Source organism: Desmodus rotundus, chromosome 8 (assembly GCF_022682495.2).
Source record: "Desmodus rotundus isolate HL8 chromosome 8, HLdesRot8A.1, whole genome shotgun sequence".
NCBI classification, from domain to species: Eukaryota; Metazoa; Chordata; class Mammalia; order Chiroptera; family Phyllostomidae; genus Desmodus; species Desmodus rotundus.
This window is the reverse complement of record NC_071394.1, coordinates 30,927,349-30,998,780: the sequence shown is the minus strand read 5'-3', so window position 1 is coordinate 30,998,780 and position 71,432 is coordinate 30,927,349. Positions and strand designations below refer to the sequence as shown.

General features: G+C 40.5%; 1 protein-coding gene across 4 annotated transcripts; it reads left to right on the top strand.

Moving 5' to 3' along the window:
• Positions 1-32,351: 32,351 nt before the first annotated feature.
• PLEKHF2 (pleckstrin homology and FYVE domain containing 2) lies at positions 32,352-65,740 on the top strand. 4 transcript variants are annotated; one of them, XM_053929933.1, is made up of 3 exons: positions 45,291-45,437; positions 45,918-46,012; positions 63,194-65,740. In XM_053929933.1, the coding sequence occupies exon 3, from the start codon at positions 63,208-63,210 to the stop codon at positions 63,955-63,957; it is 750 nt and encodes a 249-aa protein (XP_053785908.1). In that variant the 5' UTR covers positions 45,291-45,437; positions 45,918-46,012; positions 63,194-63,207; the 3' UTR covers positions 63,958-65,740. The 4 variants fall into 4 exon arrangements, with proteins under 4 accessions (XP_045037542.2, XP_053785907.1, XP_053785908.1 ...); XM_045181607.2 differs by lacking the exons at positions 45,291-45,437; positions 45,918-46,012 and adding an exon at positions 32,352-32,596; XM_053929932.1 differs by lacking the exons at positions 45,291-45,437; positions 45,918-46,012 and adding an exon at positions 44,969-45,284.
• Positions 65,741-71,432: the final 5,692 nt, after the last annotated feature.

The window sequence follows — 71,432 nt, the reverse complement described above, 5'->3', positions numbered from 1 at the left end:
CAGATACATTTTAAAAACATTTGAGATGTACTTTAATATTGAATATATGGAACATAATGATAACAAATATTAAGTATAAATTACAGATTAATCTGAATGTAGGTCAAGTTCCACATTATTACAAAATATGTTTTCGGTAGTTCCCAATCAGCCGGGAATATTCTTAATCTCCTTTTGGTTAAATCTCTCCCCTTTTGTTGAAATTGGTGCTGACGTTTGCTGAGCATGAATTTGGACAGGTGGTGTGCTCTGTACTGTTACATGTTAATCTTCACAGCAAAGTAGCTCTTTATTTTCCAAATGATAAAACTGCCTCAGAGATGTTAAGTTCAAGGTCACATAGCCATCAGAATTAACCTGGATGCCAAACCCACATTACTGTAATGCCAAAGCCCACAACCTGTGTATTGTTACCGTTCTCGAGATTGTAAAATAAATTGCCAAGTTAAAAAGTTCAAGGGCTCACCTTTTTTCAGAAAAATTTGCTACATAAATTTTAGGTACAAATAAGGTTATAGAAAGTATGGTTACTACATAAATTCCAACGACAAATTAGGTGAGAGAAATAGGCAAAGGAAGTCGATACTAAGTGCTGGCCACTGGGTGGTATATTTTGGAGGGGTGCGGTAGCACTCTGGAGGACAAAGGTTTCCCAGAGGAGCTGACACGTGAGGACCGTAGGAAAGTTGGGTAGGAGCAGGGTTTGTGGAGGGGATGTAGATGGGAAGTCCTGGCTGAGGGAGCAATTGGACCCCAGGCAGAGGGGAGAGCCTGTGTCAAGACTTAATTTTTTGGCTCTAAAAAGAACAGAATGTAATAATGGACAGAGTTCTTAGGAAAGTTTGTGATTATAAAGTGGCCATATCCCCTGGCCTATGAAACATTTTGAATTAAGATAAAAGACCTGGGCATTTATATTTTGCCTGTTCGGTAAATCTCTAGGTGCCCTTGGATTTGTTTTAGCTCATAAATAGGATGTGTCTGCAGATACATAATCGATTACCTTGTCCAGAAAGATCCACAGAGTTGTAAACATTATGCAGCACAAAACCACTCGCTCCCAGGACTGGGAAGGATGTCGGAAGTGGGTGGGAGGAACGGGAGAGGAGCTGGGGGAGTGACCGTGAGACTGTGTCAAATAGAGAACTCGGACGCCACTCTGCCTGCTTTTTCCTGTAATGGACGTATATTTCTTGGTTAACTGCAAAGTTATTTCTTAAAAATGAGGACCCTTCAATGGACATGAATTTTCTCACCAAATCTGTATGTACCAGATAATAGAATTTGTTCAAAACAATGAATGGTATTTGGCACAATAAATTTTTGAGTATGTAACTCATTCTGTAGTAAAGTACATGTTTTTCCCCCCAAATAGTATTTCAACTATTGTTTATATGTCCCTCACCTCATCAAGTTCTTTGCAAGGCCATGTTTTACTCTTTGTATTTCCAGGTAGATCCTGGTGCGGCCCCGTAAATCCCTGTGGTCTGAATGGACCTGCTGCAGCGTCTGGTGGGGTGGTGGGCTCTCGGGACATGGGGATGGGGTTGGGCTGGTGAGCTGGATGTGTGTGTGAAAGCTGTGGTTGTTAACTTATGTTATCATTTCACAATATGTGTAAAGTCGAGACATGCTGTACACCTTCAACTTAGTGCACTATGTCAATTATATCCCAAGAAAATAAAGAAGAAAAAAAACTAGGTTATCAGGTATGATTGAAAAGTAGGATGTGAGGAAGGAAAAGTGGGGCTGAAAAGATAAATAAATCATAGGCACATTAAGATGTTTGGATTTTAAGAATGGCATGAAATTTGAAAATGAATAGCTCAAAAATGTTCCATGACACATTTTGTATATATATGCTCATTGATATTTACATTTTTCTAGTGTAGTCACACCTTTAGATAGCAGTACCTTTTGAATCAGATATGAGATAGAATGACTTATTTGCTAAGTCTGTGAGTTAAGTTTTTATTATCTTGTACAAATACTGTTTTCATTTGAGTCACCCTTTCTCATGAAACAGTCCTGCCTTGGTGCGGTATGTTTTCCCTCTTATTTTTTAATCACAACTTTCCCAGCTGCTTAATTATATAGTAATATCCTGTGTGTTTAAACACAGGCCTATAGATTGAATTTTCTAGAGAGCAAGTTCAAGAGATTTTTAAAGCCATAAAAATGTCTTTTATGAGAGCTCCAAAAGTTCTTTAGGAACTCATCATCAATGATTTGAGAAGCTATTTCATTGTATTTTGTATGTTTCTTGTTGCAATAGTTTTATCCTATGTTAATCTAAGTTGACTGATATGTTGAGAAAGTTCTCACATTAACATAAAGACACCTCCTCTACCCCTTGTAAGCTACTCTATATGGCTGTTGGGAGTAGACCTGTGTGAATCTTGGTTTGGAGGAATGAAAATATACACTGAGAGATAATTTTTTTAAATTGAAGTGTTTATTTTTACATAAATAATTTACATATGCTTTTTACAGAAATATTGGGGAAAATAAATGCAGAAGTGGAAAGGAAAAATATTCTTTATTCTAATTTTTTCCATTACCATTTAGTCCCTTTATGCCTCCCTCCCCCGCAAAATTACCACACTATTGTCCGTGTCCATGAGCCCAAGAAAAATATTTTTTAAGTCAACCATAATTTACCACGTAAGAGATAACCACTATTAACATTTTGGTCTATGTCCTTCCCACTTTTTCCTTAGAATATATGGAACGTACAAAATTGGTATATTCTATGTATCGTTTGTAGTCTGTATCTTAGCATAGTAATACAGTGTTTAAAAGATTGATTAGAAAAATAATAACTTTTATTCTATAGAACATTATTTTAATTCAGTGGGTATGCGTTACCTGTCTTTATTTTGCAATTATAATCAAAATGTACCTAAGATCTCCAGCCTTTTGAAGTCATCCTTTCCTTTAATAGCCAAATAAATTTGTTTAGGCTACAGTCCCACATAATGGTCTATGAAGAGCCGGTATAATAACTTTGCCAATATTTATAAGGATTTCCAGGGTGGCGTTAACACAGGATTTATGTACTATCACTCCTCAGTATAGTTCCATTCGCCTTTATCTTACGGATGAATTTGAACATCTTTTCATGTATATAAATGTCAGTTGCTTAGCCTTTGATTTACTCCTTTATACTATTTGTCCACTTCAAGGTTATAAAAAACATGTTCTCATGATTTCTTTCAGTGTTTTTGCATTTTCGTTTCTTATATTTAGATCCACATGGAGCAATTTTGAAGCAAGATGTGAGGTTACTCACTTTAACCAGAGCATCAGCCTTCTTCAGCATACACTCAGTGTCCATCTGTATGTGAATCTGAAGGGTATCTGACAGAGTGGGTGACTTTTAAGGGACATGCTCTCATAACTCACAAGTAAACTCTTTGAGAAGTGGGTAGTCACTCTCCACTTGATCATTTATTTTTATTTTTTATTTTTAGAGAAGGGAACAGAGGGAGAAAGAGGGAGAGAAACATCAATGTGTGGTTGCCTTCACGTACCCCCTAGTGGGGACCTGGCCCGCAACCCAGGCATGCACCCTGACTGGGAATCGAACTGGCAACCCTTTGGTTCGTAGACCTGTGCTCAATCCACTGAGCTATAACAGCCAGGGCCCACTTGATCCTTTTTTCATAAATCTGTTCTTTAAAAAAGTACTGTGTCTAAAGTGGGGTGTTCTGGAGCAGCAATCAAATTTTGGTTGGTCCCTTCTGCTTTATTTTTCGCTGTCTTTTACTAGGACAGGGGGAAAAAGGTGTTTTTCTTCTTGGTTTCCTTTTTCTTCTCTTTTCCCCTCTTCAGAAGCAACAGCACAGAAGAAGAGCTTAAACTGGATGCCTGTAAGCCACACTGCAAGTTAGCATTCTTCTAAACAAAAATTTGTCACGTTGCATAGTTCTAAATCATCTTGACTGTTTTCTTTTTTCTCTTGTTTTTGGACAGGATTTCAATAAAACAGGATTTTCATTTTGTTTTCAGGTGGGTTAGCTCAGCTGTGAACCACAGTAGATAGGAGAAGTGTCATTTTAGCTCCATCTAAACTAATACTCATTTAAACAAATTTTCAAGATTCATTTAGTGTGGATGGTGTTGCTGCTGGTGAGGGCTACTTTCCCCACTCAAGACAACTCACATTTAATGGTCATGTGAGGAGTTTCCTGTGGGCCCTGAGTGAATATATAGTTATACAAGTTCCTTCCAGAATGTATCCAGCCACGCAATATGAAAAATAGAGACATTTATTGAAGATACAAGAAACATTGTACGTAGGACAATGATGCCTCAGTCCCCTTCAAAGTAGGCACCTTGAGACCTCACACTGTTCATATTTTCCTGAATCTCATCAACAGTCTGAAATCTCTTCCCTTTCAAAGGTGGTTTTAGTTTTGGGAAAAGCCACAAGTTGACAGGGCGCCAAATCTGGGATGTAGGGGGGTTGAGTCACCTGGGTGATTTGATGTTTTGCTAAAAAACTGCCTGAGATGTGATGCATGAGCAGGTGCACTGTGATGAAGTTGCCAATCACAGTTGCCCAAAGTTCTGACCTGAATTATCTGAGTAGTTTCTGTTCAAGCTTAATGCAAAATTTGATGCAGATTCATTGCTCCACTCGCTCAGTCATTTTGAATGTGATGGCCCCAGTCACATGCTCACTCAATGATGTCTACCACCCGCACTGACTAGTACAGTGAAGTCATCGTTGTTCATGCAGGTGCGTTCCAGTCTGCTCTCCTTGGCTGCCAGGTTACATCGATGTCACACAAACTGTTCTTGTTATGTAAACAATGGCTGGACTTTTTCCGGACAGACCTTTGTATTTAAGTGAGTTTCTTGTAGAGAGCATTCAGTTGGGTCATACTTTCTAATTCATACTGCCTATTTGTCTTTTAGTTGGTGTATTTAGATCACTTACAGTTAATGTAGTTGTTGATGTTAAGACTTAAATCTACTATTTTTTTCTTTTCTGTTCTATTTCTCGTTCTGTTTTACTTTTGCTTTTTGTGGATTGAACATTTTTTTTGGAATTCTGTTTTTTATCTATAGTGTTTTTATTTTCACTTTATAATTACATTATTCTATACAACTCATGGGTTTTGAGTGTATCTCCTTGCAACTCTTTTAATGGTTGCTCCAGGATATTACTTTATATATATTATATATATAACTTATTATATAACTTATTATAGTCAAATGGTGTCAATATTTTATCAGTTCAAGTGTAGAAACCTCCTTTCACATTCCTTTGCCTTGCCCTGTTTATAATGTAATTGTCTTAAATATTCCCTCTACATACATTTAGAACCACATCAGTGTTAGAATTTTTGCTTCAAGCCCTGAACATGATTTTAAAAACGTAAGAAAATACACAGTCATACACCTCATAACAACATTTCGGTCAAAGACAAACTGCATTGACAATGGTGGTCCCATGGGATTATGATGGAGCTGAAAAATTCCTACTGCCTAGTGATGTCATAGCCATCGCAGTGTCAGAGGGCAACTTACTAATGGTGTTTATGGTGATGTCGGTGTAAACCCACTGCAATGCCAATTGTGTAATGGTGTAGTGTGTACAATTAAATATACTACGTAATAATACATATACTACATTATACTGGATAATAAATGAACATGTCACTGGCTAATGTGTTCACCTTCTATTGTTATTGTACAGGGCACTCTTTATACTGGGAAAGTTTTCTGTGACACAGTGTATTGTGTTACTCTGGCAGCAGCCTCATACATCTTGTGTTTACCGAGTCTCTGGACTGCATTATTTTCTTTCGTGCTCATGCTCAATTGAATCTTGTGGTATTTTGTTCAACATGATCCCAGAGCGTACAAAACCCGCTGCTAATGTTGCCAGTGAGAGGCCACATTGAGTGACTGACATGGAAGTGAGATTAAGAGGGATTAAAGACTATGAAGGCAGAAAATCAGAGACGGTTGTAACTTGCCAGTCGGGCAAGTCCCATTCCACCATACCTACAGCCAAAGAACAAGAACAAAGTGATGGAAGCTGTTACAGGATTTGCTTCCTTGAAGGCAATGAGACCAACAAAATTCGAGAAGGGCCTGTGTGAGGCATGAAGAAACTAAGAAGAACATGGATCGAAGACCAGACACAGAAGGGTGTTCCTTTCAGCACCATGGTGGTCACAGCCAGGGCAAAAAGTTTGTTCGCAATGTTGAGAGAAAAGGCTGGCCCTGACCACGACTTTGAGTTTACTTCTAGCTCTGGGTGGTGCCGATTCAAGAATCACTGTTCTTTGTACAATGTGGAAGGGAGTGGTGAGTCTGTGCATGCTGATGTGAAGGCAGCTGAAGAATTTTTGGGAACTTTTAAATATGCTGATTGTGGAGGGAAATTATTTGCCAGAGAAAATGTTCAATATGGATGAAAACTTTTTATTCTGGAAACATGCCTGAAAGGACTTCCATCCCTGAGCAGGCCAAGTCAATACCAGGATTCAAGACTGTTAAGGACAGGAGAACAGTCTTGCTTGGGGGCAGTGTTGCGGGCTACCAATGGAAGCCCTTTGTGATCTGGCACTGTGAGAACCCCAAGACCCTCAAGCATATCAGTGAACACACACTGACCGTGTCCTACAGGAGCCATAAGCAGTCATGGATGACCCACCTCCTCTTCCAAGTTGCCATCCTGAATTGCTCTGCCAGCGAAAGGGAGAAGTGCTGTTTGGAGAATGACATACCTTTCAGTATTTTGCTTGTTACTGAGGATGCTCCCAGACATCATCCTCCTATTGATGATCTTCATCCCCGTGTCAAAGTGGTGCTTCTCCTCCAACCACCACTTCTTTGATCCACCAATGGATCAAGGATTTATAGTAGCTTTTAATGCCTACAACTGAGGAGGCACTTTGCCCCAGATATGGCTGCAGCTGAAGAAGACACTGAGAAAACAGCGATGCAATTCTGGAAGGATTACCACATCTATGATTGCATCAAGAACCTTGCTTGGGCTTGGGGTGATGTCACCCCAAGGAGTCTATGAGTGGCACTTGGAAGAAGACACTTAAGAGGTTCATCCATGACTTCCAAGGATTTGCCAAGGTAGAAGTGGTTGCAAATATCGTCAATAAGGCCACAGTTGAGATGAAGAACATCCTTATTCTGAATGTGGGTGAGGATGACAGTGAGGGGCTCCTGGAGGTCACTAATGAGGAATTGACTAATGAGTTGCTGGAATTGGATGGAACAGGAACACAGCTGAAAGAGAGGCAAGAGAAAAGGAAACTGGAAGGGAAGAAAAAGAAGAACATCTAAGAAAATTCATAGTGAAGAGTTTATCAGAACCTTTCACAGACCTTAACAAGCTCCTTAAAAAGTTTGAAAACATTAACCCCAATACTGAAAGGGTTTTCATTAATAGAGAGGAATGTTCATGTTGCAGTATCTGTTTATAAGCAAATTTATAATAAGACAAACACACCAAGCAAACCACCACAGGCATGTTTCTAAAAAGAGTGACACCCCCACAAGAAGGGCACCAGGCAGGCCTTTCACGAGTATTCCAGAAGAAGGCCCTGCTATCATAGGAGATAACAGCTCCATGCATGTTACTAGCCCTGAGACAAGATGAGCAGGTGGAAGACAGTGATACTGGTGATCCTGACCTTGTGTAGACTTAGGCTAATGTGTATGTTGTCTTAGTTTTTCAGACAAATTAAAAAAAAAATTGAAAATAGAAAAATCCAGGTATTCACTAATACCACCCTAGCTCGGAAGAGCCGGGATGCCTTGTCACTGTTGCCCATGGGGCCCCTACTCACACCACAGGTCAGGGACCTCTCTACCTCTGGGCAGCAGGTGGAAAGTTCAGACTCCCGGTGTGGTCTCCACTACCACCAAGGGCGGGGGGGGTGTGGTAGGAAGGAGCCTTATTACTGTCAGGATGACAGTCCAGCTCTTAATGGTCTTCTCTGATGCTACCTCTGTGCGTGTGGGGGTGTGTGGTGGAGGGTTGATGTTGTTGGGGCCCTATGATGTATTCTCGTGAGACAGGAAGCCTAGGCTCCCACGCCTGTGTGAGTGGGGCCACTATTTTTTCTGTGGTTTTTAGCTGAAGTAAGTGATTATTGTCTAAAAGTTTTCAGTCTTGTTAGGCTGCTCTTTTGGCTGTTGGGCATTTTTTTTTTTCATTTGCTTCTATTGGCATTTCCAGGTTGTCAGCTTCTTCAGTGCCAAGGGTGGGATATATGAGACTAAAAGAAGATCCACGGAACTGATTGCCAGGTTGTACCTTGGGTCCCAAAGTTCCTAGCTGGTCTGCTTTCTCATGCATCATATATTGTCCAGGGTTTTTAGTTGCACTGGTGGAAGCAGTAGGGAAGAGTCCATCTATTTAGCTTTATGCTTTTGGAACTGCACAGAGATTGCTTTAACACCAGAATGCTAGAACAATGTCTGGCACATAGTAGGAGCTTAATAATATTCAGTGACCAACTGAATCCCTACTTTGCAGATTTGGTGAGAAAATTTAGGGAATTAAGTAATTTCCCCTAAGTTGCACAGCTAGTGATAGGAAGAACTGGAATTCGAAGTGGAATTCCAAAACCTGAGTTCTCAGAAGCATCACTGGAGCACAGGTGATTTAAGGCCTATTTTGTTCTCTTAGCAGAGAGGAGGAGCGAGAGGGAGCTCCAACTTGAGACACTGACAAAGTGACAGCATGACAATTAATGACCTTGCATTCTACAAGCAAATGCCCAACACTGTCATCTCCCTTTCTTCCACTCGCTGCCAACCTTCCTGCCTACTGTCCTAATTCCTCCTTAAATCCTGGGCAAATGGAGTTGCACTCCAATTTCTCTCCTACAGCAACCCCTCTTGGGCCCCAAGGACTGAATGCAACGGTGTCTTTACAATTCTCATTGTTTTAAAGTTTTCTGCGTTGTTGTTTCCTGCTTCCTAAATGTCTCCCACTCCTGACTTTCATGTCCTCCGCTTCCTGATTTGCCCTCCACCCCACTGATTTTCTCTCTCCTCTTTCCATTCCCACTCTCCGAATGACACAGTTCCTCTTCATTGTCCAGTCTCATAATCTGTTTATATACATACTCCGCCACTTCCAGAGAAAAACAGATCGTTAGATTTTATCTGTTGGAATCTTGTTGACGTTAAGGTTTGAATGTTGGACTTTTACATCTTGGATGCTTTCAGGAATTCAGGTTATCAAACAACTTTAAGAGAAGAAATATATTTTATGTCTTTCAGTGCCATAGAGTAAGCTCTTAAAAATGAGTGCTGATTTTCTCTCCATGTAAGATTATGAAAAAAAATATATACAAAACAAAACTAAAAGCACATAAAACCCATTAGTACATAAGTCATATTTACAATAAACTGGCCAAATCACACATAATTAATATGCACTAAAACTGTTGTTGTCACACATAGGATTGAAATGTATCAATAACCAGAAGCTGGGCAGAGAGTTTCTGGTGCCATAATTTACTTCTATGGCACTTCGCTGTGCATCTCAACTCCAGCTAACCGAAAAACCGTCTCTCCCACTCTTCCTCTTCCCTCAGGTTAGCCGTTTCGAGGCATATCTCCCATGACTTTTCCCCCCATCTAATCACCTTATCTTTGTTATTTGTTTAAGTCAGGGAGAACACAACTTTAGAAAAACAAGTAGAAAAAGCAAGTTCTACAACAGAGAAACAACACTGGTGTAACCCAGGTCACCTAGCAGTTAAATCAACCCTCCCTGCCCAGTAAAACCGCTAGCTTTGCACCTGTTACTGCAGTGATTTTCAACACATGTGCTTCAAGAATGTTTAAAGCACGGAATACCTGACTAGTCAGGGGCACTGGCCTCTCTTCCCTTAGATTGTCAAAAAAAAAAAAAAAAAAAAAAAAAAAAAAGACAACAGCCAACACAATAGCCAACTGGTATGAATGAATCAAAATTATATCTAGTGTTTGGTCAGATTGGCAAAAAATATATTTTTTAGCATGCTGCAGAAATTTAGTAAACAGTTTATGTGTGCCATGTGATGAAAAGTGTTGAAAATCTCTGTGTTAGTAGTATCCTTCCCTGAAACAGGGCCTCCCCCCGCCTGGCAGGCCTTTCCTCCCCTCCCCATCCTTCGGGTCTCTCCAAAGCGTCACTGTGCCCGGGCAGTCTTCTCAGACCTAGGGGCAGTGCACACCGTCCTTTGTACTTGGTTGTATGTGTCCCTATTGTGGTTATTTTGCTTTTGTTTATGAGACAATTTGATTATTAGTACTTAATCTTTATTATTGTAGACCATAAGCTCCGTGGGGATAGAGTCCACTTTGCACTTTGTGTGTCCGGGACTCAGCATAGTGCCTGGTACACATTAGGTCCTCAGTTCGTCCTCACTGAGGGAAGGACGACATTCCGATCACATGTAGGAGGGAAGGTTGGGTAATTTGCTCAAAGTCACACACCCAACAAGCGCCCTGCAGGGAAAGTCAGATGAACGCTCCTTCACCAGCACTTTGGCTCGCAGGGGCACAGCCCTCCAAATAAACCCCAAACCTCACTGTGGGCTCTTTTTCAAGAGAATGGGATGCACTACAATTAAAATAATTAACTGACAGACGCAGCTTTTAATTAACTAATGACAATGTAAATCTGTGGCAGTTTAATCATATAAACCAAAGACGAATATGTTCTAAGTTGAAGTTAAGAGAAAACTGTCCCCCCAAATCACCATGGCAATAAAGTAAAGCAGGGACTTTTCGGCCTTGGGTTTTTTGTTTTTTTTTTTTTGGTGGTGTGAGGTACAAACCCCTTTTAATAAAATTAACTTTTTAATAAAAGATTTTATTTATTTTTAGAATGAAGGGAAGGGAGGGAGAGAGAGAGGGAGAGAAACAGTGTGAGAGAAAAACATCCAGCAGCTGCCTCTTATATGCACCCTGACCAGGGACTGGCCCTGCAACCCAGGCATGTGCCCCAAGCCGGAATCAAGCCGTGGACCCTTCACTTTGCAGGATGAGGCCCAACCACCTGAGCCACACCAGTCAGGCCAAACAATGAACTTTTATTTCAGTGTCATTAACCCAAGTCCATAGATAATTGAGATTTCCTTAGTTTTTACCTAATGTCCTTCTTCTGTTCCAGGACCCCATTCGGGGTAATTGACATTTACTTGTCCTGTCTCCTTAGACACCCCTTGGCTGTGACAGCTTCTCAGGCTCTCCTGTTTTCAGTGATTTTGACAGTTTTGAGGAGTGCTGTATTTTGTAGAATGTGCCTCCCTTGAGATTTGTCTGACGGTTCTCTCCTGATTAGATCAGGATTGTGGGTTTTGGGAGGAAGATGACAGGAGAAAGTACCGTTCCTGTCAGCTTCTATCCAGGGCACGTCAATATGACTCACCGCTGTTGGGAACCCTGACCACCTGGCTGAAGCAGTCTTTGTCAGCTTTCTCCCCTGTAAGTTACTCTTTCCCCTCCCCTCGTTTCTTACTGCCCTCTTTGGAAGGAAGCCACAAGGAGTGGCCCACATTCCAGGAGAGGGAGTTATGTTCCACCTCCTTGAGGGCAAATTATCTTCCTAAATGATTTGAAATCCTTCTGCATGGGACATTGCTATATTCTCTACCATTTTCTTATTCAGTTATTTATATCAGCCTGGACATGGATTTTTAAAAATACTCACAGTTTCCTTTCACATTCCCTTAAGACTACAGGACATTTTTCTCATCCCATCACTTGGCTATGACAATTGTTCTTTGCATTTTTCTAGCTGTTTCATTTCTCTACATTTTTTTCCCCAACCCATGTCTTCCATTTAAATTTCTGTGCATCCAGAAACCTACTGGCTGTTTAAAACCTTCCTTTGGCTTTCTCCTTTTCTAAGTACTTTTATTTTAAACTATATCTTATTGCTTATGCTATTACAGTTGTCTCATTTTTCCCCCTTGGTCCCCCTCCACCCAGCCTCCTACCCTCCCTCAGGCAACCCCCATACTGTTGTCCGGGTCCATGGTCATGCTATGTGTTCTTTGGCTACTCTATTCCCTATGCTGTGATTTACATCCCCATGGCTATTCTCTACCAGTTTGTACTTAATTCCTTCACCTTTTTTACTGATCTCCCCCAAACCCACGCTCCCACCTGGCAACCATCAAAATGTTGTCTGTATCTATGATTCTATTTTTCTACTTATTTGTTTAGTTTGATTTTTAGATTCAATTATTGGTAGATATGTATTTGTTACAATTTTATTGTTTATATTTTTGATCTTCTTTTTCTTCTTAAGGAAAACCCTTTAACATTTTATATAATACTGTTTGTTGATGATGAACTCCTTTAGCTTTTTCTTGTCTGGGAAGCTCCTTATCTGTCCTTTGATTCTAAATGACAGCTTTATTGGTAGAGTAATTTTGGTTGTAGGTCTTTGCTTTTCATCATTTTGAATATTTCTTGCCAATCCCTTCTGGCCTGCAAAATTTCTGTTGAGAAGTCAGCTGACAGTCTTATGGGAGCTCCACTATAGGTAATGAACTGCTTTTCTTTTGCTGCTTTTAAGATTCTCTCTTTGTCTTTAAACTTTAAGTATAATGTGCCTTGATATGGGCCTCTTTGCATCCATCTTCTTTGAGACTCTCTGTGCTTCCTGGGTTTATATGTCTATTTGTTTCACCAAGTTAGGGAAGTTTTCTGCAATTATTTTTTGAAATAGATTTTCAATTTCTTGCTCTCTGTCTTCTTTCTGCACTGCCATGATGAGAATATTGGTATGCCTGAAGTTGTCCTAGAGGGTCCTTACACTATCCTTATTTTTTTGGATTTTTTTCTTCTTGCTTTTCTGAGTGGTTTTTTTTTGCTTCCTTATATTCCACATCACTTACTTGATTCTCAGCTTCATCCACTGTGCTGTTGATTCCCTGTAAATTGTTCTTTATTTCAAATAGTGTATCTTTCCTTTCTGACTGGATCTTTTTTATGCTGTTGACGTTCTCACTAAGTTCACTGAGCATCCTTATAACATATTTTGAACTCTGAATCTAGTAGGTTGTTTGTCTCTACTTTGTTTAGTTATTTTTTGAGTTTTGTTCCGCTCTTTCATTTGGGACATGTTTCTTTGTCTCCTCATTTTGGCAGCCTCACCGCATTTGTTTCTATGTATTAGGTAGAGTTGCTACGTCTCCCAGGCTTGGTAGAGTGGCCTAATGTAGTAGGTGTCCTGTAGGGTCCAGTGGCATAGCCTTCCCTATTACCCAAGAAGGGTACTCAAGGTATGCTCACTGTGTGAGTTGTGTACACCCTCCTGTTTAGTTGAACACCGATTGCTGTTGGCATGTCCAAGGTCAGCCATTGACAGTGTTCTGTCCAGGGTCACAAAGCATAAGCTACAAAGCAATGTGTAGACAGCTGCTACTCATACTAGGCTTGGAGGTGCCCAGGAGAGGCCAAGCTGTGAACCAAGGCTGGCTGCTGCTAGTGCTGAGCCTAGAGGGCAACTTAATGAGTGGTATGGGGCTCATTGAAGCCAGATGCCACTTTTTTGAGAGAATTTAGGAAAATCTGAAGCATGGGCCAAGACAAGCCATTCATATGGAAATGCCACAGGAAACAGCTTGAGTGGACCTGAAAGTTGGGTGGGGCAGGGCTTCACGGAATCATCAGGGTGGGGCAAGCAGTGTAAGCCAGGTTGATGGAGTCTTATATATGGTGCCTGCCTGCTGGGTTTGTGGCCTCATAGTGGTAGGGCTCAGAAAAGGAATAATGCCCTCTATCAGCACTTCTGTCTGGGAGAAAGCTTCCTCCCTGCTCTTGCCCTGATGCTGGGCAACTCAGTTCCTCCCTGTATGTCTCCCATGACTTTCAATCTGCTGACCCCACGCTGGAGCTCAGAGGGAATGAGTCCAAGTAAGTCTGTGCATGGGCCCTTTAAGAGAAACTGCCTAGGACTCCAGAAGTTTTTGTCTTCCACAGCCTCAATCCTCACTGGTTTTTACAGCCAGAAGTTATGAGGACTTCTCTTCCTGGCACTGGAACCCCAGGCTGGGAGGTCTGCTGTGGGGCTAGGACCCCTCACTCCTTAGATATCCCTCCCATTTTTACCTACCACACATAAGTGTGGGACCAGGCTGGTCCACATCTCTGCTCCTTCTACCAGCCTTGATGTGGTTTCTTCTTTAATTCTGTAGTTGTAGGACTTCCATTCAGCTCAATTTCTGATGGTTCTGAATGATGGTTGTTCTATGGTTTAATTGTAATTTTGATGTGGTTGTGTGAGGAGGCAAGCCATGTTTACCTACGCTGCCATCTTGACCAGAAGTCCTAAATGATTTTATTTAAAAACATTTCTCACCATTCTGTGCCTCCTTAAAGAGATCCAAATTCCCTTCCTTGTTTTATTTTATTTCACTTTCATTTCCTTCTAACACTGTTGGTAAGTGCTGGATAAAGTTGACCATCACCCGGCTTTTTTTGAGACCTTCTTACCACAGAACCTCAGTGCCGTCAGCAGTTTTTGAGTTGCATTTTGCAACTTCCAGTCTTTCCTGCACATTTGATTCAAGGGCCAGGGAGCGGCACACACGATTACAACACAAACCACTGTTTCTCAAGTCATCCCTCCCTCTAGTAAACTGTGGACACCATGACCTCCATCCAGTGCATTGGGAAAGGGGACTAGATGCTCATGAACACTCTTTGGCAGTGCCTAGTAGCTAATCCTGTAGGTGCCATGTGGGGCCTGGGGCCTGAGGCCAGCTGCTCACCATCACCAGGAGGTCTCCACTCAGGTGCCCAGTGGTCCGCAGCACCATCTGCAACCCTTATTGCTGCAAGGGTGGTAGAGTTTTGGGTGCCCACTTGGGAGGTGAGCTTCCCAAAGTTGCTACTACTTCTCCCAATTCTGCCAGAGACTTGCCTTCTTGGACTCCCCACCCCCAGGACTGGAGAGGGCCAAGCATGCCCATTAGATGTGAATCTCACTTTCCTGATTCCACCTGAGCTAAATGAGTCACTATAGCCAGGCCATTGGCCAGTCAGCTAATTTCAGGTGCATGCCTGATCTGGGCAGATGAGCCAAGCCTAGCTTCCTTAGTGGGTGGGTTCAACAGGGTGGGAAGAAGCTGAGCTCACTGACAGGTGGCAGTGAGTGGCAGCCCTGGTACTGAAGAGGCCCCTAGGAAACTGAAGTGGTGAGGTACAGAAGAGGTCAGAATAAGCAGTCAGTAGGAGCAGAAGGAGCCAGTGGAGAGAAGCAGAGGTGGAGGTGGCAGCCATAGGCACTATGGGTCTTCAGGCACTATGGGGAGCGCTGTGGGGGTTCCTACTGGCCCAGTTCCCATGAGGTTGGCTGCCCCTTGCCCATTCTAGCTTCCTTCCAGATTCCCTCCCGACGCTGGAACAGGAAGGATCAAAATCTGCACCAGCTCCATGGTGTGCAAGAGTTGCATATTCTTCCACTGTCCATTGCATGGCTGGATTCTGCTACAATGGACAAGCTGAACTTTATTCTTCCAGAAAACCTTCTATTCACTTGCATACTCCCTCTCCCAAAAAACTCTTCCCTGAATTCATTTAGACGAATAAAAATAACGTATTGGCTTCTCTTTCCCTTTCGTTTATACATCTTCAAAGCAAGCCCAACTCTGCCCATCTCATTATTATTATGTCATGCTTTTGGGCAATGTGCCTAACTATAGTTACCTGTAAACGGTAGGTGTGGTCACCTTTCACATTTACACCTTTCTCATTTACATCTGGACTGATGTTGCCAACCTCACATTGCGCTCAATATTCTTGAACCAAAGCTGTGTCTCTTCCAGTGTCTCTGAAATCATCTAGCACATGGTTAACCCCAGGTTCCCTTTCAATGTAATTTGATTCTATACTAATCATTTCCAAGCCAGACCCCAAACTGGTCAGCATCTTTGCTTGGGTGATTTAATAACTCATGAATCCTTTTAAAATAAATAATAAAGTCTCCTGTATCCCACCTTACATGCCAAAATAGTATACAAAATAAATCCATTTTCTCTGCTGACTGACTTCATGAGAACAATTGCTCCTAAGAATCTGAATTATAGAAAACATATGTTTAGTTTACTGAGTTTGTTTTAACTAAATTCATAACCATGGTGCCTGCCCTATGCTTCTCACTGGGTAGCTTTCCTTATCCCCTGGCAGAGCCGACTGGAAAATGTGGTGGTGGGGACAGAGAGATGTCACTCAGGGTCTTGCTGGCCTTGGTGAGCTTGCATTCTTCTTGACTTCTTGAGGACCTTGACTTCATCTGTGCTTCAGCTTCCTCATCAGCAAAGTCAGGATGATAAAATGTCTATCTTTGGGGATTGCTGGGAGGTTTAAATGAGATAACATGTGTGGTATCTTTAAAACAGTTCTGAACACATAGTAAGTGTTCATTAGATGTTAGCTAGTGTTATTACCACGTATCTTTCCTTTGAAGAGTCCACCCATTTTCTTCCCTCAATTAGCCTGTTATTTTCTTTCATCTTTCATTTCTCAAGTCCGTCTTTAAGCCTTATAGAAATACCTTTTTTCCTTGACCTCCTCCACTTCCTTGTAGTCACCCTGCCCCTAATTTTCCACATCTTTGTATGAATCGTCTCCTAAGATTTTTGTACCTGACAGGTGGTAAACACCAGCAATTAGACAGAGGCTAGGGGGACGGAAAAAAAGAAAAGTATCTAGACTCCAATGTCTGAGGTTGACCCACAATTGTGGAGGCCTGTCTCCCTCTTGCATGAAGGCGTCTATGTTTTATTTTTTTAGTCATCGTCCGGAGATACTTTTTTTTTCCCCATTGAGCCTTTTGGTGTACAATGCTCCAACCAACTGAGCCAGCTGGTCAGCACTCCTTTTTAAGTTTTCTACTTTAGCTTACAAATCATTTTTATTAGTGTAGCTGATCTTAGCCATCACTTTAAGAAGTCTTTGATACTTGGTTCTGTTTACACATATTTTTATTGCCAATAATGAGTCAAATCAGGATGCACGTATTTCTTGTTTAGAAGGGTGTTAAAATTCGGACGCTGTGAGCAGTGGGCACAGAGTCTAGGGATGGGAGAGCGTCAGAGGGCGGAGAATGCCGTGGGCAGGGCGCCGCAGACAGGACTTGGAAGAAACTTCTGGACCTTGCAGGAGGTCAGGCAGAGAAGCTCTGTTTCAGCCAACAGCCACCCCTCAGGGACTGGGGCCAGTCACTGATGAGAGATTCTACCTGTGCAGATGTGAATTATCTGTCAGTTTATAAACAATCCAAGTGACCAAAACAAAGATGGATTGAAAAGGAGTCCTTAGTTACCAGACCAAGAAACAATAGTTGATGAAAGAGAGAATTAATATTACTGAGAATATGTTGCTTATTAGGCCTCCTAATGCTGTGAGGCCAGCATAACGTTTCCCATTTTACGTATGTGGAAACTGCACCTCAAAAACTGGATTCACTCTATAAATATCTTAAATACTCATATGCATATGTCTTGTTAAAAACTTTTATAAACATTTTGCAAAAGTGCTGCAACTATCTAATCCAAATAGGATCATATCATGGCTTTTCACCTTATCATTGTGTAACTTTTTGTCTCCTTTGCTCAGCCCCTAGTCTGCACTGGCTTCTTCCAAAACCGCCATATCAGGCTCATTAGCTGAGTTTCCATGGAGCAAAATCAGGCAGGTCTCATTTTGAAAGTTTCTTACGAGGAAAACTACAGGAAGGAGCTTGTTCTGCTGTTACTATTGTTATTGCAGTTGCTGAAGCAGAAGCAGAGATTTGCACACTCAGAGATGGCTCAGCTCGGACCCGGGCAGCTCATCAGTAGCCATGCTGATGGAATCCCACCTAATGAGTCCTAACAGGGAGGGAACACACGTAAGTTCTGTAGATCCTAGAGCCACTGGGTCGACGAACAAACTCATTTGCCCATTTTTCACTCTAGCTGGATATGTTGCTCCTTTTAAAAGCACATTATGAACTTAGAAAGAATCTCCCTTCTTTTCACACATCCGTAAGGAGTTACCAAAATATATGATGCATTGGGCCTCAAATTTCCAAATGCAGAATTGTGTAGGCTCCATTCCTTGACAACCAATGAAATGAAACTAAGAATAAATAACAAAATATTAAAATAAGACATCTCAGTTTGGAAAATTGAAAGCCCTTCCTTATTGGTAATGGCGTAATTGGTAGAAGAAAACAATTGGAAGCAACCTAAGCAGAGGATGTGGAATACAATGCAGTCATTAAAATAATATTGTAGAATCCACCTTCTGCCTACATCGTTGACTCCTGAGTTGAAAATTAAGCTTTTAGCAGTTGGTGTGCTCCTGAAAGAACTAAATTCTAAAATTCTAAAGCACCAAATGGAGCGCTTAGGACCTGATAGCACTGAAGTACCGTACTTGGGAAATTCTTCCTAAGTGGTGACTGCTGCTAGTTTGGGAATCTCTGGTCACTATCCATTAGCAGGGCCTTCTTTGTCTTCTGAAGTCAAGCGCTGGACTGGAGCAAGGGCCTGCGTGCAGGTGTTCGAGGGAGATATTTATAGTTGGTTCTGAATCCCTTCGTCTGTGGCTGCTAAAAAGGTAAGAGGAGCTTCCTTATTTCCTAAAGCAACTTGTTTGTAAAGGGTTTCAGGGGAGAGGAGCTCACCCTTAGTGGTGATATTCTGATCTGCAGTCTCTTCTGCATCCCAAAAGTTCACGTTCTTATCAGATTAATAAAATTAGTGTCTATTATTACTTCTTGCGTGCTCAGACTTGGGGACAGGTATACAGACCACCTGGGAGTGAAACCGTGAACTGACTGCAGCTGTGGCGGAAGGTGGGCAACCTCATCTACGTTTCCACAACTCCTTTCACCACCGAGGGAGGAGATGGTAGAAAATGCTAAAAGACTCGTAAATATAGTGACCATACTTTCTGAATTAAATATTGCTGCTACAAGTTCGAGAGTGAAACTGGACTCCCTTGGATTACCTGGGATACGTGGTTTCCTGACTCCATAAAATCTTCATGGGAAATTAGATTGTGTCCCAAGGAGAAGAAAGCCTGGCAGCCATGTTTGGGGAATCTTGAAGAAGTTTAAAAGTAGACTCATGATTTGAGAAATCTCAGAAAACTTGAATAGGAAGAGAGGTGTTTAAAATTATTTTTTAAATTAAAAAAGTGTACATTGTACAATACATAAAATAGTATACAAAAAATAAACTATCAGTGATCCCACCCCTTTGAAGTAACACCCTGGTATTTTGTTGTATTTTTCTTCTTGTCTTTTAAATTCAATATAACTTAAAAAAATTATAGTAAAATACACATAACCTAAAATTGATGACTTGAACCACTTCCAGCGCACAGCGCAGCGGCATTACGTGCGTTCACAGTGTTGTGGGAGCAACCCCACCACCCATCTCCAGGACTCTCTCAGCTTTCAGCACTGGAGCCCTGTGCCCGTAAATACCAACTCCTCACTCTCCCCCCTCCCAGCCCCTGGCAACCCCCATTCCGCTTAGTGTCTCTATGGTTTTAATTGAATGTATCACCTTTAATTAAAAGGGAAATTATTCTGTATGTGTGTTTCATAGGCCCTGATTTTTAAAAGTTAATATTAAATCCCTCATGTCATTAAATAGTCCTGCCGGTGTCACTTTGTGATATAGTCTACTCCACGGATGTTTATTTTTTTCTCTCTCTCTTTTAAAACTGTCCACATGTGTATTTACACATAGAATTTTGTGAGGAAGAGTAATTGTGTAGGGTATTTTAAGTGATTCCATAAAATTGAAAGCTGTTGAAACCTGTTTGATAAAACAAGATAAATTTTGTCACATGTCTCTTTTCTTCTTCTATTTTGGTAGAGAAGCTACACTTGTTAGAGTAGAACCAAAAGAAAAATGCTTAAGTGATCTAGAACTCAGTCAATTTTTTTGAGACCTTCTTAACAGGGTAAATATGTGTGCCATCATTTTATATTGATCCTAGTATGATTTTTTTACATAGTAAAAGAGTGGATGATAAAACACAAAGGAATTTATTATAGGTATGACTAATATTATATGTCCTAGGACAGTTATAATATTTTTGGCCTTACCCTTTCTTGTTTGGACCAAATTTAGGCTAAATGCAGAAAAACCTGGGTGGTGGTTGTCTTTAAACTAAAACACTGAGAGGAAAGCTTCTCACTTGTGATATGAGAACAGGAACACAGGGAAATCTTCCTTGGAGGCTTTGACGACGAGGCAGACGCCTGATTTTGGGCTGTCCTGCTCCTGCAAACCCCCTGGCTCATCTATTGAGATATTCACATATGTTCTACTGGTACTGGAATCTCTGTGTGGCAGGCACTGGGCCAGCCGGTACTTGGGACCTGGTCCTGCCCTTTTCTGGGACTGCAGCACCTCTCCAGAGGGAGAAAGCCAAGCTTACAGCTGTGGCAAAGGTGGGATAGAATCCCTAAATCTAAAACCCTAGTTCCTACTCCCCAGCAAGCCCTTCCCTAGGACCATGAACTTTGAAAAGAACAGAGTGTCTTTGTCCTTCAGACCTTAGGAAAAATACAACACAAGCTTAATCAGCTGTGTTCCCAGCATATTAAAGCAGGTCAGTGCTAATGATGTCTTGCCTCCCCAGCGTCAACCAATGGTTGTTGGCACCAATTCATTGCCAGCAGGAATCCCCAATTTAGGGTGTGGTGAAGAAGGAAAATTTATTCAGTGCAAAACAGTTCAATTGTGATACAGGACAACTGTAAGGTAACGCTGGCCCCTCTCTGGCTAGACAGCTCTGCTTCGAACAGGTCTGCTTTGTGCCGTGCTGGTCTGCTCTGCTCCAGGGACACATCTGCAGTATTTCAGTCCTGCTGGGGAAATACAGCCTTCAGTCTTCACTGGAAAGGGAAAGTACTCTCACAACCTCAGGGCAACTGACTTATATAAACAGAAGTTCCCACTTCCAGGACCTGATTGGTCTACCCTCATGCAAATGAGGACTCCAAACACACACAGCTGATTTGTCCAAAAGGCACTTTCTTGATTGGTCATAATGAAACTGTTTTTGATTGGTTGGTGAAGACGATGAGGATATAGCTGTGCAGCTCTGATTGAATAGGGGAAAACCTCAGTCCTGTTGGTTGAAATAGGATTCCAGGAACTCCTTTATGAAGGCTGGCTCAGATGGCAGAAACAGTGCAGGCAGGCAGTTCAGTGCAGAGGCAGCTAGTTCAGTGCAGGCTTGTCTGTGAGCTACATTTTGCATGAAAGGACCCTGTGTAGAAACAGATGCAAGGCTCTCTTTAAAAAAATCTGAGCCTAGTTGGCCAGCAGGGTCCATACGAGGAATGGTAGATTACAGTTAGGTCCTCCTCCAACGTGGAGACCTCAAAGTGTTCAGTACAGTTGAGGCCTCTCTCCATACGTCAATGCTGCAACATCGCCACTGTCGTGCGGCACCACCCCAATCCAGAGAAGTTTGTTTCCTTGGAAACTGGCTTCCCTCTCGGGTGTGTGCTGGGGGCCACCAACAGTCACCACTGTCCTGGGTTTCCAGCTAGCTGACAAAAAGGGCTGTGCTCACAGTAGCAGCCTCCACACTCTCTCCACTCCTTCACTGCCCCTGACTGGCCAAAATGTCTATGGTTCACACAAGGGGTTGCCTGTGATGAGTTCCCACTACTTTCCCTATCCTAAACAGAAAGGAGAGCTCCTCTAGCTATGGTCCCTGGAGACCAGCCTCTTGAATGTTCCACCTTCCCCACTCCTCACTCCAGGTTACAGAGCCCAAAGCTTCATTCACACTGGGGCTTGCTGGAGGCACACACCCACCCCTGGAGCTGAGTTCTACTTATTCTGAACCACCCTGTTTTTACTGTCTCATCTCCAAAGCATTTCCTTTAATAGGGATTCTGCAAGAGCCTATAAAATAATCTAGGAGTAGAAGTCTGACCTCCAGTGCTTTCTCTGGCCCCCTTTTCACTGCTCTGGGCTTCAGGAGAACATCTGCAAATGTGCTTTCCCAAGACCCTTTCCTTCAGGGAGAGTGTTGAGGTGCTGACACTCTTCTGTGTTGTTCTGGGCTGTGGTCACGGATCCCTGAATCATACGTGAGGCTTGGGAATGAATTGAACACGGATGGATCTGTCTGCTCTAGAAGCTGCTTTTCACTGACCGGGAAGCCGGACTCCGAAGGCTCGAGCCCAGGGGCAGCCTCTACCTTTCGTGACTCCTAATCAGTCCCTGCCTTCCCTCATTCTGTGCAAGGAGTACATGAGCAACCACAAAACGACCCTGGGACGAGGATAGCTGTAAGAATTGGGTCTAAAAATGATTTCCCCTTCAGGATGCTGTCTACATACAAAACATACATAGAACAATAGCAAATAGGAGGACAAAGCAAGTGATTACACTTGAAAGAAAGTTTTGCGCTACAAAAACTGTGGTGGAGCTGCAGTTGGATATTTTCCTCTGAAAGAAAAGGAAAACATTCTTGATAGTGAAGAGGAAATAATCTGATTTGCTGAAATGTTTGGTCTGGAGGACTATTCCATGTAAAGTCAGATGCAAAGTTGCCTCTGGCTTCCTGAGTATGTTATGCCTTTGAATACACTGTTACTGATTTCCTATAGGTTTTAGTTTCACTTGCTATGATTTTTTTGGGGGGGGGGATGGTATATGTTAAACCAATTTATCCTGTATGTTGAACTAGCTAGTTTCTGATTGGGTATCTTTAGAAGTTATATTAATTCAGAGGGTGTTGGGAAATAATTGACTAAATAATGCAGCTTTCACTGTAATTTATGCCTAGAAACCTTTGCATTAAAAGATTCTGACTCAAAATACCTATTATTTCCACAGCGAATACATTGTTTTCTATTTTTGTAGGCATTTCCTGTTTAACTTTCACAAACTCTGTGATGTAGGTGTGACTATTGTTTTCTTGATTCTTGTACTGGGATAAGCCAAAGCTCAGCAAAATTGAGTTCTTTTTCTTCTTCGCTTCCACCCCACCCCCTGTCCCAAGGTCACTATAAAAAGCAGGAATAGAATCAATGTTGGCTGTCTTCCAGCTTAATGTTCCATATCTTGAGTGAAGCCAGATCTTGGAGCACTTTTCATTTATCTACTCATTTAAGCAATCTAATTCAGAGTCAGGTAAATATGCTTGAGCCAAATTAAAATCAAGTGTTTAAATAAGCTTATTTTCCGAAAGCTTTTATTTACAGTAATTGCTTTCCTGTTTTTCATGCAATACATTGTGTTCTTAGCAGGGCAAAGAACACCCCTATCTGGTGACTTAGTTCGTTTTCTTTGCATCTGGTGATAACATCTGACAGTACCCAAAGCTCCAAACCGGAGTGAATCAAATGATGTACAATGTAGCCCTTGTCTGGTTTTCTCTTAACTGGGACTGTCTAATAGGATTTGGGTTAAGGAATTTCCACAAACCTAAGAGTAGAATTTTAGAGTTGGGAGGAACTTAAAACGTGATTTAGTTGCTTTTCCCACCCAATGCAGTAATCTCGTCCTTAGCATACTTCAGTGTGACTGTCAGCCCTCATCTGCCACCACCACCAGGGACAGGGCCCTCACAGAATTGCTGGAAAGTTCTTCCTCATGCTTTCATGATGAGCTGAGATTATTTTTTAAAGATTTTATTTATTTAGTTTTAAAGAGAAGGGAAAGGGAGGGAGAAAGAGAGGGAGAGAAACATCAATGTGTGGTTTCCTCTCATGGGCCCCCTACTGTGGACCTGGCCTGCAACCCAGGCTTGTGCCCTGACTGGGAATCAAACCAGCAACCTTTTGCTTTGCAGTCTGGCACTCAACTCAGTCCATTGAGCCACACCAGCTAGGATGATGAACTGAGATTTTGTCTCTCACCTTTTGGTTCTAGTTTGGCAGCAGATGACAAATTATATTATGGTACCATAATTCAAATTGACCATAACATTCAAATGTTTCTTGCACACGATGAAAATGTAAATAGTTCTCATGTTGCCTCCTGTGAAAATGACTTTTTTGTGGGTGAACATTTATTATTCCTTTAATTATCCCTTCTCCTTTTGTGGTTTATGTAATTGAGAATCTGCCAGAGGCAGAACCCCAACTTAAAAATGGCTCAAGTAAAGAAAAATTAGGATTGGCTTAAGTAACTTCAAAGTCCAGAGGAAGAGGTAGCTCCTGGCCTATCAGTGCCATCAGGGCCTGGTCTCACTTGCCGTCTGTCGTTCAGAGGCCCATCAGGAAGAGAGAAGCCACATTAGATCAAAGTGTAACCTAAAGAATTATTAACTGTAACAGGGGACTGGAGTAATAAGGGATTGGCTAGCAAGAAGTGGAAAGAGTTCTAAAGAATAGCAGATATCAGGAGCAATACTTCCCCTGGGGCAGAGACAGAGCACCCAAGAAAAAGCCAGGCACTCCCATCCCCCACCCCCCATCCCAAGCTTCAAACCTTGTTGGAGAGGGCAGAGTTGTGTCTTACTGATTGTCAGACAAATCACTGTCACACCATTTCCATGTGACATTGGCTGAAAACCTACCCCCTAGAATGTGCTGGGAATTCATCCTCTAGGATGCTGGGGAAAGCTTTTCTTGAGAACACTTACCTAAGGGAGGTGCTGGGATTAGCTGCTGGCCACTGGGTACTGCTAGCTCTGAAGGAGCCAGATGCTAGAGGAGCCACTGATGTTGCAAGAGCCAAACTTTGGAGAAGTGGCCTGCATTCCTAGCAAACTCCCTGGAACCAGAAAGCAAACCCCCTTTTGTGTGCCCTCCAGCGCCCTCTACTGACAAAGTGTAACATCATGGCAGCTAGTAAAGAAAAAATGCTTAAGGGCCCACTGTATTTTTGCAGAGCAGATAATAAAGGGCACGTTTGGAGCTAAGAGGCAATCAGTTGATAGCTGATACAAACCTTTACATCCCCTTATTCTCTTTGGGCTCTATATACTCTCCTTATGGCGGCAAGATGGCCCTCAGCAGTTCCAGGCCTTTATCCCTTCCTTTTGGGGACTTCACTGGGAAGAGAAGAATTCTCTTCCCTAATATTGCACCAGATTAAGTTTAACTGACTCTGGTTTTCCAAGCTTGTACCACATGTTTATTTCTGCATCAATCACAGCATCAAGGTGGTTCTGTTACTCTGAATGACAATGCCTGAGTTATCCTACCTGTGGAGGTAGGGGTAAGTCAGCCCCAACCTTATCAAATGTGCAGAGAAAAAAATCAAGTAAAATAAAGCTATTGCTGCCAGAAGAAGGAGGAATGGCTGATAAGCAGGGCAACTAACATTGGTGGTTGCTAGGAGCAGCGAGTGTGGGACCAGACAGGTTTCAATCAGTTACCTCTCTTTCTCACCTATAAAGTGAAAATAATAATAATGCCTATTTGAGTTAGAAGGGATACATAAAAATACCACACCATTATTCCGAATCTGGAAACAATTGAGAAATAGCCTCAAGAGTCAGTAGAATGGAGAAATAACATGTCAACTTTATTACTGAGAAAAGTTGATACTGAATGACATTTGGGGACTGACACAGTCTCTCGTAGTGTTAAACAGCCTGCAGGACTGTCCCTCATCCCAGCCCCTCCTGCCATGTGAATTGGCTGCTGTAAAACTTTTGGCACAGGCATAGAGGAGCAGAGCAAAGTGTATGTTCTTCGTAGGTAGACAACTCTCAAAAAGGAGAGGAGGAGTGAGCTGACCCAGATGTATACAAGTCCTTTTTCCACACTCCCAATAAGCTGTTCTTCCTCTCCTGGGGAAAATACTTGAGGGCGGGGCAAGCGGACAGGAATGTAATCCTAGCAGAGCTCCATTCTCATTTCCTAGCTTTTTGTTCTCTGAACCATTTGGGCTTACTCATTAAGACTATGGTCAACCAAAGTGCTGGCTACCCTCTTAGCGGAAGAGATCAGGGGGTTCATAAGAGCTAGCTTCCACCTTCACGAAGCTTCCTTGGTTCCAATCACTGCTGCTTTGGATTATTTCCTGGGTACTTGCAATATTTCAAATTTGAATTCTTTTCCAGCACTTAAGGACTGGATAATATCCTAGAAAAATCCCATTTCCAAGTTCTCTGGAGGAAAAAATCAAGCAACTTGGGACCCCCATTCTCACAAGGAAATAATTAATTGGAGCTGAGTAGTGGCTGCCAACTTCAGATAGAGCGTGGTATCTCCTACTTGCTGTGGTCCCCACTGCCCTCAGTTATTACAACTGGTCACTTCACTCTCTTACCTACCTGCCTGGCCAGTTCAGGCGTTTAATTTGGTGAACTGCCATGCTAAACCCTTGTGATTGGTGCCTCCCCTGCCATCCTGGGTGGCTGGGTTCAACCAAGGGGATACCTGTCTGTACTCTTTTAGGTGGGGCTGGTCAACAATTACCAAGTGGAGCTTAGAAGGGCCCAGGCAAAGACTGATCTATTTCTACCACTCTTAAGGGAATAAAATGACAATAGGCATCTTACCTTTTCATTTAAGCCTTGCTGTGGTGGTCCATTATAAGCACCATGCAGAAAAGAATTTAGAATGTCCACGTTCACATTCACACTCACATTCGTGAACACCATCAGATCACAATAAGACACACAATAAGAATCCTATGATCCTCACACTGTGTGCGTATCTCAGAAAGGTGAGAAGGGGGAATTTGCTGGTAACCACTGTTGGGAGATAATTCTCTATGGATCTTTTGTGTTTCTGCATGGCTTGCAAAAGATACTGACCTCCCTTTATTCTGGATTATTTCTCTTAGCCTCATCTAAAGATGTTCATATAGGGAACAGCCTTGAAAGATAGAGACAGTATCCCCCTGCAGAGCCAAGGGTAGGCATGCTTACTGTCCAGTATATTACAGATAGTATCCGCTCTGGAGCAAAAGGTATTATTACTGTCCACTCTGAAAGACTGATTCATGTTTCCTAAGTGTAGACTTCTCCTCTTGCCATCAGGCCCTCTTCACATCACCCTGACAGCTGTGTTTATTTTGTGACCTCAGTCCCCTCGTGGCAAGGTAAAATGGGCCAGGCTGGGCACGATCCGAGGACAGCGTTACATTGGCGGGTCAGCACTTATGTCCCAGCTGGAAAGGACGAGCTGGGCCAATCAGAATTTCCCTCTGACAGAATGAAGTTGTTCGTTGTGGAGGAGGAGAGGATAGCGTGCCTAGAAAGACGGAAGATAAGTTGGGGCCATGAATAGTAAAAGCAATTCAAATTTTGAGTGGAACAGAGGCACCCAGAAAAGCAATGGTATGATGAGAAAAATGGAGAGACAGAGAGGGTTCGGCCCAAGAAAAAGGGGAAAGTAGCTTTGGTTGCTGCCAATGGCTTCCTAGTATCTGTTCACAAAGATTTTATCATAAACGCTCTTTTTAATAAGACCTTGAGTCTTTGAGTTAATCAATCGAAGGAGTCCAACCTAAACAGCTGGCCTGTAAACAGATGTGCAGCTGAGGGACATAGTATTGTTGCTCTCCACAAATATTCCTCCTCTAAAAAGTGACTGTGAATTCAGGGCAACCGTCTTAACCATGGGAAACAGAAAGTTGCCTTTAAGGACAAATTTTATGGTGTATAAATTATACATCCATAAACCTGCTACTAAAAAATGTATTTTTAAAAAGTTAGTATAAACACAGATTATTGCGTTTTCTTGAAGTATCAGGGAGGTGATGAAGGACTAATGTGTGGGACAGACTGAGCCTACCTTCAAGGAGCAGGAGGAGCTTGGGAGGCTGTAACCAATGCCCTGAGGTCATTGGATAGGGATTTGTGTCCTAGGTGCTGGGATAGTGCCAGAGATAGATGCTGATATCTGGAGAAGGGGGCAGGTGACTGTAGTATCACATAGTCTGGGAGGCTTGTGTCTGGTTAGATTGTGTTGGCAAGTCCTCCCACCCAAATGACCTTAAAAACATCTGCTGGCATTTTACATTCATTAAGATGACTACGAAAGAAAGAAAGAAAGAAAGAAAGAAAGAAAGAAAGAAAGAAAGGAAGGAAGGAAGGAAGAAAGAAAGAAAGAAAGGAAGGAAGGAAGGAAGGAAGGAAGGAAGGAAGGAAGGAAGGAAGGAAGGAAGGAAGGAAGGAAGGGAGAAAGAAAAAGAAAGAAAGAAAGAAAGAAAGAAAGAAAGAAAGAAAGAAAGAAAGAAAGAAAGAAAGAAAGAAAGAAAAAAGGAAGGAGGGAGGGAGGGAAGGAAGGAAGGAAGGAAGAGAGGGAGGGAGGGAGGGAGGAAGGGAGGAAGGAAGGAAGGAAGGAAGGAAAAGAAAAGAAAAACAAATGTAGGTGTGAATGTGAAGAAATGGGAACCCTGTCCATTGCTACAGGGAACATAAATGGTGCAGCCACTGTAGAGCAACCACCATACTGTTTTCTACGAAGAAGGAAAGGCCTGAGAAGAATGCAGTGAGATTAACCCAGAAAGGGCATTAAATGACACCAGAGACCATCATCCTGGTTTATCAAGGAAAAGAACCCAGAAGAACTGAATGGGACACTTAGGGCTCTCCTCTCTCTCTCTCTCCAAGCCTACGCATAAATATTCATATTCATACATGTATTTGGAGTCTGTGAATTGGAATAGTGTAAATGGACATGACATCTAGCGCCAAGGGCATAGTGAAGAGCTGGGGGGAGGCAGGGCCGTGTGAGCCTTGGGGAGGATGCCTTTGTTGGAGCCAGTGGAGCTGCTGCTGATGCCCTGGGGCACAGTAAATGAGCCATTCCTCCTCCCAGACCCTTAGGACAGTGTCATGTGAGATTCTGGGCATTCCAGGTAAGAAAGGATTTGCTCTTCCAATAAGGCCGATTCAGGTCACTATCTGCCTCCTTCCCCTCTTTGCTGATAAGGAAACAGAAACGCCAATTGGTGAAGTGACAGTGACTTATGCAAGATATGCAGGCGGGTCTATTTCTGCCTCCTTTTATGGAATATTTTGCTTCACTTTCAAACAATTTCAAGTTGTGTATTAGCATGTCCTTATAGGAATTCTTCTTTCTGTATTCTTTGAATCGTCTTTATCCAACTCTGTGGATGGTGGTAAAATATATTCTAATTCACTCAGGAAGGGAATCCTAATGACCCGTCATGTGCTGCCCATGGTGCTGTGGCAATTAACCTGAGAATAGTGCCCTTAGTGTCAAAACAGCCAATCATGGTGACCAGGTATCCTTAGGGCCAATGGCATATACCTGAGGGCGTTTGGAGAAGTAAAGACTGCTGCTGTGGCCTCATTAGTATCTTGCCTCAACCAACAAACCACACACCAAACAGAATGTGTTTCAGCTTCCTACCCAGCAACCACCAAGCAGCCTTTGTGGGGCTCTGTATTAACAGACACAGTTTCATTGCTCTGTGAGGTCTGGTTCATGGGTGCCACTTGCTCACAAAGCCAGATGGGCTATCTAAGCAGTTTCCAATATCAGTGATATAATGGTAGACACATTCCATAAACATATTAGCAGCCAGCACACATTTGAGTGCTCGCTGCATCCCAGGCACTGTTTGAAGTGCTTCTTATGTATTTACTCATTGGAATAATCAGAACAACTCAGTAGGATAGGTGCTACTGTGGCCCTGCCTGAGCGGCTGTAGAAACAAACATGGAGAGCTGTTGAGTCCCGTATCCAAAAGCAGCAGTCAATAAATGGCAGAGATGGGGTTTGAGCCGAGAAAGTCTGGGTGCATAATCTGTGTTTTTAAATCGTTATGCTATTCTGCCCTCCTCCCCACCCATACTGTGTAGTTTGATATGATGGGTAATTACACACCAGAACTGTGCTGTCTTCCAGTCCCCTGAAGGACGTGTGTGTTTGCTTGCTCTTCCCTATCCAGGTGTCATTGGATAACGTCCCTTCTGGATCCCAACATTCTAAGATTGTGTAGCTATGAAAATTTTCTGAGTGAATACAGTTTTTCTGCTGGCTGGTAAAAAACTTATAACTTTTTCAGCCAATGTGTTTCTGGAAAGGCATTACCATCCCATCGCTCTGCTCCCCTGTTTGGAGGAGAAGCCTGCTGGCGTGGCCTGGCTCATCTGACCCTGAGTGGCCCAGCAGGGAGTCCGAGGTTCTCACCCACAGCTCTGGAGGGGGAGCCAGGACTCCCAGACTGGGTGGGGGAGCCGGCAAGGCAGGTTTACAGAGAGCTGAAGCCAAGTGGAATGGGTGGGATCAGAAACCCAGTGAAGACAGGGGAGGAGAGGCAAGGCCAAGGGAGTCTCTGGAGAGTGTTCTGGGCCTTTCGGAGCAGCTCTGTGCAAGACCAGAGACAGGAAGCTGTTGCCAGAAGCACAGCATGTTTCAATGAACTTCACAAACTTCAGAAAAAACTTAAAACTCTATTCAAATCTTTGTTAATTTATGAGGCCATAAGTAACATGTAATCAGTATGAACAATTCTGTGCATTTTTCCACTTAGTGTTGTGAATAGAGCCTTTCCAGAAATCAACATAGTCCACATTCTTAGATTTCTGATAGTTTTATGGCATTTCTTCCTATTGCTGATTGGCCATTTCCTTATTCTTGAAATGAATAGCATCTTTCCCTTCTGGGCACTGCTTCGGTAAGGTGTTGTAGAACTGTACCTGCTAAAGCGACATTCCCCTAGGCACACAGACACCTGGCCAACTCACTGTGGGCATAGAATCTTGACCCAAAGAGTCACCCTTTGTCCACTTTGTCCAGGTTTTCACCTATACCAATAACCAAAGGTATACTGGGACTGAGGGTTTCATAAAACCCTCAAAGGATTAACTAAGAAAGGCCAACCGAGACTATGATGAAATAAATACCAGTTTTCCTACACATGGCCAGATATTTCATAAGTTTCAAAATATTGCATAGGGGGCTTCTATGGTAACTTGTAAATCCTTTGGGCACCGCTAACCCTGTCGTCCCTGCTGTCCAGTCCAATTCTTCCTCTGCTTTGTCATCCTGATTCTGCTGGTTTCACTTTCCTGCTTAATTAACACCCGCCACTGAGTCCTACTGGTCTTAGAATGAAACCTGATCTGAGTGGGCCCAATGTAATGTAAGGGTCCTGATAAAAGCGAGGCAGGAGGGCCAGGGTCAGAGAAGGGTCATGTGAGGATGTAAGCAGAGATGGGTGTGAGGTGAGGCCATGAGCCAAGCAATTGGAGTACCCTCTAAAAGCTGAAAAAGACACATTCTCCCCTAGAGCCAGAGCAGCAAGAGGGTGTTGAGGAACATATGGGAAAACTCCAAGGCTTCCACGTTATATTCTTCAATGTTGTAGAATTAGCCTGTGAACATCAGCAAGTACAACAAAGACTTGTGTTTATTAACTATAGGCCACAGTGTTTATTAGGTGCCCTCTGTGTGCACAGGCCTCTGCTTTACATATAATTGTATTAGGTTGAGAGTAAAAAAACCCCAAAAGATATGTTCAAGTCTTAATCCCCAGAACCTGTGGATATGACCTTCTCTTGAAAAAAGGTTTTTGCAGATGTAATTACATTAAAAATCTCAAGATGATATCATCTTGGACTTAGGATGGGCCCTAACTCCAATGACAGATGTTCTTGTAAGAGAAATGCAAAGGGGGATTTGAGGCTTAGAGACCCGGAGGGGCAAAGCCATGTGAAGACGGAGACAGAGCCTGGAGTTATGCTGCCAAAGCCCATGAATCCACCAGTCATGGGAAGCTCAAAGAAGGGATTCTCTCCTAGAGTTTCAGAGGGAGCACAGCCCTCCAACACCTGTAGAGGGGGTGCAGACTTCTGGCCACCCGAATTGTGAGAGAATAAATTGTTTTTGTCTTTAAGCCTAGTTTGTGGCATCATGATGGCACCTCAGGAAACTAACACAACCGTCTTCCCTACACTTGTCTACTATGTCAAAAGCCATTGAGACCCTATTTGCCTATTGTGTTACAGACAGAAGACACTTTGCCATCCTGTGCCCTCCCATTCCTCCATGCTTCTGCTTGCCATCCTTGTCTCACCCCTCCAGTGCTTTAATGACCCAACTCCGTGCATTTCTCTGACTTTGCTTTCAGTACACATAGTACAACCAGCATTAAGATTAAAAATCTTTAGCAACCAGGATGGCACAGGTGCTGAACAGCCGGAACGGACGCTGGCTGCAGCGATGTTGGAGCAGAGTCCAGGAGGCCCCGCTGAGCCAGGCATTGCCTCTGTACATGCTGGATCGTGGCTGCCAGATGTTGGCAAGAGTCCTAATGTTAATTCTTACTGTGTACTGGGCACCGTGATAAGTGGAATATCTTTGTGAAACCTTACTACAACCTGGTAGGTTGGTGAAACCGAGGCTTAAAGGGGTTCAATGATGTGCCCAAGGTCACACAAGTGGTGAAGCAAGTGCCAGGGAGAGGTGTGCTGCATGCTTATGATACAATCTAGTGCAGAGAACTCAGAGTATGAGGAGGCCCAGGCACTTCCTGGGGTCAGGGATTTCAGCCAGGACCCGGAAGGCGAGAACCTGGTGAGATATCCTGAGCCCAGAGGCTTCCCCACACCTGCTGTTCTTTCCCTGCCTGCTTACCTGAACTGACCCACAGTGAAGTCTTAGCATGGAGAGGACACACACTTCTGTGAGGTAAGACCAGAGGTCAGGTAAAGCAAGAAAACCTGTATGTCTAGTCTTGGAAGGAAGAAATGAAACCAGAGAGAAAATGGGTGGTATTGTCTTGAAAGAGGGAAGGGCCCTCAGCCGCCTGAGGCTTGCAGAGGAGAAGAAAGGGGAACCGGGGAGAACTACTTCAGCCTCACTCAGAGGTGTGGCCCCTGGGGCTTAACCGCTGAACACCTGTGCTCCCCAGACAGCCAAGGGGAGGATAAAGTAAGTGGGGCTGGTGCCATGGAATTTACCAATGGCTGACCTCTTCCCCTCTTCCCCTATATGCTGATAGTCATGCTTGCTGAAAGCTAGTGGCATTTCTGGTACTAGAAATGCAGGTGTACTTTAGAGGAACTTTTAAATAAATCTAGTCCTAAGTGATTCATTGTTCTATTACATTAGGTAGTCGTTGGCAGATCTGTCACACATAAGCAAAGCTGAGCTATTTCAGGGCCTTGTACTTATGACTCATTTGCTGACTTTATATTTTCTACCACTCTTCTATAACTGCATTCTTTCATTTAGTGTACAGAGGTGATAGTTATGTTTTTACCTTTCCCTACATTTTTTTCTGTGTGATCAAAATGACATCAACAACAACAACAAAAGACAGATATGGTTTTCTTTACGGTTTCATGGAGATTTTGCCCTCACTGGTGTGGCTCAGTGGATTGAGTGCCAGCCTGCGAACCAAAGAGTTGCCGGTTTGATTCCCAGTCAGGGCACTTGCCTGGATTGTGGGCCAGGTTCCCAGTAGCAGGCACACAAGTGGCAACCACACATTGATGTGTCTCTCCTTCTCTTTCTTACTCCCTTCCCCTCTCTAAATATAAATAAACAAAAAAAATCTGTAAAAAATATTTCATGGCGATTTATAAAACTAACTTTGACACTAGTGCTTCAACTCATACCTGAAATTACAAATAAGCTAATATAAATGCTCTTCTGAGTTTTTCAGTAACTAAAAGTGTGTATCAAGATAGCCTTGCATTTGAAGGACTTATCAGATTATGTACCCACCTTGCCAAATCGCCAATTCTTCAAATTTTTTTTATGTTTAGTAGATCTACTTCATCCATCATTGCTACTGAGGTCTAAAAACTTCGTCCTGAACACCTGCCTCAGTTTTTGTCAACACCAACAGGACTGGAGGAGAGAAGACAAAAATATGTAGTGACCAAGAAAAGATGAACCGGTATGACTGAGAAGACTAAGTGTTTCTTTCGCTACACTATTTCTGGAAGGTCTCCCCTGGCAACTTTAAATGTTGTTATATCACTTTTCTTGGAGGCTTCTCTAGTGGTTTAAATATGGCGAGAGAATGAGAGAAGTGTAATTTGAAGGGAGGGGAGAGTCTGGCTTCCCTGATTAAAAATGTTTCTCCATTTCCCCCCTTTAGCTTGAAACCCTTTCTAGTTGACTCAGCCACACTGGCTGGAGCTGTCTCGCACACACTCAGAGGGATGCACACTTCCCCATTCATACAACCACATCAGGAAGTTAGAAGTGGAACTTTGACTCAACAGGAGTTTTTCTATCCACGTGCTTTTCATACAGGAGTTGCCAGGCCCCAGGTGGGGCTCTTCACACAGCGCCACGGTTTCTTCTCAGTGGTGCCCACCCTGAGCAATCGGTAGATAGTTTTGAGAGAAGCTTGGACCTCAGAGAGCTGCCCACTGTCATTTTCCCAGGCAGATGCCCTAAAATTACAGATATTTACAAGTTAACACTTAAGGAACGGTACTCCGCAACAGCTGCGATGTTCTCAGTTTTTAAAAGGTTTCCTAGATGCTGCAGATGGTGATTTTGTTCTTCAGCCATGACAACAGGCACCCAGATCACGCTTTTAGGATGATTGTGCTCAATACCTCTGGGTTCAATTTAAGCACATTTCAAAATAAAAATAAATGTATTTTAGAGAACCAAAAGTGACTCGAAGTGGCTGGATCAGAGCGTGGTATCATGAATTAGGAGTCTTTGTTGAAATCAACAGAAAACCCAACTTACACTGGCTTAAACCATAAAGGGAATTCATCATTTCACCTAAAAAAACAGGGATTGTTCAGGATATAGAAGGCTTGACGATGTCAAGTTCTCGTTTCTCCTCCTCACTCTGTTCTGGCTTCCACTATGTGAGCTGCATCGGAGGGAAGACTTCCTTCGTGGGGCTGAGATGGGTGTCAGCAGTCCTGGGGTTATATGATTCCAGTATTTCACAATTAAAAAGTGAAAGTAACACGAGGCCATGGTAGACAGTATCGGTTTTCACCGGTATATCATTTTTTCTCCTTCCTGGATGCACAAGACTACACTTCCTGGCTTGCCTGGTGCTGACCAGTAGGCTGTGAGCCAAAATGAGTGTGTCCCCTCCAGACGGAGGCAGTGAAAAGTCCTGTGCAAGCTTTCAGCTCTCCTTCCTCTTTGGGGGGATAGTGAGGGCCAGATTGAAATGGTTAAGCTACAAGAGCCAAGAAGCCTGGATCCCTGAGTCACTGCTTGGATGTCAGTTGCCTTGGAGAATTGTCAGATGATCCGGTTATAGATTTCTCTGTGTCCCATCACTCCAGAACTGACTGGCTTCAGACAAGAATTTACTGTTATCTCTGTGGCTCTGTGTGGGCTGACTGGGCTCAGCAGGGAAATCTCACTAGCGGTCTCTCCCCTGGCTGCAGTCAGTGGTCAGCTGGAGCTGCAGTCATCTAACAACTCACCTGAGCTGACATCCAAGAGGTCTCAATCACCCGGCTAGAACTGATGCTACCCGAATACCTCTGTGGCTTGGGCTTCTCACTGCATGGATCCTGAGCTCTGAGAGGAAGCATGCCAAGAGTGTGTGTTCCACGAGACCCAGGAGGAATTGAAAGGCTTCTTATGACCTTGGATGTCCTGACCCATCATTGCTGTCATCTTCTATTGGTCAAGGCAAGTCACTAAGTCCAGTCCAGGTTCAAAGGGAGGAGAATTAGACTCTTACTCTTGATGCAGGGAGTAGCATATGGTAAAGGGAGGGAAATTATTGACAATGGCCATCTTTCATTATCTACTATAAGTGACCTACAGTGGCCTTTGGTGAACAAGTAACCAATTTTATATGTTAAGTTATTGAGACTTTGGAGGTTGTTACTTTAGCATAAGTGTAGCCTAAGCTGATGAATATAATTACAGAATATATGGAATAGATTGAAAGAAAAGAATGACTGATTAACCTTTCATATATTTCCTTGTCTTTTGTACACATTTATATAGTTATCATGCCATTGAGACAAATTGATAGTGTTTTTCCCCCCACTTAGCATTATAATGTAAACATATCTCTTTCTTATCAAGGTCTTAGTAAAGATTTTTAATTATTGAATAATATTTCATTGTCACAAAGTACTTGACTGCTCCCAAATAGACACTTAGTATTTCCCCATTTATTTGATATTATAACTAATGCTGAAATAAATATCTTCATGTACAATACACTATCTCTTTATTAGATTATATTCATTCATCTTTAGATCCTTGGTTTTGAAAGGTTTATTCCAATAAATTTCTTGAGAGCATCCCTAACTATACAGTATTCCCCATCTTCCTGTGGACAATGCCCAAATTTAGGTTTTCAGTCCTGGCTTCTCCCCTTACTCTAAACTTGATATCACTACTTGGGATTGCTAATAGGCATTTCAAACTAAATATGTCAAATGATTCTTGATTCTCCTCCCATTTTCTCAAAGCAGCTCCTTTCCCAGGCATCTTCATCTCAGTAAATGGCGTCACAGTCATCCCAGCGACTCAAGCCTCAATCTCAGAACCCTTCTTCATTCCATCTATTCTCTTGCCTTCTTGCAGTCAGTACACAAGTCCTACGCATTCTGCCTCCAAAATGTATCTCACTAGTCCATTTCCCCTTCTTCCCAAAGCTGCCATCTTGGTCTAAGCTATCATCATCTTCCCTTGAGCTACTTACCGCAATGGCCTGCTGAGAGATGTCTTCCTTCTATTTTGGCTTTCCGTTCTGAATTCAATCTGCTAGAACTAGAAATCAAATAGTATCAGTCTCCTGCTTTTAACCCTTTAGTTCAGGCCAGAACCCTTCTAGCCTCTGCCTACCTCACTGAGCTCGTTACAGCTGCTCCCTCCTCTAGTCACACTGACCTTTCTACTGTGAGTTCACTATCCACTCTTTCTGCCTCAGGGCCTTACACACACGTTCCTCCCTTGGCCTAGAACACTTTCTTCTCCTTCTTCCCAGAGTTGCCGCCCTCATTTTTCAATTTAATCATCTCCTTAGAGAGGCTGTATGAACTATCCTGTCTGATACAACCAGTCATTCTCCACTAAATACCCCATAATGACTCCAGAACTTTTTCTTCTAACTACAGTTGATATTCAGTGTTACTTTGTACTAGTTTCAGTGCTGGTTAGACATGTAATTTATGGTGTCACCCCCTGATAAGCCTAGTACCCACCTGGTCCCATGCATAGTTATTACAATATGATTGACCTCGTTCCCTATGCTGTAATTTGCACCTTGTGCCTATTTTGTAACTACAGGTTTATACTTCTTATTACCTCCAGAACTTTTTTTATTGTTGTTCAAGTACAGTTTTCTGCCTTTCCCCCCCTGCCCCTCCCCCCCTCACCTCGTTTCCCTGTTTCCACCCTCCGCCCTTGTTATTGTCCATGTGTCCTTTATAATTTTCCTGTAAACACTTCACCCTTTTCCCCCATTATCCCCTCCCCTCTGGTCATTGTCAGCCTGTTCTCAATTTCAATGTCTTTGGTTATATTTTGCTTGCTTGTTCATTTTGTTGATTATGTTCCAGTTAAAGGTGAGATCATATGGTATTTGTCTTTCACCACCTGGCTTATTTCACTTAGCATAATGCTCTCCAGTTCCATCCATGCTGTTGCAAAGGGCAGGAGCTCCTTCTTTCTTTCTGCTGTGTAGAATTCCACTGTGTAAATGTAGCATCGTTTTTTTGATCTATTCATTTACTGATGGGCACTTAGGTTGCTTCCAGCACTTGGCTATTGTAAATTGTGCTGCTATGAATATTGGGGTGCATAGCTTCTTTTTGGAGTGGTGTTTCAGGGTTCTTAGGATATAATCCCATCAGTGGAATTGCTGGTTGAAAAGGCAATTCCATTTTTAGTTTTCTGTACCTCAAGAACTTTAATAGGAGAGTAGTTTAGGGGCAATAATCTGGTTGAGAGTGTGGTGGTGGGAGGGGCTGGTGGTGACTTTAGGCGAGGACGCTTGTCTCGAAGATTCATGTGCATATAGCAATTTACACGAGATCAAGAGACTCACAATTTTTCCTCTCAAAGAAGAGTAATAGTGATTGTGGGATTGATGGACATTATGGAGTTAAAGTGCTCTATACATACCTAAGTGATGTCATGGTACTTACCATGTCTATATCGTATATTACACTCACCACAGTCAGCAGTTGTCTTGTTTATTATCTGTCTTTTCTCCCTTTGCTACAGTGTAGGCTCCATGAAGAATGGTCCTTGTCTGTCTTCCCTACATACCCCATGCCATCTTCAACTCTTAAAACAATACCTGGCACATAGCAGTCAATAGATGTTTTTTTGAATGAATGAGTGAATTGACATATGAATAAATAAGATCTAATTCACACTGTCTTTTCTTTCCACCCTAACTTATCCCCCAGTGAAAGATTTCCATGGGTTAGTTTAGCCTTCAAGTACATTGATGTACATATTTATATTTCTATACATATACATCGTCCTTTATTTCTGGGAAAGTAGAATGTGTATCAGGAGTCTTATTGAAGGAGAGCAGAGGCTAGGAGAAACTAAGGTGAGGATACACTGGAGATGATTTGGAACACAAACAGGAAAACAGTTCAGTACTCGGAGAAAGGGTAAGAAGGTACCGCATAGCAGGGAGAAGCCCTTCATAACTCTGTGTTTTCCACTGAAAAAATTATTTTCCACTATCAAAGAGCTATTCCATGTTTTCCAAATCAACGTGTCATTTCCAATCCTTAGGAATTTTGACCCCAGCTTTAGAAACTGTCCTCTGTACCAAGTCCTATGGTCTCTGGCTGTGAGCCCAGGTCTCTTGCCTCCGTTCCCTGTTACCCGGGGGCTTTGGCTGCCTTGCCAGCCACTCAGTTTCATTTCTAACTTTGGGTTTCCTTGTGTGAGAGTCATAATGGGACAAATAGGGATTGTATGTGCTGAGGCCTGGCTGAACAGGAGCAGGACAACTGCTCTGCAGGTTTGGGCCTTTTCTGCAGGTGCTAGGGGGTAGAGATTATTTTTTCCATCTTATAAATTTTACTAGTAAGAAAATTGAGGCCCAGAACAATTAAGCCATTTACACAAAGTTATGCAGCTAATAAATTGCAGAATTAGAATTTGAACCCAGGTCTATCTGGCTCTAAACTCTAAATGTTTTTATTTTAAAAATGCATTTTTGATTAAATCATGCTTAATTTATTCTCTTTACACAAAAGTATGATCTATTTATACCAGTATTCTATAAAAATATATTGCTTTCTAAAATAGATTCTCCTGATAACATTTAGATTTAAAGTTTCTGTTAAATTTTATTCAATCTGGCCCCACCTTTAAAAACTTAATATCGTGTTCTAACGTTGCAGGTTGTATACTTATACTAATAGTTTTACAGAAGATTAGCTTTTTCAATAACTGCTTGTTGAGGTTTATGCGTCGTCATTTACAGTAGCTAATGTTGAGGAGTGAGGCATTGGCTGTATAATTTCCCTCTCCTGGCAGGGAGATTATATGTAAATAATTTAGGAATTTTCTATAGAATAAAGCAACTATTGTGTCCTTTTGTGCATGAGTACTTGAGTATAATTTCTTCTTCATTTACAAACTTACTCATAAGTGTGCCTTCTAAAAAATAAAACAATACATTCTTATTATAGAAGATGGTAATTCACGGAGAAGAAAAAGAGTCATGTATAATCCTGTCAAAGATAAATATTAATATAGTTGTATAGTTTATATGTTTGTTCTATATGAAAGTTTACATATTTTGCATGTAATTCACTCATCTACCTGGAATGTATTTTAAGGCTTATGTTTAGGGTAAGACAGAGATAATGAGCACAAAACTAGTTCCTTAGTTTCCAATATGACAAATACATTATGTTCTTGTGAGAAATGTAGAAACTTAGTTTGGAGTGAGATAAATCACAATCAATTTATTGCCATTGTTGGGAAAATTCACATGATTCTTGATGTGTACTAGGTTTATATGTTAAACTCCCCAAGGTCAAAATCAGATTTCTGCTAAACAATGTAACTTTTGAAAATATGGCTAAGCGTCTCTGTTCAAATTTAAATATCATTTTTTTGATTCTAAGCTAAGATAGCTTGGGAGATGGTTAAAAGAGCAGTCACCTGAGAAATATGATTTACAATAAATTTTTTAAGAAATAAGTTAAAATGATTACCTTTCAAGTAATACCCCAACCTCTCCAAGAGACTTATGCAATAATTTTTTGGAATAGATTTTATTTTTTAAGAGAAATTCATGGCAAAATTGAGTGGAAAGTACAGAGTTTCTACGCACCCCTGCCCCCACTGACGCACAGCTTCCCCCACCAGCAATACCCTGTCCGAAGCAGTGCATTTGTTACAACCCAGGGACCTACACTGACGTGTCAGTGTGACCTAGAGTCCATAGCTTGCACTGGGTTCACTCGTGGTGGTGTACATTCTATGAGTTTTAACCGTTATTAGCATCATACAGAATAATTTCACTGCCCTAAGTAGCCTCTGTGTTCTGCCTGTTTCTCTCTCCCTCCTCTCCTAACTCCTGGCAACTACTGATCAGTTTACTGTCTTGCAATATTTTAAAAGCAATCTTCGATGTTCATTGGGGAACTTTTCTAAATAATCTTCTAACTGGTGACTATAAGGCTCTCTGATAAAACAGCATTGAACTGTATTTTCAAGGGTCTCAGGGCCTTCCTGCTTCAAAGCAAAAGGTGTGCAGTGCTGCTATTTGGGGCTGTGGTTATAACTTAGATTATTCTCTTTACATAATGTATTTTTTATAAGGCACACAGTATCTGTTCCCACTTCCTGCAGCCCAGGATCTGCAGCGAATGCGGTTGTGCCAAACTGGTTTGTAGGATACACAATGGCTAGCAAAGCCACGAATGTCCGTAATTAAATGTTTATTTTAGAAAGACATGCTGCGTGTATTATAGGTTCTTTTCCCGTAGACAGGGAGCATTTTACCTTCTGTAAGGAATGTAAAATCACTTTTGTTTAGAAAAAAAAGCATAAAATGTATTGTTTTTTTAATCATGTAGCTGTCAGTCTGGGCCTATTTTGAGACTGGATATTTAAGATAAGTAACAGAGTTTGTTTTGTGTTATTCAGGATAGTTTATTTAGTGCTTATTTTTATATATATTTAAACTTTGTTTGGAAATAATTTCAAACTTATGGTTTTCAAGAATAGAAATAGTACCAAGAACACTCATATACTCTTTACTCAGATTTACCTACTAACATTCACACCATTTGCATTCTCATTTATGTAGGTGTTTTTTCTCTTTGATATATAATATATGTTATACGTGAAATTTTTTTCTGAGTCATTTGAGGTTGAATTATATACATCATGGTCCTTTACCCTAAATACTTTAGTGTGAATAGTCCAAGAATAGAGGTATTCTTTTATATAATCAGAACAGTAAATTTAACTTTGGTACACCACTTTTATCTTATTTTCTCTTCATATTCTGATTTTATCAATTATGTCTCTTGTTGCATTCACCCCTTCCAATACAGGATTTAGTCCAGGGTCAAGCATTGCGCTTAGTGTCATGTCTCTTTCACTTCTCTTAATCCGGGACATTTTCACCGCCCTTTTAAAGAATATATTCCCACCCCCTTTTAAAAAAATAGAATATTCATCTTTTCAGGTTTGCCTAACACTTACCCAGAACTATAGGGAAACAGTGCCCTGTGATCTGAGCTGCCTGTTTGAAGTTGTGCTGGAGAATAACGATTTCTCCTTTTCTTCTTTCTTTTAAATCTCACATATGTGTCTCCATTGGCAGAATTGAACTGGGAACTATTCTGGAAAAGTCCACTGGAAAATAGAATTCTAGGCTTTCTCTCCACAGTGCAGAGGAGAATGTAGAAAGGGGTGGCAGTAACGCTGAGTGGCACACACTCCTGTTCTATTAGGACTTCCAGATAGAAAGGAGAACAAAACAGTGAGCTGCTTGCCCTTGGGGGGCTTACAATCTTCAGAGAGATCTGTAAGTCCAATGGGGAAAATACATAGGGCTGTGACTGAGAATAACAAAGGCACTCTCTCAGGGCACAGAAGCCTGAAAGAAGACAGGGGGCCACAGTTCTGTGCAGGTCAGGGAGGGGCGGGCCTGTAGCTGTCTATGTAGAGAAGTGGCCAGAGCAGTGGGACCCGTAGCAGAAGAGAGTTGGTATATTAAAAAAACGAAACGAAACAAAACAACAACCCATAGGTGTATGTGACTGGACTTTGGCAGAGCTCGGCCTCATTTTTAGGTGGAGAGGGTGGCAGAGGCTGGATTGTGCTGGGCTTAAAGGACCTGGTGATGAGCTGACATTTTTGTGTCTAAGTAAAATAGAAATATTCCTACCCTATGTGGCACCTTTGGGCAAATTAGAAAAAGGCATCTACTCCTCAAGACTTTTCCATTTTGTTGGAAAGTTGTAGTAAAATACTTTTATTAGAACAAGGCACTTCACTAAAATCTACCAGAGAATATTTGTAATAAACATTAATTTACAGAGCTCCGCTGTGAAAGGCAGCCTTCCACAGGGTTGTTCTACTTACAACCTGTGTGGCTGTGTATGGCGGCCTCAGTGGGGAGCCACAGAACAGTTTCTGCAGGGGAGTGGCCTGACCCCGTGTGGTCCTGTGCAGATGGGACAGAGGGGAGGGGGAGTGTCTTGGAGGTCAGTCCTACAGTATTTTGGAGGCAAAGGGATTGGATGAGGAGATGGAAACAGGACGAGGTGGTGATGACGCATCAGGTTTGTGGGTGGCGGTGCCACCGTCTCACTGAGACGGCATGACTGGGAGAAGACCTGGTCTGTGGGGGGAGAGACAAAGAACGCAGGAGTAACGAACATCCAGCTGTTTGCCATCTTCCCTTGAATGCTCTGTTTTCAACCAAAAGTTAACCAAACTTTTGTCTTTGCCTCAAATCAGTATCCTCGATAAACTTACCCATTAGAACCAAGGACAATAGCAAGATCTTTGCCTTTCAGGCTTTTAGAATTGGGTTAATTTAAGGTCAAATTTTACCAACATTTCCAGGTTCCTCTCTGTTTCAGGTGCTCTGCCAGAGACTTATACACCTTCTCTCATTTCCTTCACTCAGCCACCTGTGAGCTGCGAGTCCCTTGTTTTTTTCAGCTTTGTCAGTGCTGTACTATAGAACTTTCTGCAATGATGAAATACTTTACATCTGCACCGTCCAGCAATCATGTGGCTACTAAGTACTTGAAATGTGGTCAGTGTGGCTGAAGAACTGAAGTTTTCATTTTACTTGTAACTAGATGTGCTAGTGATGGCTAGTGACTACCGTATATGCAGTACATCTCTAAATGAATGGTTTCCAAATAGGGGTCCACACAGCCCAGGGAAGGTATAGAATTTGCAGAGTGCAGAAAGAAAACACACACATTTTAAATCACTGTTACTGATTTTTTTCTGTATGTTTTGAAATGTACCTAAAATATCAGGTATATAATACATAATTAATATATATTGTATATAATAATTTTATATAGTACTTAGCACTTTGTTTTGCAAATATTAACTCATTTAATCTTCACGACATTGTTGAGTAGATACTTTTATTTTCCCCATTTTACAAATGAAGAAACTAAGGCAATATTTGGATGTGGCTAAGCACGCAGATAGTTGGCAGCAAAGCCAAGATTTGAGTACATTTTAGCTGCTAAGTCCAAGCTTTTTAGGGTAAACTACATAAGTACATTGGAAGGGGGTCGAGGTGGAGAAGGCAAACATTTCTACTGATGGGTGAGGAACCAAAAATGTTTGGTGACTAATGCTCTATACCAGACCTTAACAACCTTTTAGGTACAACAATTCCTAATCTCAAATTTTAAAGGTATTTTGGAGATAATCAAATCCATCTTTTTTTCCACTGTTGCTCTGGAGGTAGAGGGGTATGAAGATGAATGAAGATGGGGTAGGGTGACCGTCATCTACAGAGACAACTGTAAATAACACATGTGAAGATTTGTGTGATCGTGATCCTGTAAGTTTCCCCATTTAAAAAAGTTCATCCTTGCTAGTTTTGTTCTAGTTAGTAATTTTTAAAAAACATTTGCTTGTTTTTGAGACACTGAAGTAGGGGAGGATGGGAGGCTGAAGACCTGGAGGGAGTAGAATCCCAGGCTCAAGAACAGGTGGAAAGAATACAGGTCCGGAATCAAGACCTGCTCACGTTCCCTCGGTGGGTGCTCAGTTATGTGCGCCTTTGTTGCTGGTGGCTCTAACTCAAGTGTAATCAATCCCTGAAAGAGATCCATGGGGAAGATAAATTTACCCAAACCTAATTTCCACCTACACATTTAAGAGAGTATGCCATTCCGCCACGTCCAATTCCTTGTCTATCCTAGAAATCTCTGGCATCTCTCTGGGTACCCACCAGTGTGCTTAGCAAAGAGTTGTATAAATGAAAGAAAGGCAGGTTTAACTTTACATACTATCATTACAGTTTCTTGGTATGTGAAATACTAAATGAGGTTTTGTGTCATCAGAGAAGAGTTTTGGAAACCAGAGATATAATGCAGGGAATAAAGCCACGGACTGAAAAAAAAAGGGGGGGGTGAGTTGGGTGGGCTGTGCAGAGAACGTAGGATATGTGTGTTGTTGGCGGCTCTCTCGGTTTCAAGTCCTAGGAGTTTCAGGAAAGGCAAATGGAAGACGTCCTGCAAAGTGTGAATGGCAAATACATGTCCACTCAGCCGTTTTGGGGCATCTAAATTCAAAGACTTTCTTTGCCGGCCGAAGAAAGTTCTTGAGTTCCTGGGGAGGGCTGTTTGGTGGTGGGAGAGAAGGTCGCAGCCTTCCTTCCGGAAATTCTTCTGGTTTACCTAAAAACTTCGTGGATAGACGAAAAACCCTCTCTTTAGGCTTGCTGGAGCCACGCAGGCCAGGTAAGACCTCACGTGCAGCCAAACTGCTCCCAGCAGCCCTCCCCACACTGGCCGAAGGAACCAATTCCAGGCCTGGCTGCTTAGGTGGGTGTGGCCTCCACAGTGGCCCCGCCCCCTCAAGCGCGTCCTGCTCTGCCGCTCGGGCGGGGCTCGGGAAACCCGCAGGAAAGGGCGGGGAGCGAGTGCTCGTGCGCGCGCACTCGCGCCTGGCGTGTGGGCGGCGGCGCGCCCGTGCGCGCGCAGAGGAGAGGCCAGTCGAGGAGGCCGTACTGGGGTTCGAGTAGAGGGGCGGGGGCGTCACCTGCGAGCGGCTACGCCTGTCGCCCGCGGCGTCCAGATCGAGCCGGCTGCGCGGGGCCGCTGGCCCACACCCTGGGAGGCCGAGGCGGGGGAGCGGGCAGAGTCCACGCCCGCGCCCGGGACTGGAAGGAGTCGGACGTTGGCCGCCGCCGCCGCCGCCGTCCGCGCCCGGCCGGGTAGGTGAAGCCTGGGTTGCTTGTCCGCCGGCCTCTGGCGGGCTGGGGGAGGAGAAGCGAAACTTTCCGGCGCTTTTCCCCGCGGTTCCCGGGCCGTCCGCGGCGCGGGGAGGTGTTGTCGTCGCGGGAGGCAGCGGCCGACGCCATGTTGGGGTCTGTGAGAAACGGGGCGCTCCCGAGCCGCTCCCCTGGCGCTGGGGTTGGCCGGTGGCGCCCGGGACGGGTCGCGCAGCCCGTAGGACGCCGCCGCCGTTGCCGCGGGCCGGCTCGCCGGCGGTGGGGAGGGTCCGCGGGTGCGCGGGGCGGGGATCGGGCGGACGCGCCACTGGGGCCCCGGGGTCGGGCTAGGTAGAAGTTGTGGGGCTTGAGGACTGGGGTCCCGGGCGTGGTCAGGGCCCCATTTGTGGCCAGGGCGCCCTAGGGTCCCGATATCTTTCTGTCCAAAAGTTTGCAGAGGCTGGGCGTCAGGGACTTTGTAACTCGAACGGCATATTTTAAGTGACTTGGGGCAAAAATGGCACCTCAGGATTTGCTCTGATAGGAGCGGTGGCTCTTACACATTATTTATTTGGAATTTAAAAGTTTCGTGGCGTTTTGCCGAATTTATTTTTTCTTTTAAAAATTTTATTGAAGGCCGACACAGCTTGCTGTTCTCGTTTTTTGAATACCCTTGTGTGCTCTTGGTGCATGATAGCAGTAACGTGTGCGCGCGCTGGAAATGAGTGCAGGTAACGAAGCCCTTCCCTGTAATTCATAGATTCACAAAGTATGTAAGCTGATGAATGCCTTCTTGTTGTGTTTCAGTACGTGACTGAGAGGCTCATTAAAGAAAGCTTTAGACAGGAACGTGACTGAGACTTAAAGGCGTGTGTTGTTCTTTTAAAAACAAGGTGAAGTGATCCTGACATTGCGATTTTGTATCCCCCCCCCCCCCCTTTGGTTCCTTAAAGGTGCATGCCTGGCATGTTTTGAGCATTTACCTTTTTCTGTGTGTTCTCTGGCAGCTTATGGGGACCTCAGGTTAATTCAGTATTAACCAAGACTTCTATTTTTAATCTCTTCAGGTCCTGACAGCACTGGAGGTGAATGGTATTAAGTTACTTATTTGGAAAGCACATATAATCGCCTCAAAAAAAAAAAAAAAACAAAAAAAACTGGTGGACTGACCAAGGCATTAAAAGAGTCAGTGAAGAATATGAATTGCTATTTGTAAATGAAGGCATCTTAGTTTTAAATGAACTGACAGGATGCTTGACCAGCATATATAATAAGCTCTGAAATGTGTCTTGAAGAATTTCTTTTAATCTATAGGTAAAAATATAGCTTATGCTCAGATTTGATTGCTAATTTCCTTCTTAAAACATTTTTTTTCCTTTTTGTTTTGTTTCACTGGCATATAAATGCATTTGTTTTTCTGGATGAAGAATTATGTAGAAGTGAGGGTGACTTAACCAACTTCGTAAGTCTAGTAGCCAAGCTGGTATTAACTCAGGTCTTATGGCTCTGAAGCCTTCTCATTTTTCCTGCAGCATAATTCTGTAGGATGGATAACTCATTCCTGTTGAACAGTCTGTCCACCTTGTTTCCTGTGTCTTGCTGCTCTTTCTGATTTTAATTTACTCCGTGCACTTATTTTCTAGAGAGCTGCTTTACACAGGTTTTTATGCTGAACGTTTTCCTCTGAAAAAGTCTTACTTAAGCCCTGACCGGTGTGGCTCAGTTGGTTGGACGTCATCCGGCAGAGGGAAGGCCGTGGGTAGGCTTCCTCCTGGTCAGGGCAGTTGCCTGGCTTGTGGGTTCAGTGCTCTGTCGGGGCGAGTATGAGAGACAAAACCCATCGATGTTTCTCTCCCTCTTTTTCTCCCTCCCCTCCCTTTCCCTCTCTTTAAATGTAAAACTTAAAAAACTCACTTAAGTCTGTATAATCTTTGGAGCCTTTTCTGCCCTGTTCATCTTAACCCCAACTCCTTTCTCTCCCCAAGAAGAATTCACTTGTCCCAGTACATTTTATACTGACTTGTCATGGCACCTCCTTGACAGCAGGCTTTGCCAGTCTGATTGTGCCTCTCCAGCCCCAGTGTGCGGAGAACATAACATGCTCAGGAAAGGTTTGACTGGACGAGTACACATATACTCCTTGTAAAGATACTAAATGAATTTCTTACCAAATTTCACTTTCCTTGGGCATCATAGTTTTGGCCTGGGACTACAGAACTTGAATGTTTATGAAATTTCCAAGTACATGATGGACTGAAGTATAAGCAACAAAGAAAAAGCCCTGGATCAACAAAAGGATAATAATCATAATTTTAAAGTGTAATTGAATTTATTTGCACTGGGTGGAAATAGTGTTAATGCTTAAACATTTGAGTCATGTTTATACATTTAAGTTCTTTGATAGCGCAGATCTCATTTTCTACCAGTTACTGTTTTGACAGACTTGTCTTAGGATTTTATTTTAGAATGCTTTGCTTAATGGAAAGCATATAAGAATCGCTTTTCTATTGGTAAATTTTGAGAACCAGCTTTGTACACCAGCTGCATGCTTAATAGCAATATGCATGTTGGCCTAACTAAATAAAATGTGCCTCATAGATGCACTCTGAAAGAGTGCTATTTTATAAGTTGCAAGGCCTCTGTAGGTGAAGGTATTTTATAATTCTGTAATGAAAGTACTGTAGAATTTGAGGTTAATTCTGTGCCCCCAATATATGTTGGTTAATTCTGTGTTAATTCATGATAACTTTCTCTCCATTAAATCCATAAACCATAAACTGTTGTGCTCAATTTGGTAGGTCTTGGGAAGAGAGTAGAAGACATTCCTGTCGTTTCTGTGAGTGCTGGAGGAAGCATGTTGCATATAAGGTGGACTGGAACAAAAAAGCAAACCTGAATGCTTGCTCTGCTCCTTACTAGCCTGTGACTCATGAACAAGTTCTTTTACTTCTCTAAGCCTCACTGCACTCATTTATGAAATGGACACAAATATTTATTTATCTCACAGTGTTGTGAGGATTTAGTAAGATGTTTGTGGAGGCCAGGTGTATGAAATTCAGTAAGTTACCTTAAGAAACTAACAGAGTGACAGTGAATTATTTAGAATCATAGAATTTAAAAATTTTAAAAGGGATGTACCCTTTAGAAATACTCAGTTCAGTTCTCAAGCTTGACTGCTCATTAGAATTTCCTGAGGGGCTTCTTAACAATACTATCTGAACCCCACCCTAGTACAAATAAATGAGAATTACTGGGTGTGGGTAATAGGGAGTTTTACCTTTTTTTGTTTGTTTGTTTGCACCCGTGGTTTTAATGTGTAATTAGGTTTGAGAACCATTGATTTAATTCAGTCTCCTATCTCCTTATTTTCTTTATTTTGTGGTAGAATGAAGTGCAGAGAGAGGTTAAGGGCCAGCCAAATTCCTATTAGTCAGGTTGGAAAGGATGTATTTGCAGTGGATAACAGTGAAGTGCATATAGGTTAAAGTAACAGTTAAATTCATTTCCGACCAGAAAGGCCACACATTTGGAACTACAGTTCAGTAACTCCAGTGACTTTCACCTCCACTCTGCATCAACATCCTACGTGGATGACTGTGTTTTTTAACCTGTCTCCATTCAGAAGTATGTCCAGTCTTAAGCTCTGTGGCTGGAGATGGTGATTCAAAGCCTTTCTATGTATTTCTGTTTCCATCATACTTGATGAACAAGCTTTACATCTCCATTGTCACCTCCAGTACCTCCCAGGTTGTTAGTTTTGCTCCTTCTTTTCAGCACTGAACTCTGTAGTTTCTATTCTGTGAACTCACTAGCACTTCGTAGTCTTCCTCTCCTTGACCTTTGCTGTTTACAGTGGGTCAATTCTCAACTTGTAAATGTCGCCATTTATTTTTTTCTACTTCTGTCCCTGCCTGGCACCCCCCAAAAAAGTCACAGCTGTGGTGACTGTTAAATATTGTTTTCCAATTACCTGTGTACTAGTTGCTTTCTCATCCCAGTCCTTTTCTCATCCCAAAGTTGACTCATTTTCTGTATTGCTTTTTGCATTCTAATTCAGGTTGCTAACCCCAATTTTGAAACTTTTGATTCTTAGCAGATGACCTTACTTCCTTCTAAAATGATTAAGATTTTATGGTGTGAATTTTCTATTTTCTTCTTTGCATCAACTTTTTCTCTCCACTTTTATAAGTGGAACTATCCTTAATTCTTTATACTTTTCATTTAAACAGTAAGTTGTTAGGGAAAAATCAAAGTGATTTTTGTATTTTTTGTTCATCTTTATTAATTATACCTATAACTTTGTATTTGCTAATTACACATATTTTTCTACACATTCTTTGCCTTTTGTTACTTATTTAAAAAGCTTTTTTCTTTGTTTATGAGGGAATATCTGTTCATTATAAAATAATTAGGCAGTATCAAAATATTTCACTCTAGTACATAGATATAACCAATACTTAATTTTTGGTGTGTATCTTTCCAGACTTTTTTAAAAAAAAGTTTCTATTATGCAGGGTCTGGCAGAAGTAATGCTTGCTTGAGTGTTGTAGGTATAGTAATAATATGGGTGTAATAATTTATAGTTTTAATTTGAACATTTCACCTAAAATGTGATATGGTGTGCTTGAGGTGGGATATTGTTATGTTATAGACTTATGTGCTTATGATTTTGTAACAAACAAGGGGTGTTACATGTGCCGGACCCTATATGTGCTGTTTTAAAACCTTTACTTAATATATTTCCTTATTTAACATTTTTTCGCACTAAATATTAACTTGTTTAGATTGCTTCTCTAAACATCCATTATATGGGTATGCCATAATTTACTTAATGTCTGCTATTGTTGAATGTTTCGGTTGTTGCTGTTTTTTTAGCATTACAGACAAAGCTATAGTGAACTGTATGTGAACAGCTTTGCGCGGTGGTCTAATTATTTGTTTAATGTGTTCTTGGAAATAGAATCGTTGTGTGAACTTTATGAAGTGCTTATATTACCAAAACTGATATTTAGAAAAGTTGTTCCAGTCTGTACTCTTTAAAACTATGAGTGCCCATTTTCCCTACATTTTAGGTGAATAATACATCATTTTAATTTTTATTTCTTTGACTAACATGGAGAGCCAACATTTTTCTATTTATTAGTCATTTTCATTTGTTCTTTTGGAATTGCTGTTTGTATCTTACCCATTTTTCTTTTGGGATATTTTCATTTTTTCTTACTGAATTACGGGAACCTTTTATGTGTTACAAATGTTGATGCTTTGTCATATATTGCAAATGTTTTTCTTTAATGCTTTCCCCCCCTCACTGTTGAATTTTAAAAGTTTATGTGTGATAAAATGTTTTCTTTTATGATATTTGGCTTTTTCATGTTATATTTAACCATTCCTGTCTATGGTTAGAAATTTAGGTTCTATTTTTCACTCTTAAGAGTTAATGCCAGAGGGAAAACTTTTTATATGCAGCATTCTTCCCCCCCACCCCCCACCCAACTGCCAGTAGTTTATTTCTCAGGGTAAACATGTGGTTAGAAATTGAAAGGTCAGCCCTGGCCAGTGTGGCTCTGTTGGAACGTGGTCCTGTAAACCGAAAGGTGGTGGGTTTGATTCCTGGTCAGGGTGCAGACCTAGGTTGTGGGTTCGGTCCTTGGTCTGGGCATGTGCAGGAGGCAACTGATGGACATTTCCCTTTCTCTCTCCCTCCCTTCCCCTGTCTCTATTTAAAAAACAAACAAGCAAACAAACAAAACACGCCAGTGGGTGAAGATTAAAAAAAAATTAAAAGGTCAAAGGGCAGTGCTTTCTGAAATATTTTATATACTACATTACCATAACTTTTCTATTTTTCCATGTGTTTCACTGATTATTTTGACTTTTGGCACAATAAGGTTATTTAGTCTCTGAGATTTGTGAAACATATGAAAGATGTTGAAAGTGTTTTGTCCTTCTCTCTTGTCTACCCCCTTTCTCTCTCTCTCGCTTCTCCTTCTACTTTCTAAACTAGGTGTTCCCTAAAGTTTAGTCCTTGGGCCTCTTCTCTCTTCCACAGCATCAGCTAGCTGTGTGGATAACTACTAAATCTCTTTCTGTCCTGCAGCTCCCTGCTCATCCTGGTGTTTCTGTTTGTCTGACAGCTGTTTGGCTTGTGGATACCCTGAAGGTACTTCAAGATAAATATGTTCCAAACTTACTTCTCCCTCCTGAAACAAAACTGGCATCTGAATAATGGCTTATGCTTAAACCTTTGAAGTCATCTTATACTCACTTTTCATCCACATACTCAGTTGGTTCCTAAATCCTTGCTGTTATCTCTCTCAGTAATCTTACTTGCATCTTCCCGCTTTTATTTTTGCGTCAATTATTGTTGCTCAGGCTTTTACTACTTTTCACTTACAAACTGTTGTGATACCCTTCTTTTTTTTTCCTTCAATTTTGCTTCTTCGGTAGATTCACCATTCCATCCTGAGTACTGTTTCTGTGTTCTGATTAATATTTTCCTATTTAAAAACCTTCGTTTTTCTGTTGCCTGTGTAATAGAGTCTAAACTCTTCAGTCTGATGCTTACTTTCCTTTGCAGTTTGGCTTTTCCCCATCTTAACAGATTTCTGTTCTTCTGCTATACTTTCTCCTGGCTCTGCCTGCTACCTCCTGGTCTCAACTATTTCCTCTCTGGCAAATATATTTATGTACCATCGTCCCTTGACCCACTACTTTCGCTTTAAGGCCCAGCTTGAATTTCTAGTCACTTAAGTGTTCTTCCTAGATTCTTCCTCTGACCAGAGTTATCTCCTAACTAAACCTTTTGGTCCTAGGCTTCATTACTTTGTTTTTTAATTTTTAAAAAATTATATTTTTGGTTTGTTTTTCCTATACATCTTTAGACTTTGAGTCTGCACATTTGGCTGAATCGGATTCCTCAGTGCACAGAACACTGCATGGGTACCAAAACTACTTGTTTTGTTTTTTCCTTCTGTATCAATCAGTTGCTTCCGTAATCCTCTTTCCAACAGAAACACACCCTAATGTATAATACATGAATTATATATACTTGTGTATATAAACTTGGGAATATAGCTGTATTTATTCTTCACAAGGATTGTTAGTTTTGAGTGCTTCTATTCTTTTTAATACTACTTCGTAAAGAGTAAGTGGCCAGTAAATGTTTTCTACTTGAAAGTCATTGAAAATTACTAGCTTCCATATAGCTTAGACTGAAAACCTGGGGATTTAATTTCAGCTTTACTCTTCTACATCTAGTTAGGGCAATTCTGAATCTAACCTATTCTTCTCGAATTGCAAACCTCAGACTCTCATCAACTTTCCCCCCTACTCTTGTAATAATTTTTCAACTGGGTTCTACTTTCAGAATCTCCCTGCTCAGTTTATCTTTCTTGTGTCTCCATTATCTTAGAAAACTCCAGATCAATTCAGGCCACTCCTTCCGAAAGCTTTAGAAAGAGTTCTCAAGAACCAACATGATCTGTCTTATTTTTTTTCTCCCCAGTTTTTCTATTAAATAATTACCTCCATCATCTACTGCAGCTGTACATGTGACTTTTATTTTAAAGTCACATTTTAGCTGCAGAACTTTGTGCCTTTACTTCACCATTTTTTGCCATTTGAAGTTCTGCTTCACAACCTTTTTCAAGTATTCAAATGCTACATCCTCCAAGCCCTGCCTTCACTCTTTTCTTTTTAGCTTGCTTACCACATTGTTAATCTTTTTATTATAGTACTTATCTCATTGTGCTTTGTATTAAAACCTTGTGGTTCATGTCTTAATTCCCAGTGCCTGGTTTATTCTCTTTTCTAACACAAAGCATACAGCTTTAAAAATGTAGTGAGCAGATTGTAACTGCTTTGAAAAATACTAAAGGAAATTTGTTAAGGGTGTGATGGGATAACCAGTTCCACAGTAGTATTTCAGTTAAGCTTTGGCAGCTTTATTTTTCAAATGTTAAACAGTGGTTTCTAGTAGCTGTCAGCACTGTGCAGCTGCCCCTGTACAAATACATTTTGAAATGATGCAATTTTTTCATATGAATTTTGTTGATGAAAACATGCATACTTTTTATTTGCTAACTAAACAGCTGTGCTTTTTGGCAGAGAAGAAATCATTTTTATAGATTATCATGAGATTGAGATTTCTTAAAAACAAGATCTGTTGTGCTCAATACTTAGAATTCATAATTAGATACTATATAAATGGGCCAGAATATTTTGCTGTAAATGTAAAATCTGTGGGCCTAGTGAAGCAATTGATGTATGGGGTGTGGTTCCTGTTTTCTGTGAAAATTAGTATAGATGTCAAAAATAAAGTCTTTGATTTTTGTCAGACTCCAGGTGGAGAAGCTGCAGGGACTTATAACTGCTGGTCATATTCAGCTGAGTGCACATTGATGGCGTGTGGGTGCAAGTGTTTTTGTAGCTGCAGTTGGGAATACAAAGTTAGAGGAAATAATCTTGTTTTCAGGAAACTTCAGATCTGCTGGGAATGAGCAGGTGCACAAATCTTTATAAAACATAATAGAATGTAAATGCCATAGCATGGAACAGAAAAAATGGTATGAAAATTTAAAGATGAAACAGTTATCTGGTTGTGAGGCTACTGAACTGACTACATCTTGAAGGAGTGGTGAGATTTCAGAATAGCTAGGGAGGGAGGACATTACTGGCCCAGAGGTAGAGGAGGAAGTCTAGAGCATGACTGTACTAAAGAGAACATACAGGAAGAGGTAAAACTGGAAAGGGAGTCTGGGGCAGGCTGGGGCTTGACTTAGGAAGGTCATTGAATACCGGGTTAAGGATTTTGGATTTAGTTTGATTGGCCAGGGAACCTTTGGTTTTTCAATAGAGAGTACCTGATCCCAGTTGTAGTTAAAGAATATTAATGTCACCTTGTGTGGTATGGTTTAAATGCTAAAGACTTAGAGAGAGGACTTACCTAAAGCTTGAGGTCCATATTCCTAACCCCTCCCCTACCTTTCTAAAGAAAAACCATTTGTATTTACCAGTGGGGCTGTTCTGGTTTTCCAAATTAACTTTATAAAATCCACAACTAAGACATAGGTGGTTGTTATATACCACAATGAGTTTCTCTATCAAGCCTAACTTATTTGAAACTGCGTGTACTGACACCCTAAATTTGTCATAGCTTTACTTGCCACTTCCTTTAGTATTTGAAGAATAATTTTGAGCATATTTTATACTTATTACAATACACTTAAAATTTTTTTTAATTTATCTGTGGCTTTCCCTGAATATATGAGTCCACATGAGTGAATTATTCCTAGAATATTTATTTCTGAAGGTAGCAAAATATAATGGAAAGAACATACCTTCTTACAAAAACTAGTTGTGAGACCATGGGAAAATTGCTTAACTAGCCCATGACTCAGTTTACTTTTTTTGTGAAATATATCACTTAACAAAATTGAAATTATTAAACAGAATAGAAAATGTGGGCATGTCAGCACATGTGTAGGCACTGAGTAAAAGTTAGTGTTTTTGGCTAAGACTGTAGACTAATGTATGTGAGTCTGCTGTTCAGTAATAAGCACGTTTGGTGTCTAGGAGAGATTTAAAAATTACTATTGCTTCTTCCTAAATGTGATTCAAAATTTTGAAGTTTTAGTTCTTCTTAATCCAGGTTTATGTGCGTTTGAAATTTAAGTATAAAAGCTTGTTTTTTCCCCCTAAGAAATGAACCTGTTTCCTTTATCCCTGTTAATTTCTTACAGTATGTATTATATAGTTGGTTTGTCACAGTGGCAGAAATATAGTGTAAAGAGCAGGAAAAAACTTTGTCTCTTATTGATAGAATAAGTAAAATTTTTTAGAATTATAAATTTAATTAGCTGAACTTTCAATTATTTTTTCTTTATCATCCCAATATTTTACTGAAAGTTTTAGCTATAATTTCTTGATTATTCTTGTGTTTACTACACTATAGAACTTCTGAAATTAAGAACTGTCTTGTTCTTTGCATATGGTAGGCACTCAGAATAATTATTCATTTTGACTTAGCTGCATTAGTAGAGGTTATAGTTTGTTCTAATATGCAGGGAGGATGTAGCTAGTTTGTTGCTGTCTTTACCTCTCTTTTCCTGTTTGTTTCTCCCTTTCCAGGAAAGTCTCAATTTAGCAGTAACACATATTTTAAAATGTTGATTCGTATTAAGACAGTCAAAGTTTGATTAGGCCCTGGCCGGTAGTGCCATTGGTTTGCGGATCCCTGGTGAGGGAACTTATAAGAATCAACCATTGAATGGATAAATAAGTGGAACAACAAATTGGTCTCTCTCTCAAATCTATTTTAAAAAATTTAACTAAAAATTAATTTGTAGGTAAATAAGGCTTGCTGCTGCTGCACTGCAGCCATAACCGCCTCCTCCTCCTCCTTCCTCTTCCTGCTCCTTCCTCCTTCGCCTTCCCCCCTTCTCTTCTTCTGTCATTTGCGTGAAATCTCTTATTCCGTGCCTGAGCTAAGCTTAGAATCCAGGTCTTTTGGTTTGTAGGTCTTTTTTCCAGGTCTTTTTCAGTGTCATGCACAGCTGAATACTGAAGCTCACTGATCTCAGGTGTCATGGGTACATGTAAGAAATTAATTAGATGATGATTTTTTTTGTTTTAATTCACCCTGAAGGATGAGATAAGTAGTATTGATTTTCAGTAAGAAGAACTGGCCCTTCTTAGTCACAATAGTATTTTGTGACAGTTGGGCCTTCTTCTCAATTGTAAATAGTATTCTCTTTTTAAAAGAGTTTTACCTCTTCTAGTATTACATTTTTAACAGGTGGTAGACACTCTGTTAAAGAATATGTTACTTTAGAAACAAGATGTTACCAAAAGACTAGGGTGGAAATTGGACTCAAATGCAGTTCTTCCCTACATTTGTGAGGGAGGTAACTTGAAACTTTGAATTGTTTAATTTTTTATAATGGGTATATAAAGCTGGTTTTATGAAAGTTAAAGAGGTTTGGCAGGGGGTGGGCGGAGGTATGCTTTTGCTATGGTTCTTACATTTTTAACTATAAATTAAGACTTCCATACATTATTTGCTGGAAAAGAAGAGGAAGTCAATTGGACAACTTTTGGAATTTATAGAGTTCTGTGAAGTGGCCAGATGGGGAGTAGGGAAACAACCCAGAAATGTCAAGTTTTCTAATTGATAGTAGTAACAAATTAAAAAATATAAAGTGGAAAAGAGATTAGCTTTAAAATAGCAACAAAAACTATAAAATACCTGGGGACTTACTTAAGAAGTATAACAGTTTTGTGAGAAGAAACCTATGAAACTACTGGCCCACAAGGGAATATTTGAAACCTTGGGAAGAGGCACTATCAACCTGGCCAGGAACACTCAAAGCTATAGGTGTTAATTTATTCCAAAGTAATGTATGGGTGTAACATGAGTTCCATCAAAATTTCAGTGGGTTTGTCTGTTTATTTTTTCATTTATTTATTGCAGTTGAAAAATGGTCCTACAACTTAGCTGCACATTAGAATTACCTGGGGAGCTTTAAAATATTCCAGTGCCCAGACCATGGTCCACATACCCCAGACCAGTAAAACCAGGATGTCTAGGGGAGGGATCTAGTGTCAGTAGTTCTTAACTCTTTATGATTATCATCAGAGTTCATGGGGCTCAATTTTGGTTTGAATTTCTATTTTAAGCTCTAATTATTAATAGTAATTGATATTTTGTAACTTACTATTTCTTAGAGATTTTTAAAACCAAAAGGAAATTTAGATATTATTAAAGAATAAAATAAAACTCATTCTAGCTTACAATTACCATCTGTTCATTGGACATGTGTGAATCTGATATATTATGGGATCTTAATGATCTTGTTTTTCTTATATCTTGAAGCATTTTACTGTTTCATTATCTTAGGAATTATTTAGCCAAAAAGAAGATAGTGGAAGAGTGATGTAATTGCCTAGATAATGATACAGTGAAGAAATACATCATAATTTTTTGCACCATCTTTCACTTTAATTATTGCATTGCTTGAAGTATAACATCATCTTTCAAGAAGCTAGAAAAGTAGTTTGGAGCCCTGACTGATGTGGCTCAGTGGATGGAGTGCTGGCCTGCAAAGCAAAGGGTTACCAGTTCAATTCCCAGTCAGGGCACATGCTTGGGTTGCGGCCTACGTCAGGCCCCCACTGCCTGGTGCACGAGAGTCAACCACACATTGATGTTTCTTTCCCTCTCTTTCTCCATCCCTTCCCCTCCCTCTAAAAATGAATAGATAAAATATTTTTTTAAGATGTAGTTTGGAGATATTTTTGTTAGTTTTTTTGTTTGTTTGGTTTAAGTTTTCATTTAATGTATTTGAAAATTTAGATTTCATTTTTCATTTTCCATCTTTAATGGGAAAGAGAAAAACTGGGAAAGGTAGACATTTCAGAACTATTACACAAGCCAAGATGAGTGCAAATAAACAGCAACACTTAAACTAATGATGGTGAGTTATTGTAAGTGAAATCTTAGACTCTGTGAGTCTTCACATGATGATTTTTCTAGGTGAGTTTTCTCAAACTCAGATTTAATGAGTAAACAGTATTCCTAAAGACGAAAATATAGTTGACTCTTGAACAGTGTGGGTTTGAATTGCATGGGTCTCTTATATGTAGACTTTTTTCAATAAATACCTGTATTGTTTTGATCTGAGTTTGTGAGTCTGCAGATGCGGAAGGTCAACTTACACATCATTTTAGGACATATAGAGGACTTCAGCATTCACAGATTTTGGTATCTGCGAGGGTAGGGTCTGGGGCTGAAACCAGTCCCCCCACAGATGCTGAGTGACAACTTAAGCTTTGGGGAGTCAAAAGTTAAACACATATTTTCGACTTCACAGGGCATCAGTGCCCAAACCCCATGTTCAGGGGTCAGTTGTATTACAGATTCATGCATGAGAGCTTATGAGCAGTTTGTTGCATTCAAAGGGTGCTGCTATTTTGGATAAATACACCTTCAATACCAAGGAAATAGGGAATAAAATATTTGCTATGTTTAAATTTTTATATTTCAATTGCTTTTAACGTTATTTTTTACTGTCTTTTATTTCTATAAATTAGTCATAATATAGTGTAAATATTAAAAATAAAAAGGGTATTTTGGATCCAGATAGTAAATTGGGATGACTGTTTTTCTGGTATACTGAAGGCTATTGCTTCCCTGTGGTCCCAGTGTTCAGCTAAGGTTGAGAACCACTGTTTTTAGTATACTTCATCTGGACAAATAAACAGGAGATTAGGTAAAACGGTTTGGAAAGGTTAATGGGGGATAGTCTAGCTAGTTCTACCAGATACATGGTACTGACACAAGAATTATAAAACTCATGAACATACTACAGCAGACAGCCCGGAGCAGATGTTAGAATATGTAACAGTTTGCTGTGATCAATAGAGTATCATTATCAATAGGTTAGATTATTAAAATCATTATTAAGAGCTACCACTTGTTGACCTCTTGCTGAACATGTATATGTGTTACTCCATTTAATCTTTTCCCTGACATAGTTACTATACCTGTTTATAAGTGAGGAAACCTGAGGTCACACGTAGTACTTGGAGATTCTGGAGCAGTTAGTTAGCTCTTTTGGAATGCAAATATTTGAAAGGGAGAAAAAAGGAATTTTTACCTATGTGAAAGTAAATTTCAGATGGATAAAAGAATTAGATATAAAATCCATGTCATTAGACATAGATAATAAATAGGTGTGTCTGATGTCCGGATAGGGGAAATAGGAGTAATGGAAGAAAATCACGAAGGAAAAGACCTGTAAGTTTAACTACTTCAGAAATAAAACTACCTCTTAATCAAATACCATAAACAAAATTATAGATTAATATATGAGGAAAGGCAAAGAAATAAATGGGTTAGTAGCTTTTATGTGTAAAATAAACATACAGATTAATAACCCCTAACTATATGATCTTGGAAATACAAGTGGTTATTAACATATTAGAAAGTGGTTGGCCTCACTAGGTTGCTATGAAATAAAACACTCAAGTTAAAAGTACTATTTTTTCCTGTCATAGGACTTTTGTCTATAGTACTAGTTCTTTTGCATGGGTGACTCCTCATCCTTGAAGACCCAGTGTACAGAATGACCTCAGTGAGGCTGTTTTGAACTTCAGCAGGTGCTTGAATAACGTTTGGTTGTAAGGTCAATGAGATGTTATAGGAAACAAACTCTTGTTTATTTCAATTAGCCTATGATAAAATTGGTTTTGACATATGTATGTCGTTTTGCATAAAGTTGCAGAGCCTAATGATGTGAGGGGAGGACTTACTGTACTCAATGAGTTTCCCCCCTGTATGATTTCCTGGCACCCTGATGATTTCCTTCTTTGCACTTAACCTTTCAGAATCACCTGTTTGTTTACTTAGTTAACTGTTCTATTCTCCTTCACTGAACTAAAGGTCCTAGAGGAAAAGAATAATACCTAGCATCTGGAAGGTGTTCAATAAATAATTTTCAAATGAGTAAACAGAATGAGTAAAAGAGAAGTGAGTGAAATGAATAAAATGAGATACCATTTTTTAAGTCCCAGTTGCTAAAACTTTTAAAGAAAAATACAGTACTCACTGTGAGACAAAATAGGATGGGTACAGTCATTGTGCTGCTTGGTAAATTGGTGTTACCTTTCAGAATGGAACTTCTGTAAAAGGTAGCAAAAGCCTTAAACATTCATGTCTTCTGACCCAGTAATTTTACTTCTTGGAGTCCGTCCTGAAGAAGTCATCTCTGCCAAAAGATGGGGAAGCTTTCTTCCTAGGGCTTCCTGTGTTTACTGGTATTCCTTCCTCAGAAAAGTAGACAGCTCCTCTTGGGCCATGTTTTGCAGTTGTCTTCTGCTTACTCTTCCTTGTCCCCCAGTGAGTAAAGATATGCGAAGCATTTAAATTTTTGGCTAGGCCTGGTATCTTATATTCTAACACTCTCACAAAAGGCGTTAAGAGTTCTTACTGCTTGGGGCACCTTAGTGTACTGGTGATAAATTTGGATTTGGGCTTTGGAGGAAGGCAGAGGCCCTTCTCGAAGGGCAGCGCTCTAATCCAGTTTACCAAAGAACCCCTTACAGTGTGGGATGTATTTCTTATATTGGTCATTGTCAGCTGCTTTTTCTAGCCAAATATCAATAAATGCCCCAGACTTCTCTTATGTTGCGTCATTCTTAAAGATCTATGAACAGGGTCAGGCTTACTATGTTGCAAAATTTGAACAATGAAACATCAGGAGACTGGCTAAATAAGTTATGATGACCTATTCTTTCAGGCTATTTGCTCAAGATAGTATTCTGTTATCTTCCTCTTCAGTATTTTTAGGGTTTGCAGTGAAGGTCCAGAGGTTAGCAAAGCTCTCTTAGTTCTTTGTAAAGTCAGTGGACCTTTAAGGAATGATTAGCATACTGTAATATATTGGCAACAGCAGAGAAATCAGATTTGAATTCCAGTTCTGTGACAGCCTTGGGCAGGGTACTTAACTCCTTTGTCTCTGTTTACTCATCTGTAAAATGGAGCTAATAGAGCATAATTACAGTCAGGTTACCCCAGTAGGAAATATGATAATGAATGCAAAGTACTCAGCTGCTTGCTTTGGCTCCCAGTGAGTAAATTCCAGGCTGTTTTACCTTTTACGTTGTGGAATCTTTCCATGTCTTAGTTTCTCCTCAAGCTCACATTTCAGTTAATATTATTAGATACTTAAGGAGATAATACATATTTCTCTAGTTACTTCACAAGAGTTCGAGACCGTTAAAATCAGAAGATAACGTGAAAAGTACCGTATGAATTCATGGTGATATTAATTCCAGTAATAGCAATAGTAGGAAGCCTATTTGCATTACATATGAGATGATTAATAACTGTGTCCAAATAAATAAAATCAGCAGTTGATTGTAAGGGGAATAAATAGCTACTTCCATTTCTTTAAAGATGCCAACCAACCTCTCTTCTCCTTTGGACTTTTGCAGTTATTCCCTTTGCCTGGAATATTTTCCTGTTCCTACTCCCCATGTCTACATATCCAGTTCTTCCATATCAGCTAAAATAATACCACTTTTGCCCTGGCTGGGTGACTCAGTTGGTTGGATTGTCACCTTGTACACCAAAAAGGTTGTGGGTTCGATTCCCAGTCAAGGGTGCATACATATGGTACATGCAAGAGAAACCTATTGATGTTTCTCTTTCTGTTTCCTCCTCCTCCTCTTCCTCCCTCCCTTCTTTTCTGTAATCAATAAGACATATCCTCAGGTGAGGATTAAAAAATAAAATAATACAATACCACTTTAGAAAGGCCTTCCCTGACCATCCAATCTGAGTAGCTTCCAGTTAATTTTTTAAAAAATCATTTTAAAAATCATATTAATTAATACTCAGTTCTAGATTTTGTTTTCTCTTTTTCCCTTGAAGAGCAGGGACCTTAACCTTACCTGTGTCATTTTTTTTTTTCCTGAATGTTTGAATATAATACAAAGTATAAAAAATATCCACAATTGTACTTCTCAGAGATAACCATCGTTGCTATTGTTAAATATATAGTTTTCTAATTTTATTTTCTATATGTGTGCTTACATATTTATAAGTCTCTATGATTATGCATTTACACCATATTTTATTCAGTCTAAAGATGAAATTGTTTGACTATATTTTATGTTTGAATTTGGGATGTTATATAATCGGGTACGCCATGATTGAATTGGCAGCATTTTTCTTTTTTGGTGTCACATAAAATGAAGTTGTGTCTTAAAATCTATAGCACCTTAGATTTGGTATATGAGTATGTTTGAAACAGAAACAAGATCATGATGTTCAATTCTTTCCCCACCTAAATATCTTGAGCATTTCCTCATATCACTATATTTTGATCTCATTCTTAACAGCTATCTAGGATATTATTAAGGGTATATCATAAATTGTTCAACCAATTCCTCTTGATTGACATTTGGAACTTTCTAATTTTTGTTTGTTAAAACAGTACTGTGTTGAATATCCTCATATATGTCTTTAAACTCTTGAGTGAAATTTCTTTTAATTAAATACCTAGATCAGGGGTGCACATATTTTCTAGTATTAGGGTGCCTGTTTCCCTATACCCTCAGTAGTATTGCATTTTTGGAAATTAAAAAAAATTGTTAATCTGATAAGTGAAAAATATCCTAATATTTTCTTCAATTATGAAATTGAGCCTTTTTTCGTGTTTATTGGGTGGTGGTATTTACTCTTCTGTGAGGCACTTGTGCTTAGGATGGTAGACCCGTAATTGGCTGGCAGATTTGCCTTCAATAGAGAAGACATCACGGTTTGGAGTCACGCATTACCACATTAATTCTTAGGAACAGCTTTCAGGGCCCGGCCTGTAGACTGGTTTAGGTACTTGTTGGGAAATAGTTCTGATAATCCATGTGAAAGAATTAAAGCCTTAGCTCAGTAATAATTAAGGCCTTAGTTCAATGGTAATTTTTTACTGGAAAAGTCAGTCATTTCTCTTAGTTTATATAATATTTGACTGCCTTGTTCAGAATCCCTCTGAGATTAAATTTCATGAAACTGGATTTGTTATTTTGCAGACATGACTTACAGTTGTCTGATTGTTGTTCCTTGAAGTCTGTAAGAAGTTTTTATTTTTATATATATATAAATACCTGCCTGGCTGGTATGGTGCTATATGGAGATGATTAAGTGTTTTTGATTATTATAAAATTTGGGAGATGTTAGCCCTTTTGGTACGCTTAGTGCTTATCTCAGAGGGAGATAATTTTAGAGCATTTTGCCTTTTGGGTAAAAGTAATGATTTGTTAGACTAAATTTAGGTTATATAATTTCTTAAGTCACATGAATTTATAACTTCTATGTGCTAATTTTTCTTTTTTTTCTTTTTTTTGTTTTAAAGGCTATTAGCAAAAGATGGTGGATCGCTTGGCAAACAGTGAAGCAAATACAAGACGTATAAATATAGTAGAAAACTGTTTTGGAGCAGCTGGTCAACCCTTAACTATACCCGGACGGGTTCTTATTGGAGAAGGAGTATTGACTAAGTTGTGCAGAAAAAAGCCCAAAGCAAGGCAGTTTTTCTTATTTAACGATATTCTTGTATATGGCAATATTGTCATCCAGAAGAAAAAATATAACAAACAACATATTATTCCCCTGGAAAATGTCACTATTGATTCCATCAAAGATGAGGGAGACTTGAGGAATGGATGGCTTATCAAAACACCCACTAAGTCATTTGCAGTTTACGCTGCCACTGCCACTGAGAAATCAGAATGGATGAATCATATAAATAAATGTGTTACTGACTTACTGTCCAAAAGTGGGAAGACGCCTAGTAATGAACATGCTGCGGTCTGGGTTCCTGACTCTGAGGCAACTGTATGTATGCGTTGTCAGAAAGCAAAGTTCACACCTGTTAATCGTCGTCACCATTGCCGCAAGTGTGGTTTTGTCGTCTGTGGGCCCTGCTCTGAAAAGAGATTTCTTCTTCCCAGCCAGTCCTCTAAGCCTGTGCGGATTTGTGACTTCTGCTATGACCTGCTTTCTACTGGGGACATGGCCGCATGCCAGCCTACTAGATCGGACTCTTACAGTCAGTCATTGAAGTCTACTTTAAATGATGTGTCTGATGATGATGACGATGATGATAGCAGTGACTAAGGACATATTTTGAAATATTTAATTGGGTGTGACTATCTGAGAAGTCAGCTTTGGAGGAAATGTAAAATTCTGAGCTCTTTCAATTTTGCTCTAGCCATGAATTTGCCTGAGAAACTTTTAACCTATGTGCCTCAATATATTCTATAGAAAATAGATCCTGTTGTCATTCTCCTCAACTCCTCCACCGCCAGTTCCCCCCAACTCTCCACTCTTCTACAGGCATAGCCTATTGCAAATCCAGCAGATAGATGTTTGGTCTTTTACTCTTGTTTAATTTTAGATTATTTTCTTGGGAGATTGGGGAAAGGTGTTTTAACGGGTCATGTACTACATGTGTTTATTATATGTTATGTTCTATGGAAAAACTAAAAGCAAAGTGATGGAAAAAGGAATATAATGTGGTTAGTTGATAATATTACAAGCTTTTTCCTAACCGTTCTAATGGTTAAGACACCAGTAACAGAAATACATGATTTGGAAATACTGGCTTTTTCATATACCAAGTGGTGCCTTACTGTAATAGCACTGTTACACAGAATAAACCCCTACACCGGTGCTCTTTGAGGTCATAAAATGAGTGTTCATGACTGGGTGTAATTAGAAATTACTTGTCACCTGACAGGTACAAATAACAAAATTGAGAGGTTCTTCATTTTATGTGAATAAATGTTTTTCCATAGTTATGATTACATTTTTGTTTAATAGGTACCAAATTATAATTGTCAAATATAAATTTAAAAATAATCGGAGGTCATTCTTACCATTTTGGTTTGAAATTTATCCAGTACAGAATTGTCATATTGCATTAGTTTCTGTTTTTAGTAAGACATTTATAGATACAAATTCATCTGCTTTAACATTATTTCTAGAATGAAAAATGTTACAAATTCCTGGAAATAGATTAAAATCCTTTGATAGAGCACAGATGTATTTAGGCCAAGATATGGAAGAAATAATTTGTAAGGATGGTCAAGACAGACCAATTAAGTTTGACTAGACTTTTATGGAATGTTGTCTATTTCAGTGTGAAACTATCTTGAATTTACAAATATAGTGTTATATTTTATAAAGTTTTGTAAAGTCCCAAACAATATTTCTATTTTTGTAAAACAGTTGTATTTTTGATCTGTTTCTGAAATCATTTTGCAATATGTGGGACTAGAGTAGCAATTGATCTTTCTAAATTGTGAACTTTACTGAGTCAGTCTAGATTGCTTTTGAGAGGTGGTAATTTTTCACTTTGCTTTGAGGCAGCCATTAGGTTGAAAGCATATTTATCATATAAAACTCGATGCATCTTGCACTACTCTCTCCATTTGTGTGCTGCAAATTCCTGCAGTCTTTCAAATAAGAGAAAATCAGCCTAAAGATTGTATTAAATTCTAAATTCTTTTGGTTTTAAACCTATAAATCTGGATATATTGCATATGTTATGAGAAATTTGATTCAGTAACTTGTGATAGAGGATTCTTTGGTTTGTTTAAGGCACTCACTTTACTGTTAAATTGTGACAGCATCTTGAGATACGTAGATCTCCCTGTAGGAAATGTGAAAGGCACAATAAGTTTGTTTCTTTTAATATCAGGTGGACTTTTGTTTCCAAGCAATATATGAGATAATCAACATATCCGAATAGGACCATGAAACCTGAGAAGTGCTAATGGAGACTTGCTGGTACATAGGCGCCTAGCAGATTCAGGAACCAAGTGGCAATGTTCTGCAGTAACATTTGCGTTGTCAACCTCTTGACCCTTTTTTACAATAAAAAATACTTTACAACTTACCTTCTGCTCTGTGCATATTGTGACTTAAAGATTTTTTTCCCCTTACTAAGGTAATGGAAAAGCTGTGCATCTGCTTCATTTAACAGCTGTGAGTGCCTTCATTGGGCCAGGCATCATTCTAGGCCCTTGGAGTAGGGTGGTGAACAAAAATTCCCTCCCTTTTATGGAGTTTACATGCAGATACAATCCAACATGTGTTTTCTTCAACATTTTTTTCCTGTAATTTTTAAGGCTTTTATAAATTTAATATATACCTGAATTGATTTTGATGCCAATTTGTTGTGCCTTTTCTCCTGAATGAAATTTATGTGGACTGTACTGGACCCCCCAATACTTTATCCAGATTGGTAACCACTAGTTTAAAGGAAGTAAGATTTTGTAAATGCCAAGGAAGAGCATTCATTTGAGTGTATCTTGAGTACAGGAACTTATGCTTTTGGGTCTCGTGCATAAGATGGCCATAATTAAAAAGTCATTTGTGTATATCATCTTTATGTTGAAATTCTTATGAATAGGTAGTATTAAATTGTATACCTTATGCTTCCTGAAGGGTTCAGTATTTGGGTTGCAATCTCCTTTACTTGGATATGGTAATTTTGTTCTCAAGTAGATGTTGTAGCTTTAAATAGTATAGTAGCAATTATCAACATGTTCACATGTATTAGATTGCTCTACATTTTAAAAGATGAATGAAATTTACTAGTGGTGTCCAGGATGAAAATATATGAAACTATTTTTGAGGTCTGTCTTTAAGAGCTAAATTATTTTAGATTCATGCAATACTTATATGCCAAATTTCAGCATTAGAAAGCAGAATTTGAACTGGATAGCCAACAGTATTTCTCTTTGTGTTCACTCTAAATTTAACAGTAGGCAAACACAAAATTGGCAGTAGTAGAATTGCCTGACTTGATCATTTTATCAGTTTTTAATATACCAAGAATAGAAAGTTAGAGAAAATCGGTGATAATATTGCCAACACTATCTTAGCTTCATCCAAATCATCATTGTATTTAATTATTCAAATTAGTTAAAATGGTTGCTGTAAAGCTTTGATGGTATTAGCTTAACAGTTGCTGAAGAAAAAAGTATTAAGTACTACTGTAATCAGATTTTGTGTCTTCATGCTCTGGTCAGCTTAATGTTTAGAGGTACTGTATGCTTTTGTACTCATTTTGTAACAGCTTTCTTGAGATAAAATTCATGTACCATACAACTCACCTATATAAAGTGTATAATTCAATGGTTTTTAATATATTCCCTAAAACCATCGCTACTGTTTCCAGAACATTTTCATCACCCTGAAAGAAACCTTTCATCCATTAGCAGTCACTCCCCAGCCCCCAGTATCTAGGCTACCACTACTCTACTTTCTGTCTCTATAGATACGCCTTATCTGGACATTTCACAAAGGAAGTCATACATCATGTGGTCTTTGGTTTCTGGCTTCTTTCATTTAGTATGTGTTTAAAATTCATTCATGTAGCGTGTGTGAGAACTACTTTTTATTGCCAATATTCTATTGTATGCCCTTCGTTGTTATTCATCAGTTGGTATTTGGGTTGTTTCCACTTCTTGGCTGTTATAAGTAATGTTGTTACGAATGTTTGTGTACCACTTTTGTGTGAATGTGTTTTCGTTCTCGTGAGCATGTACCTACCAGTGGAATTGCCGGGTATATGTTATCTCTGTGCTTAACCTTTTGGGGAACTGCCAAGCTTTTCCAAAGTGGCTGCACCATCTTACTTTCCTACTAGCAGTGTAGGAGGGTTCCAACTTCTCCACGTCTTTCACAACACTAAACTGTTCTTAATTATGACATGTGAAGTCTCTCATTTTGATTTGCATTTTCCTAATGGCTAATGATATTGATAATTTCAAGTGCTTATTGGTTATTTGCATGTCTTTGGAGAAATGTCTACTGTGATCCTTTGCTCACTTTTAAATGAGTTGGGTTTTTTTTTTCATTGAATTGTAAGAGTTCTTTATATAGCCTGGATGTAAGACCTTTATCACATACGTGATTTATAAGTATTTTCTCCCATTTTATGAATTATCTTTTCACTTTCTTGATGGCATTGTTTGAAGCACAAAGGTCTAATTTTGATGAAGTCCAGTTTATCAGTTATTTTCTTTTGTTGTTATGTCTAAGAAAATATTGCCTAATGCAAAATCACAAAGATTCATGTTTTCTTCTGAGTCGGAGGAGGACTCTTGGTTATTGATTATGCAGAACATTTCCTTAATATTACCTCCAGAATTAGGATGTGGAACTATTTCCTAGTGAATTAGACAATTCATTAGTGGATTTCCAGTCAAGTAAAATAGCAGTGTGCTCATATCAGCCTTCCAAGTCAGGAGGATAAAACTGTACCTTTGGTTATACTGCAGGCATGCTCAGAAAACACGCTCTGCTCTGTGCTGAACACGGTTTATTGTTTTTGGGAGCTGCCTTAATGTAACTTGGCTTTGTAGTCCAATTACTGTCAGAAAGAATGACTCAAACTATTCTGACTTAAGATCATCTATTACAAAATAATAGGGTAAAATTTTAAGTTTAAATGGAATATTCTAATGACTCAAGGCAAAATTCCAGAGCTACTTAAGGCAGACTTTGTTCCATAATGTTTATTGAGCACTTTTAATGTGTCTACTACTATTGGAAAGAGTTGGAACAGCAACTTGTTCTTTCCTTAATTTCCATGATCTTGATATTTTTAAAGACACATGCACCAGTGATTTTGTAGAGGAGGCCTCAGTAATGGTTTGATGTTTCCTTATTAAATTCAGGTTATGAGTCCTGGCTGGTGTGGCTCAGTGGATTGAGCATGGGCCTACGAACCAAAGGGTCACCAGTTCAATTCCCAGACAGGTCACATGCCTGGGTCGTGGACCAGCTCCCCAGTAGGGGGGGTGTGAGAGGGTACCACATATTGATGTTTCTCTCCCTTCTTTGTCTAAAAATAAGTAAAATCTTTTAAAAAAGATAGATAAAAAATCAGGTTATGCGTATATGCCACACAAATATCACAGAAGTTACGATTTCTTTTATCACATCAGGTGGTGCCCAATTTCAGTTTGTACTATTACTTATGTTAACTTTGGTCACTTGATTAATGTGGTGTGTGCCAGACCTTTTTTCATTGTAAAGTTACTTTTTTTTATAATAAGTATTTTGTGAGATGGCACTTTGGAGACGATGTAAATATCTTAATCCTCATCAAACTTTTACTCGTTTCTTTTATGGACTCATGGTTTTCGAGTTCAGTGTTTCTCAAATGTGAGTGTGCATGAGCATCCCTTGGAGGGCTTGTCCAGAGTTCCCAATCCTGTAGCGCTGGGCCAGGACATAAGAATCTGTATTTCTAACAAGTGTCCAGGTGATGCTGTTGCTGCTGGCTCAGGTACTGTGTACTTCATTACCTGTTATTATCATAACTTACTTTGGTGTTCAGATTGTCCCTAATTTGGCCTTTGGCAAGCTGTCTTCTGTGGCCTCTTGATATCTTTAGTTGCTATTTCTTTGCTACAACAACATTTTCTGGACTTACCTTGAACTTTCCCTGCTGCAACCCAAGAATTAGCCATTTCTCCAAAGAGCCCTGATTTCTTTAGTGGAGAGTGGTACTTAGGATCAAAGATCTGGGCACTAGGTGTTGCTTGTTGCTTTGGGGAAAGTACCACGCCTAGGAGACACATCTAGGGAACATACGAATGTACATATATACATACACACATTCATATTCAAACTTTTACATCTGTATGTTGAAATCCATGACTTCATAGTGATACCTCCAATTCTAACAACACTATAGGCTCTGACACTTCAAATTAGGCTAATCCTTGTACGGGTGCCCACTTAGACCCTGAGACTCCATGCTGGGCCTTTTTCTGGTGTGTCCTCATCCTGTTTGGTCTTCAGCATCTCATTCTGGGCTCCCTCACATATGGGTACCCTCCACGCCTCACTTGAGCTCCTCCAGCGTTCAACAATGGACCACTTCTGTGGGGATGCCCTGTGGCATCCCACTCTGGGCCTCCCACGCACAAGGACACACTCCTCTGCTTGGTCTCTGACTCTCACAGAGTTGCTCCTGTACCTGAGTGTGCTCCTCACACCGCTTGAGCTCTGACACCAGGCCCTGAACCTTACCCCTGTTGGATGCCCTCCTCACGTGTGTGGGATATAGAACTGTGCGCTGAGCCACCTACATGGGGGGATGCCCTCCCCTCACTGCCTGGGCTCCAACTAGCCATGTCAGGCCACTAACCCGTGTGAACACCTTGCCATCTCTGGGCCCTGACTCTGGTCCCCGGCAGCATGCCCACCCTCGCCTGCGGTTCTAAACTTCTGTGCACAGAGTTGTGTCCTGCTCTGGCCCACTTGATGGTTTTAGGATTGAATTGTTTAGATAGAGAAGGGGAGGACTATGCATATGATACTAACTCCTAGAAAAAGAAGCTGGCAGTGGAGGGGCCATGGGATGTCTTTTTAAAACAAACACACCTGGTAACATACACAAGGCAGAAAAAACCAGAGCTCTGAGCTGCTTTGGCTGAAGGGAGGGCTGGAGAGCCAAGAACCAGGCCAGCCTGTGTGCTTGTCCTAACTCCACTTTGCTAAGACCCTAGGGGATTTGGAAACCATTGCTTTTAAACCAAGTCAGTTGACATTTGTCATAGCATGCAAGGACTAGGTGGCCCCCAAATAAGTGGTTTCCAGCTGTTCTTATTCAATGACGATGGAAACTAAAGGTGTTATTTTTAGAGCTTTAGTTTAACTTCTAAATAATAAATCAACTTGTTTTAACAGTGTCATAGACTAAACAGGAGGAAGGAGACGTAGGACCTCAATTTGGATTAATTCATAAATGGAACTTATTTCTGTGATATGAAAAATAAGTGACAGCTATTATATGCAATTCTGCATTTGTGCTTGAGCCAATATGGTAAATCATGGTATATTTCAGAAAAATAAAATACGTAAATAGAAACTTTAATATGCGCATGTACAAAGGAAATATTGCTACTTAAATGACAATAATTACGTAGAGTAACGTGTCATTGAGAAATAGAAAAAGCAGAGCAGCCCTGGCTGGTGTGGCTCAGTGGATTGAGCTCCAGCCTGTGAACCAGAAGTTCTCTGGTTTGATTCCCAGTCAGGGCATATGCCTGGGTTGTGGTCCAGGTCCCCAGTTGGGGGTGTGTGAGAGGCGACCAATCAATGTATCTCTCACACATTGCTGTTTCCCTCCCTCTCTCCCTTCCTTCCCCTCTCTCTAAAAATAAAATCTTTAAAAAAAAAAAAAAGCAAACTGCTAGAGCAAGAACAATGAGTTTAAAAGAGATTATATTCTTTTAATACCTGTTTTTTTAACCAGTTTACTTTTAAGTTGGTATAATAAAGCATAAAGTATGATTTTTAATTTTATAGACTTCTATCTTTTAAAAGCATTTTAGGGGGATATTTCATCTAAATCCCTGGGCATAGAAGCCGAACACCTGTGCTAATAAAGATCAAACTTTTCCTTGTTGCTTTGCATGAATAAAAGAGTACAAAGTATGCTTGATTTATAAATGTAAGCAAATGACCTGTGGAATTTTTACTGACTTCCTGAAATTTCTATTTCATAATAGGGAACCTTCAATATTAATGTCATTAAATTTACAGTGATAATGTGAAAATTTTAC

What these genes read in the sequence shown, in the direction of transcription:
- PLEKHF2 (XM_045181607.2), top strand. Translation starts at nt 63,208, where the DNA reads ATGGTGGATCGCTTGGCAAACAGTGAAGCAAATACAAGACGTATAAAT.